A 65,902-nucleotide genomic window follows, 5' to 3' on the forward strand; every position below is an offset into this window, starting at 1 on the left:
GCAGAGCTTCTTAGGGAACTTGCAACCTAACAGGAATGATGCTAAAGCTTATAAAGGAAAAGCAGTGGATTATGTCCCAAGTATGCTAATTAGATGATAACATACAACCTTGGTCACAGGTGTCATTCACTACTGGAAACCCAGGAGAGGTTTCCTAAGGGGTGTGTTTGCAGTCTATTAAGTCTGTAACAAGACAGTTTCAGGAGCTGATGTCTATAGCCTGACCTCTGGATTGTATATACTAACTGTGGGTATCAGTACTTTATAGTTCTGCTAGCACAAGACGGTCTTGTTCATACAAAGGAAATTCTACAGAGGTCAGCTTGTTCTTGTAATAGGGTGACAAGAGTTTGCCTCACTGAGACCACTCACAAGTTATTGCCAGAGCTGGAGGGAAACTGTCAGGAATAGTGCCTTGAGGCTAGGGAGAAATGATCTTGGAAGTGGGATCCAAGCACAAGCACCCAAGCACCCCATCAACATGTATTCATAGCCCTTTTATATTCTTCTTGTTTCAAAGTTTTCTATTAATTCTTTTCATCTTCACATCAGTCATTTTTCACCACCCCTCCAGATTGAATTATCCTTTCTGAAACAAAGAAACCTTGTATGACAACTTACACAGTATTTTACCCTGGTAGCTTGCCACCTCTCTGTGGTGGACGAGTCATCTCTTCTAGTCTTCATTGGTTTTTCCATTATTCAGAGTTCAATTTCCTTTTCATAAGATTTTCTCTTAAACTGTATTGTTCTAATTTGCTCTGCATTAGGACAGAAGTCTTCCCACAGTTCTCTGAATTCCTCATTCTTAGTGTACAGTATTCCATTCATTCATATACCAGTTTTTCAGTCATCTCCCAAAAATTGAACATCTATTTTATTTCCAGTTCTTTGCTATCACAGGTTTTCTCTATAAAAATTTTGGTACATGTTGGACGTTAGAAAGTAAACTCTTTGAAAGGAGAAATCATTTTATTCTTTGTAGTTATATTCCCCGAGCCTAGAACAGTAGCTACAAAATAGTAAGCAGTAAATAAATGCTGGTTAATTGACTGGAGGATATATTTTTGTCTGACTTCCTTGGGGTATATGCCCTGTGGTAAGATGGTTTGGTTCAGTCACTTTTCTTGCATATTTCCAAACTGAAACCCTGAATAGTTGGACCACTTAACAGCTCCACAATACATTAGTGTGTTTGTTTTCCCAGTCCCTCCAACATTAATCTTTGCCGATTTGTCTGGAATGAAGTGTAACCTCAATTTTAATTGACTTTTTGTCTATTAGTGATCTGGAGGATGCTTTCATGTAGTCATATGCTAAAAATCCTTTAAAAACTTCATGTCATTTGACTACATTTTCAGGACTGGCCCTTGGTACTACAACTTCGAGACAATTTCCTGTGTATCTTAAGACTTACATCACTGATAATGTGAACACTTTCCCCACTTTATCATTTCTCTATTCTTTAGCTATACACAGTAAAAATTGTCTATTTTTATCTTTTACAATCTCCTCTATCGTTATCACAACTTTCTTAGCCTTATTGGTTCCTTCTGAACTTTAAAGATACACATTTTTCAGACATGACCAACACGCAAATTCAAAGAAAGGATGTGACTTACCCACAACCACGCAGGTAGTAAATAACAGCACTGGGGTTTTAACCCAAGGCCTTTGATTATAAATTTAATGCTATGTCGACTACACCAAGGGACATCTCAATTCTACTCATTTAATTTGAATTTAACATGCACTTAGTATGCACTAGGCATCAGGGTTATAAAACCAAATATGAACACTAAAATTGATTTCTAGTCCTTTTCAAGTGACTTGCTGATCCTAAGAGAAATGGGGTCCTCCATTTTTCTTAAGGAAATGTCATATTCTCATCAATGAAGCCACATTTAAGATCTAAGCAGTTGAGGAAGTGTTTATCTGTTAAGGTCTTTAAACAAAAGCTCAGGCATGAAAGCAAAATAGGTGCCCCCTGAAAGAATCCAGTCAAGGTCCTAAGGCTAGTCTTACAGAAAACTCATTATAATATGTGTGCATATTTCCATGCTTGGTAACAGGGAAAATTACGACCACTTTAAGGCAGTGGCAGGAACATATCAGAAATTCTGCAGATAAGGCCCAAAGATGAGATCAGAGACTGATTTGCATACTGTTTACAACTAAACAGCAGGCCTTAAAGGGCTTCTCCAAAAGAACTCATTAAGGATAGTAATCAACAAATTATTGAGCTTCTAATGTGAGCATCACATTGTATTAGGCAAATACTCTCCTCAAGCCCCAGACATCTTGCTTAAGGATAATTTCTTCATATAAAAGTGGCTAATTGAGAGTGAGTGAGAGAGAGAGAGACAGAGAGAGAGAGAAAGAGAAGGACAGTTGTTTGGGTTTGTTTTTTTAGCTAAATCCAACAGCATGGAAGCATTACAGCTATCAACTTCTTCCCTTAAGGAAAAAAAGAAATTATCTTTCCAACTTCTTTTAAAGAAGGTTATACAAGTTCTGCCATTTTTGTCTCTAGACAAGTTTCAATGAACACTATTAGAATAGAAGGGGGAAAAGTTTTTAATTGAAAAATAAATCAATACATCTCAAATAAAACAGTGTGTTTTACAACATACAAAGTAACTGGTGGAAGAGAATGGTTTCCCTAAGTGGTATGGTGAAATTTAAGCATTTCAAATTTGAGCATGAACCCCCCACCCAAGTTTCATTCTGAACTTGTATTGTAAACCCATTAGCCTTAGTCCTTCCTTAATTCATTAGCAAATGGAAGACATTCTGAAATTATCATTTCTGATTGCTTCAGTCCCTTTATTCCCAGTCTTAGAATTTGTATTCCATACCCTTTGTACCTGAATAAACCTCCGAGGGTAGTAATGTTATTAGCTCTGTATTCTCAAATAGGAACATAAAACATTAACATTGTATTTATGTAAAGTCTTATAGATATAAAAAGAGACAGTCACCTCAAACATTACAGACATTTAACTTAGTCACAAACTAAACAGGCTTCAAAAGGCAATTCTATCAAATGAACTACCAGCCAACTTATACACCATAGCCAGTTGGCCTTTAAAGTTCCCCAAGTCTCAAAATACTATGATATATTTAAATTATTCAACTATTGAACTTATTGCTTCAAACTGGAAAAGAAAATTAGGTCAAAGTTTTTTTTGAAAAGTTTTAATTGTAATTCTAAGGGCATGTAAGCAAAATGATAATGTTCAAGTATGTAGTTAACTTTCACTCTTTGGAATGACAGAACAGAGGCTATGCTCATTTACGTGTATGGCTTCCTATGTGATTATTGCGGACACCCATTGATTAAGTTACTCTTGTTTGACTTAAAAATTTTTTTTTTTTTTTACAAAATACCACTTCCAAAATTAACATCTTTATTAAATCAGTTAAGAAATGTTCACTGTAGAAAAGTTAACATTGAGGGTTTTAACAAAACCAAAATAGACTTTTTTTACACAATATGTATATTAGCAGCAAACTACTTTTGAGGTTTCCATTTTCTGCTGTTTTTAAGATAGCGTAAACAGTATACATTAGCATGGAATGTCAGAGTCCACTCTTTATCCTAATTCTATGATTTAGGCCTTCCAGTGCAAGGTAATTTATGATGCATGTGTAAACACTCCCACCACAAGTGAAAACAAAAAAATGCAAAAGATAATCCTGTCACTACAAAGTCCTGAGACAGACTTTCTGACTTAAGAATTTATTGTCGTTGCTTTAGTCTAACTTTCTTTTGACATAAACCATGAGTGCTCCACATGCATGTAAACTGACCCCCTCCTCCCCGTCTCCCACAAAAAAAGTATTAGCAGCCAACTGGACAACCTGGCATTTGGTTTCTGAGTGGGTTTTTGGAAATGATGGTGACTATACATATTTAACTAATCCAATAAAAACCCTTTGACCTCCATATTGCTTTTCCATTTTTTTTTCATATCTAGCAGATAAACGGTGCATGTATATCACCCGCAAAAGTGCCAAAAAATATATAGCATACACCTTAGCCTTTATGAATAAAAGAAAATTTCTTATATACATAGAAGAGGATATACCTCATTTAAATACCTGTTTATCAGCATGTAATACCACCAATTCAAAAGGAAAAAAAAAACGTTCTATTAAACTCACTTGCTGTCATAACTACTTAGAATCACTACTACTAAAATTCTGGGACCAAGGGTTGCTCAAGTAACTGTTTCTTCAGTGTTAATGGTCAATGACAGTCAAAGATTTTTAACTGTCCCATTTTTAACTGTCTTCCACAGAAATAAAACAAATTTTCCTTTGATAATAGCATATAATTTCTTCCCAATGACAAAAAGGAAGTTACATAGCTATGCAACACTCCACATTTTTAACATAAGGAAACGGAATGGCAACATTCACCTTCCTTTCTTTAAGTATTAATATTACTAAAGAAATCTCACTACTCTTCAAAATACTAAATTCTATAAATACAATTTTAAGATTAATTTTTCAGCTACAAATCACATGAAAAGATGACTTTCCATTTAATTCTCAAAATTTCCATTTTGATAGTAGTAATAACTGGCTCAGATTTATAAGGGTTTAATCCATTTAAAAAAAAATTTGCTACTATTATTTACTGCACAATGAATAAAGTGGGAAAACTGCATCAAATTAAAAATTGAGAAATGAGAAATTCAAGAAAGCTTAACATAGAAAAGAATAAGGTACAACATTTACATCAGCAGACTCCATTTTTCACCATCACCAAAGTTCCTCTCTATGCTTTTTAAGTAATACTATAACCTCCATTTTTCAAGGATGAAAAGACAATGTTTTTAAAAGTCTATCCTTGTTTTACAATAAAAACAAAAGAGTAGACTGAATTCCTTTTTATTAATATACACATCAGGTTACTGAACATGAATTCACGTAGCTTTTCCCTCAAAGATGGCACTTGCAGATAGAAGATGCAGATGACTACAACCTTCAGAAGTTTACTTGATAAGATTCTTCAACAGCAGTTTGATATTGTGTTTCCTCATCTAACTGAAGATTCTAAAGGAAAAAAGAAAAATCGGGGATTAAAATAAGAGAAGTACCATTTAGGGATATTCAACTATTTCAATCCTTTTGTATAAGGATTTTTAATGCTAGTCAAAGCCAGCTAAATAAATTAGTATTTAGCTTTGATGGAAGAGGGCAAATATTATCTTCCACAAATAAAATTATATTTGATTCATTACTCCAGTCTTTATTTTCTATTCTATATCAATGAATTTTAGCCATTATCTTCTACATAAAATTAATATCAAATTGCACCAGTAAAATACCCAATATTTGCAAAACTGAAATTTACATTCTTTAAAAAAAAAGGCATTTTAGCTTTTAAATAATCATTTCTAGTGTAAAAAAAATTATTTAACTCCAATTAAGTTTCTATCACACAGCAACGAGAATATTACTGATGGAGCCTAAATGCAGATCAAAGGATACTTTTTAAATTTTATTTTTCTTGGGCCTTTTTGGTCTGTGTTTTCTTTTGCAACATGGATTATTATGGAAATGTTTTGTTTGCATGACTGCACAAGTCTAAGCTATATCTAACTGCTAGCTGTCTCAGATAGGGAGGGTAGAATATGGAACTCAAAATGTTAAAAAAAAAAATTAAAAATTGTCTTTACATGTAATTTGAAAAATATATAAAAATATAAATGAAATATAAAAATTTTGTATTAAAAAAGAAATAAGAATGTTTATTTTTGAAGCTGGGAAAGTTTGAAATTTTTTTAAACTTTCATAACTAAACAGTAAACAGACTTGGTGATTATAAAATTTCACTGTTATTTCTGCTACTTTTTCAGATAAGTAAAAGTAAATTCTAGTTTTGCCACATGTAGCTTTAAGTGTTTCAGCTATCGGGGTTATGTATACCATTACATTTCTATTATCTGGAAAGATAACATTTGAAATATAATAAAAAGTTAATAATCAGCTAACATTTATTAAGTGCCTATTACGTGCCAAGTACTCAACTAAGCCCTGGGGATACAAAGAAAGGCAAAAAAATAAAGAAAATAAAAACTTGCCCAAGAAGCTTACAGTCTGGAAAAAACTAACCAGGAAGATTTTTAACAAAATTGCTTACTTTGAAGTGCTAACTTATCAGATATCATCTTCAGAATCATACCACCTTGAGAAGACTTGCATTTATATATATGGTAGAACACTTATCTGTTAATCTTTAATTATCTTTATATTATACTAAATACCTGTTTTGTCAAATGGGCAATAATTCAATAGAAAAACAGATGATGGCCTTTAAAAGTTGGTTAACTTTATATATTGAGTATTTATTAAGTACTAGTAATAGCTTTTTATACTTTTAGATAATTGAAAATTTATTTAATAGAAAAGCTGACGGTAGCTTAAAAGGTCATATCTGATAGATTTAGTGACACCTACACAAAGCCATATAAGAGCAATGGCATTTTGAACGGGTTTTTTGTTTTTAAATTTTATTTATTTATTTATTTATTTATTCATTTAGTTTTAGTTTTCGACATTCACTTTCATAAGATTTTGACTTCTTAATTTTCCCCCTCCCTCTCATCCCCAAGACGGCATGTAATCTGATATAGGCTAGACATGTGCAAACATGTAAAACATATTTCCATATTAATCATGTTGTAAAGAAGAATCAGAACCAAAGTGAAAACCCACAAGAAAGAAAAAACATATATTGGGGAAAAAAAAAAAAAAGAATAGTATGCTTCAATCTGCATTCAGACTCTGTAGTTCTTTTTCTGGATGTAGATGGCATTTTCCATCTTTAGTCTTGGAATTGTCATAGATCACCGCATTGCTCAGAAGAGTTAATTCTATCAAAGCTGGTCATTGCACAATGTTGCTGTTACTGTGTACAATATTCTCCTGGTTCTGCTCACATCACTCCGCATCAGTCACATAAGTCTTCCTACGTGTTTCTGAAATCTGCCTGTTCATCATTTCTTATGGAACAATAATATTCCATTGCATTCATATACCACAACTTTTCTTAAAAGACCATGGTGGAGTGAGAAAAGCTCTGATTTTGGAGGTGGAAGTCCAGAGTTCTATTCCTAACTCTATTTACTACCTGTGTGGCTTTGGCAAGTTCTTTCACTTTTCAGTGTCAGCATCTTCATGTACAAAACTGAGAGGCCTAGATAAATAATCTCTAAACTCCCTCCCTTCTAGCTACAATTTTATGATACTATGAATTATTCAATTTTAAATAGCAAATAAATCCTTATTCTTAAGATAATACTAGTTAGCTAGATTCTTTGTGAAAACTATCTTCCATCTTCAAAAAGTCTTCTTCTAGGGACAGCTAGGTGGTGTAGTGTATAGAGCTCCAGCCTTAGAGTCAGGAGGACCCAAGTTCAAATCTGGCCTCAGACACTTGACAGGGTCACTGTGTGACCCTGGGCAAGTCATTTAACCCCAACTGCCTCACCAAACATAAATACATAAATAAAATTAAAAGTCTTCTTCATCTTACCTTGACATCCTTTCAAAATCCTCTATTTCAAGCTCCCATAGTACAGTGGAAAGAGCATCAGTTCAGGGGACTTCAGTTCAAATCACATCTCTTATATTTACTACAACCTATATGACAGCAGACAAGTCAGATCTCCAGACCTTGGTTTGCTCATCTGTAGCTGAAGGGGATGGTCAAGACAACTTCTGAGGTCCTTTCCAAATGTAAGCCTATGGTTCTTTGATCCTTTTGTTGCCCTTCTCTGAATGTCTCCCGCCACTTCACTGCCACTTACACACACTTATCAAACCCCCTGCAATCTGGTTCGTGATCCTCAACCACTCTACTCAAACTATTCTCTCTCTAAGGTTATCAGTAATATAAACTGCTAAAAATCTAATGTCCTTTTCCTCAGTCCTCATTCTTCTTGATCACTTTGCAGCTTCAGTCACTACTATGCTACCTCATCCCTCCTAATTATCATTCTTCACTGACTTCCACAGCATTGACAGAGCTGGTTTTCCTCCTGTCTAGCCACTCTTTAGTTTTATTTGCTGTTTCATCATCCATCCATCTCCCATACATTGTATAAGTATCCACACCAAGGATCTTTTGGGGCCTCTGTTATCCCTCAAATGATATCATCAGCTCTCATGGTTTTAAATCTACATATTCAACCTCTACATCTCTTACAAAAAGAAGTCAAGTCCCACATAGTCAAGTGCCTGCTGGACATTTCCACATGGGTACCTACAATGGCAGCTCAAACTCAACACATATAAAACTAAACTCATCAGCTTTCTCCCTAATTTCACCCCGCCTCAAACATCTACTTCTGTCAAGGACACAACTAACTTCTTAGTCACCAGGTTCAGAACTTTGGAGTCACAGAAATACAAAGAATGAGAAATGACCTTAAAGATCACCTAATTGTCATTATGGAGATGAGGAAAATAAGGCCCAGAAAAGAAAACTGAGATAACACAAGTAGTATAAGTAGAGTCACGAACTTAAGTCTTCACACATCATAATCAGTGCTTTTTAACTTAACCTTGATTCTTCCCTTTCTCCCTCACCCCTATATCCAATCAGTTGTCAAGACCTACCAATTCGCCAGCAAACATCTCTCACATTCATTTTGTGTACATGGTTACTATCTTAATTTAAGAACAGCTTCATCTTTCACCTGGACTAATGTACCAGCTAGTTTGGTCTTTCTGTTCCTAGTCTCTCTCCTCTTTGATCAATTCTTCATAGTTGTGAAAATATTCTGAGGCAGGTCATCATGTCATAACACAGCTCAAAAAAACTTGGTGTTAACAAAATCAACGCAATCAAAATTAGAAGGAAAGCAGAAAGCTGAGGAATTTTTTTTTTTTTACAAAAAGTATCTCAACTCATTTCTCAAGAGAACTGAGTCAAATTTATAAAAATACAAGTCATTTCCCAACTGATATATGGTCAAAGGATACAAACGGGCAATTTTGAGATGAAGAAACCAAAATTGTCTATAGTCATATAAAAATGCTCTAAATCACTATTAAGTAGAGAAACGCAAATTAAAACAACTCAGGCACCATCTCACACCTATCAGATTGGCTAATGTGACAGAAAAGGAAAATGATAAATATTGGAGGGGATGTGGGGAAACTAGGACACTAACGCATGGTTGGTGGAGTTGTGAATTGATCCAACCATTCTGGAGAGCAATTTGGAATTATGACCAAAGGACAATCAAACTGTGCATATTCTTTGATCCAGCAATACCAATAAGGCCTATATCCCAAAAGGATCCAAAAAAGGGTAGGTAAGGGGGTTGGGAGGGGAGGGTGGAGAAAGGAGGAAGGACTCATTTGTACCAAAATCTTATCTTTATAGCAGCTCTTTTTTGTGGTGGCAAAGAACTGGAAACTGAAGGGATGTCCATCAAATGCGGAATGCCTGAACAAGTTATGCTTTATGATTGTGATGGAATACTGTTGTGCTAAAAGAAATGATGACCAGAATACTCTAAGAAAACTTGGAAAGACTTACATGAACAGACGCAGAGTGAAGTGAGCAGAACCAGGAGAACACTGTACACATTAACAGCAACATTTTATGATGATCAACTGTGAATGACTTGGCCATTCTCAGCAATATAATTATCCAAGACAAGTTCTTATGATAAAAAGTACTATCCACCTCCAAGAAAGCACTGATGGCATCCGAATGCAGATCAAAGCATACTGCTTTTCACTTAATTTTTTTTTCCCCGAGTTGGGTTGGGTTTTTTTTTAGTCCCTGTTTTCTTTCACAACATGACTAATAATGGAAATGTTTTGTATGATTGAACATATAATAACCTATATCAAAAACTGCTCGCCATCTCAGGGAGGGTGAAGGGGAGAGAGGGAGGAAGAGCATTTGGAACTCAAAATTTTTAAAAAACAAAACTGTTTTTACATATAATTAAGGAATAAAAAAAACAATTAAAAACAACAACTTTGTGTGGCCCCTTACTGCCTGTAAGGTAAAAGAAAAATTCCTCAGTCTGGAATTTAAGGCTCTCCATAATCTAGCTCACACTTATCTTTCCAGCCATAATTCATACTACTGCACAACCACCATCACCCATACACATACACACTAGTTGTTCCTTGAATTCAACATTTCTTCTACCTTCTCACATTTCTACCACGTCACCGTCTTCTTCCTCCCCCATAATACTATGTACCTTTCTTCAGAGATCAGTTGTCACTTCCCCCATGAAGTCTCCCCCAACCAGTTCTTAATGTTATCCTCAAAGAACCTTGTATTTGTTTGTGTAACATGTTCTAAACCTAATAGTAGATTATAGGCTCCTTGAGGACCAGAGACTGTCTAATTTTAGCTTAATACTCCAAATGTCTCAAACAGTATCTGTTTCTTACTGAATAAATGTTGAGGGTGAATAAAATGCCTGATGAATAGAAATGAATTAATCTTGATTAATCTTATAATCCTTTTAAAAAGGATTATAATTTCCATTTACTATTTATATGAATAAATGAAAACTGCACTGCATTAATTTTTACAGGATTTCAAACTGCAATGGACCTAAATGAAAAATCTTTTTCAAATCAATTTTATAAATAAGAAAACTGAGGTCTAGACAGGGTTCTATGATTTGCTCATGAAGGTAGTTAAATAACAAAGTAAAAATTCAAACCTAAGTCTTCTCACTATAAATCCATTCTTTCCACCACAGTAACATCAAATCGAGATGATTACCACATAGTTCTATTTTTAACCACACCACCCCACAAAATTTTACTGGTTTTTAAAAAGTAGACAAAAATTTGCTATTCTAAAGATCCATTGTACACTTCAAAAGAAATATTGTTTATATCACATACAATTAAAGAATTAATAATCAACTGCTAATCCTTTATAAATTAGCAGAGGTACTAGCTGGACTGTGGCCATTTTGAAGGCTGTTAAATTGAAAAATCTTTTGTATTTAGCAGAATAAATGTCACCTAACTTCTCTAAAAATATTCATTTGTCACATTTTAATTATGGTATCAAATTTTAATTTGGAGAATTATTAATTACTATTAACTGCATAACAAGAGGAGAAAATTTTACTCAAGATATATATCTGCTCTTCTATAATACTTAGACATTTCAGTCCTCACCAAAATTAAAGCCGAGCCTCCTTTAAGAGACATTTGTCTTAGGCATACAGATAAGCTTTTCACTTTAGAAAGTACACTATATATATAGGATTACTAGACTTGAAAAAAGAGTATCTACAGAATTTGTTAATCAATTGCATATTTAAATTCTGAAGGCCAAGATCTTTCTTGATAAAAAAGAGTAATTTTCCACCAATTTATAGACAACTTTTACATCTAACATGATATAATCACCAGCTGTAAAAGTAGGTGAAAGCTAGGGCTATCACTTTCTAGATGAGGTTTATTTTTAAAAGTCAAAATAAGGGCTCCACTACCATCACTGTGTCACAACAGCCTTACTCAAAATACATAATTTACATAGAAAATTAATAGATTCATCTGATTTTCATACTTTTGAAGAAAACACTTACCACAAATTCTCCATAATCAAACTGATGTCTTTGATTTAGATGGCTAACAAAATTTCTAGTAATCTGGCTAGGATCTCCCCATGGAAGAGACACACAAATAGGACACGTCTAAAAGAGAAATATATAATAGAATTAAATCCAATCATGAAAGTGAATACTCACACACTGTTAAGTTAACAAAGATATTGTACTGTCCATTTACCTGACACCTGACTGACAATGCTAAAACAGAGTAATGGTTTTTACATCCAACTTCCATTGGCTCATTTCCCAACCACCCATTTTATACCTTCTACTTTAGTGCAATCAGAATCTGAGTTGAAAAAGATGTCAGGAGTCATCATCTATCCTAACACCTACTTAGAACTGGAACCACTTCTTTTATAACATCCCCACGAAAAGAATTATCCTACAGTAGATCACCTCCAGTGAATAGCACTAACCAATAAATCAAACAATGAATCAATCAACAAGTATTTATTAAGTCCCTACTACATGCCATGCACAATACTGAATCATTTACTGTTTATGTGCCAGGGATGTAAGTTGAGGAAAAAAATGTTTTTAAAGGAATAATCCCTACTCACAAGAAGTTTATATTCTAACGGGGGAGATTTGTACATATCAAAATATAGAGTGTCCCAAAAGTTTCAAGCTACTAAAGCTTGAAACTGCATTAAGACTTTTGGCACACTCTGTATATAACTTATCATTAAGAAATACATGGCAAGATTTGGCAACTAATTGGATTTGTGGGTTGAGGAAGGTTGAGGAGGTCAAGATAATGCCAAGGTCACAAACTCAGGAAACTAGCATTTAGCACAGTGCCTGATACATAGGCCCTTAATAAGTTGCTTATTTCCTTCCTTCTTACTAGAAAAATGACAGTGATTTTGACAGAAATAATAACTATTATTTACACAGCTCTTTAAGGTCTGTAAAGAGCTTTAAATATACTAACTCGTGATCTACATGACAATCTAGGGACAGGCTATTATTATCCCCATTTTACAATGAGGAAACTTAGGCAGACCAAAGTGACTTGCCCAGGGTCGTAACAGCTAGTGTCTAAGGTTAGATTTGAACTCAGGTCTTCCTGATTCCAGGTTCAGTATTCCATCCATCACGCAACATAGCTACAAAGAAAATGGCAAGCCTCAGGGATGTGTTAGCCAAAATCCAGAGCGTTTCCATGTCAAAGTAAGAAAACTGCACGCCACCAGAAATAAAAAGTAGCAAAGAACCACAGTCAGGCTATCCCACAAGACCTAGCAGCATCTACTATAAACAAAAGGCATTCTTGGAATAAAATATAGCAAGAAGCAAAATAGATAGACTTACTTAATTATAACCACAAAAAATATGTCCCACAAAGCTGAATTCTTAAACGAAAAAAAAAAAAAAAAGGGAAGATAGACCTTTAAGGGAACACATAACTTTCAAGAATTCCGAATTAAAAAGTAAGAGCTAAATAGAAAATTTGAACCTAGAAAGAAATGTATTTGAACAACTGGAAGGAGATACAGAATGATTAAATGCTAACATTCTAATACAGAGAGGAAAACAAATGTCCTTTCAGAATATTAGTATCTTCAAAGGGCACTGAGGGAGTTAAATAAGACAATGAGAAAATCTGTGGGTGGACTAGCTCTATGCTGTTAAGTTTTAAGAAGAGGAAAAAAGGGGAAGATTAAAAATGATACATTAGTGTAAGAAGGAGGAAGAAGTGGGTGGAACCTAGTATTTCTCATAAAGGGAGTGGGAAAGAAGAATATGCAAACACAGAAAAAATGAGAGGGGTAACCTCACTCTTATCTAAATTTGATAAGCTGAATACACACACAGAGAATCTGATGAAGAAAAGCAACAAACTCAAAAAGAAAATAGGCAAAGCCCTTTAGAAGGGTAAATAGGATAATACTGGGGAAGGAATAACTTTAAGCTAAACAAACTTCAGCTTGAGAGTAGATATTGAAGAGGGAATTAAAAAGGAAAAAAAAATTTGCAAGAACCAGTAATCAAGGTCTAGGCAAAAGGAAGAGAAGGACAATCACATAGACGAAAATTGCTTCAGTTATAAATTATTGTTAATCAAACTCCTCTTTTCCACCCCTTTTTAAAATTTTTATAATTTTTTCCAATCACATATAAAAACAATTTTTAACATTAGTTGGCTTTTATTTTGAGTTCTAAATTGAATTTTCTCCCTCCCCTCCATTCTCTCTAAGAAGCAACTTGACATAGATTATACAGGTGCAGTCACAAAAAACCTATTTCTATATTAGGCATATTACGAAAGCAGATTAAAAAAAAGTATGCTTCAATCTGCATTCAGACTCCATCACTTCGTTCTCTAGAGATAGACGGCATTTTTCGTCACAAGTCCTTGGAATTGTCTTGGAATATAATTATATTGATGAGAATGGTTAAGTCATTCACAGCTGATCATCATAAAATGTTGCTGTTAATGTGTATCACGTTCTCCTGGTTCTGGCTCACTTCACTCTGCATCTGTTCATGTAAGTCTTTCCAAGTTTTTCTTGGAGCATTCTGGTCATCATTTCTTTTAGCAAACAGTATTTCATCACAATCATAAAGTACAACTTGTTCAACAATTCCCCATTTGATAGATATCTCCTCAATTTCCAATTCTTTGCCATCCCAAAAAGAGCTACTATAAATATTTTTGTACACACAGGTCCTTTTCCTTAATTTTTTTAAATCTCTTTAGGACACAGACTTAGTAGTGATATTGCTGGGTCAAGGGGTACTGGGGTACTTAAGCGGGGAAAAGTGCTAAGAGAGAAAACAGCAAGTGGAAAATATCTTTACAACAGGTTCTTCTGACAAAACATTTGATACCCAAAATGGAAATGGATTCAAAATATTTAAAAACAAGAGCCATTCCCCAACAGAGAAACAGTCGAAAGATATGAACAGGCAGTTCTCAAATGATGAAAGAGCCACCAACAGCCATATGAAAAAGTGCTCCAAGTCACTAATAATAATTCTCCGGTTCCATCTCACCCCACAACACTGACAAAAATAACAAAAAACAAAAATTACAAGTGCTGAAACTGGCACATTAATGAAACACTGGTGGAGTTATGAACTGGTCCAACCATTCTGGAAAGCAATCTCAATCAACCAATAAACATTTATTAAATGTCTACTATGTACCAGGCACTGTGCTAAGCATTAGATACAAAAAAGAAGCAAAAGACAGCTCCTGCCTTCATTGGGCTTACAATCCAACGGGGGAGACAACATACAAACACATACAAAGTAAGCTATAAGCATGATAAATATGAAATAATTAAAAGAGGGAAAGCACTATAATTAAGAGGGGTTAAAGGGAAAGCTATCCTGTAGAAGGCAGGATTTTAATTGGAACTGAAAAGGAAGCTAAGGACTATACCCCAAAATTCCCTACATTCTCCATAGCATTTGCTCTAATATTACTATTACTAGACTTAGATAACCCAAAGAGATAATTTAAAAAAAAGACTTCTGTACAATAAAAAAGACTCTTATGTACAATATTTATAGTAGCACTTTTTATGATGCCCTTTCCCCCAACGAAACAAATGGGAAACAGCTAAGTCAATTATCATAGCTGAACATAATAAAACATTGCTGCACCATAAGAAGTAACACAAAGAGATGATTTCAGAGTCTTGAGAAGCCTTATACGAATTTATGTTCCAATGACCAACAATGATTCCAGAGGAATGATGATGAAGCATGCTAGCCAACCTCCTGGCAAAAGGGTGATGGACTCAAGAGTACAGAATGGGATATACATTTTTGGACATGGCCAACGTGGGAATTGGTTTTGCTTGAGTAAGCATATTTATTACAAAATGCTTCGTAAATTAGAAAAATAAAACTGAGTAGCAAAAAAACCTCCAACCTCTGCCGCTCTACCACTGCCTCAATATTCATTCAACATATATTTATTACTATTTGCAATTCAGTTGTCCTAGGGAAAATGCTAAAAAATAAGACATCTTCAAGGAGCTTAGTATAGTAGGGATGATCATAAAATATCCATAAATATAATTAAGAAAAGGAATAAGTACATTTGAAGAATACAAAATTCTGTGAGATCGTAACAATTTTAAAAGTTGAATAGGAACAGAGGCAAGAATTAGAAAAAATTTAGAATCATATACTTCTAGGTTAAAAGGGATCATTTTACTTCAACTGCAGATTCTAATAAAATGAGTACATATCAAATACAACATATATTCATTTATATAACATCATTATTATGAGGCTGGTTTTACTTTGAAAGCATGACCACTGGAACTACAATTACGCACAGCAAACTGAAGAGCGTTGGATTTGGAGTCAAACAATCTGGACTCAAATCCAGAGTAGCTCTATTCAGTCAAGGTCACCAACATGTTTTTAAGTCACCCAGATTTGCAACCTCAGTCTTAACTCCCCATTCATTTATATCACAATTGTCCAAATCTTGTCACCTCTACCTCCACAACACTTCTCCTATACATTAACTTCTTTCCATTCACATAGCCACCCAACCTAGTTTAGGCTCTCATTGCCTCTTGCCTGCAAATACTGCAATGGCCTTCTATTCGTTCTGCAGTCCTCATGTCTTCTACCCACCCCAATCCATCCTTTATATAGCCAAATTTTACTAAAGCACGGCTCTATTTGTTATTCCCACACATAAATACTTCATCTCTTGTCTCCTTGCTTTTACAATGATTGCTGCCCCCATGACTGGGATGCATTCCCTCCTTACCTCCACCTCTTAGAATCACTGGATTATTTCAAGACTAAACTTAAGGGACAACTTCTGGAGGAGACATTTTCTGTTCCACCGAGCTATCAATGACTACCTTAAGGCTACTTTGTAACTATCTTGAATATACACACATGTTTTCTCCACTGTCAAGATTATAAGTTCCTGGAGGGCAGGGATTATTATTTCCCTTATGCTTTATATGATAAAAGCTTGTTGACTGAGTGGCAAAAGATCTAGATACAAAACAGGTTAGAGCTAGACCACAAAAGTCCTAGAATGTCATTTTAAGGGATTTTGTTCTGAAGATGATTGGGAACCGTGGAGGAACCTGAATAATTGAGTGATCAGTGAATTAGGAAGATACATTTGGCAGCTGTGGATAGAATGAACTAGAGGACAGAGATAGTAGAAGTAGGGAGGCCTGGTGTGCCAAACTCTGATTAATAGCATTAACTAGGGTGATGGCAGTGAGAATGGTAAGGACGATAAGTACCTCTGTTACTTCTGCCTTCTCCTTGATAGCACCACCCTATTCTACTGTATCCCCAAAATAGTTCCCATTTTATAATAGCAATGAATAAGGTCAGATAGACCTTTAAAACCTCTGAAGCAGGAATATTGCTTTACCTAATTTTTTTAAATTAATTTTAACCATTTAGTAATATTATTTTAAGATTACAAGCATAGTTTTAAGAAAAAGATAAAAATTTAACTATGTTTTGAAAAACAGTTTTATGGCACTGTATCTAAATGTGTCTGTGTATAAAAGATAAAATCCACAATGATGTATACAAGTGAAGTAAATGACTCTTTATTATTCTTGTTGTAAACTTTTAAGAATTAATTAAGACTTACACTGCCTCAACCATACTTACCACAGGGACTATCTGAAAGAGGTGACTATTATTACAATGATCCAGTAAACGCTGTCTTGTAAAGTTTGCTTCTTGACACAAGGGACACTTAAATGTGGGATGCCCAGTAGAACTGCAAGACAATAATACGAAGAAACTGAACATGTAATGATAATAACCAAGAAACTTAGTCCTAGAGAAAGGTTAAGAAAATGTACTTCCTCCATTTTTTACAAAGGTAGGGGACAATTAGTGTGAAATATCGCATTCACTGCCACACTAACTTGATATGTTGGTTGGGTTTGTTGAACTTAATTTATCTTTCTTTTTTATTCCAAGAAATCAAGGAATGGTTTATTGAGTGGAGAAGTAGGGAGGGATATATTTGGAAATGATGGTGATATAAGAACAAAAGATACCAATATTTTTCTTTTAAAAGACAACAATGTTAAATTTAGATTCATTCAAAATACCAAGAAATACATTAATGGATCCTTCTATTTTATATTGTAATACTGCTTTGGCTATAGTTAGCCATTTTATCATAGTTGCATGACTTTTCTGACATTTAAATTTAGAATGCTCTGAATAAAAGCTTTCCCCCATTCTGTTCAAAACTACACTGAAAGTTAGTAGGGATATTAATTTTCCCAAGAAAAAGTTCAATGCTGGCAACTCTATAATAAACTTCTGTGCTGTCTCAACTGGTTAGCATGGATACTAAATTGTCCAAGGGATGAAAAAAAAAACTGTTTTAAAATGTTAACAATATTTTGTACCTATCATCAACCACACTGTCAAAAGTCAATTCTCCTGCAATCTTATACTGTCACCTCCCTCTCACTGACAATTTATACAACCTATCTACTAATATATGGTTCAAACTAAGTATTCCTATATATGTCACTGACAAGAGGAATCAAAAATCTTAAAAGCTAAGTTTTCAAGGTAAAATAATTACTCTGAATATTTCAGGTAAACTATGGCCTAGAAATTTTAATCCAATCAAAAATATTATGGTTATTTAGTAAAAATAGATACCACTTGTTAAAAAATCAGTTTTTTAAAAAATTACCTTGCATCTCCTTGATAGGTCTCTGTATTATCAGACGTAGATGTCTCACTCCTATTACTTAAGAAAGGTATAGGAGAAAATTAAGTATAAAATTGTCATAAGTGGTTCAAATTAAAATCCCAAAGTACAGGAAAACCTCATCATTTGGATTTACTGAGTGGAAGAGCCTGAATGAGAATGGAAACTTTGGACTTTAGAATATTTATGAAGAAACAGTTTAGCGTTTTTTGGGGTTTTTTTAGGCAATTGAGGTTAAATGACTTGCCCAGGGTCACAGCTAGTAAGTGTCAAGTGTTTGGTCTGAGGCCGCATTTCAACTCAGGTCCTCCTGACTTCAGGGCCAGTGCTCTATCCACTGCACCACCTAGCTGCCCCAGTTCAGCATTTTTTAAAAGCAGTTTTATATTACTTTAAAACGCATTCATCAACTTGAACCAACAAGAAAGATAGCAAAGGCCTTTTGCCACTTGCTTTAAAAAAATATATCATTGGAGTGGGAGGAATGGCTCATTTATGCTTATAGTTAAAAATACAAAAATATTCTTTCAACAGAAATATCTTAAAAGTACTGGTTCACGATGAAATCAGATATTTGTTTGATGTTTAAAAATCAGGTGTCCATTCCCACTTCTCAAAACAAAATATTATGCCTTTTTTCCTCTGAAAGCTGAGGAAAATAAAACTTTGGGAACGCCAACTTTAGCAACCTGTAGGTAAGATTTAAAGTGCTTTTATGGAAATGTATACTTTTTCTTCTTATCTCATTCAATTTGTTTGTAAGTTCTCATTTCTCTCCATTCTCATTTCCATTAGCTCATCCAAGTCTTCATTACCTCATGCCTGGACCAAAATAACTGTTTAACTGGGCTTCCTTACAAATGTCTTACATACGACTGCCAGAATAATCTTCCTAAAAACACAACTTTCCATCAGGTCATTCCTTCCACTCCAAAACCCAAAATGGCAGCTTACATATTGACAGTACTTTATAACAACCTTATGAATTAGGTAATGCAAGTATTATTATCCACATTTTACAGAGGAGGAAAATAAAGCTGGGGTTAAGTGACTTGTCCATGGTCACATGGCTCATAAAATTCTAGAGTCAAAGTTTGAACACATATCTTCTGACTTCAACTTATGTGCTCTTTCTACAACATGTATAAATAAGTATAAACTTTTGCTCTTTGCTATCCAAAGGCTCTTCCTCTCCATGATACGGCCTCCCTTTCCGGAATTTACCTCCAACAACTCCCCCAACATAGTTTTTGCTCTGGTTGAGTCAGTCTCCTGCTGTACCTCAAACACTCTATATTCATTTCCTATCCTTCAAGACCCATCTCAAGTTCTACCTCCTTCATGAAGCTTTCAACGATTAGGTTGACCAACAATGATTTGTTTAAGAAAATCATACGAACTTCTGAGCATGAGATGCCCTTCCTCAGACCACATGCAGCCTCCCTTTGAACTTCTTCGGTACAGAAGTACATAATGTACTTACTGGGAAAAACAAAATCAGGAAATAGACAGAACTTGAGGAAGGTCTTGAAGAATTGTTAAAATCTGAATAGGTAGAATAGCAAAGAGGCTATTATATTTGGGGAGGGGGGCAAAGGGGAAAGGAAGTAAGCATATGGAAAGGGAAAGAGGAAATGAGATATGGAATGTTTGTAGAACAAAGAGAAAAGACTGACTTGAACACAGTAGAGAATATGGCAGGGAGTTAGCGATAGGAGATAAGAATAGGGAAAGAGAAGGGCAGTTAGATGGTGCAGTAGATAGAGCACCAGCCCTGGAGTCAGGAGGACCTGAGTTCAAATGTGGCCTCAGACACATAACACTCACTAGCTGTGTGACTCTGGGCAAGTCACATAACCTCGACTGCCTCGCCGCCCAAAAAAATAGGAAAATGGGGTCAATTAATGGAGAAACTTCAAATGGCTGGAAGTTTACACTTATTTTTTTATTCATGGGCACTTGAACCAAAGTCAGAAGACATACATTCAACCATGAGCAAGTCATTTAACTGGGCAACCTCAATTTCCTCATCTGTAAAAAGTAGATAATAAGACTTATACCACCTACAGTGTAAGGTTGCTGTGAGGAAAGCATTTTAAAAACTATAAAGTACCTAAGTTCTATTTTATATTATAATTATGTGCAAGTGTAATATCCTCCTACTGGATTATAAACTCAAGGACAGGGACTAGATCTCATGGAATCTCTGCATCTAGCAGACAGATACCGTTGAACTGAATCTTTCCTCTGCTTGACTATTTATAATGCAAGGTGGCCACTACATGCTGGGCTCCTGGTAATATTTAATTGATCAACGAACATTTACTAAATACAAGACATTATGCTGGGAACTAGGAATGTAAAGGGAAAACAACACAATATGCCATGATATATACTTCTCTAATTATTTTACCCATGTAACTCATCTCCCTCACAAAACTGTAAATTCTCAAGAGGGTAGGAACCACACCTTATATTTCTCTTGTAATTGCTACCTTAGACTACATGTACTCAATATTTTTTTGAAATCTAATTATTTTTTCCCTTATAAAATGGTAGTTTGAATTGAGTTAAAAGGGAACTTCTTTCCCTCCCTTGATTTCCTGTAAACCCAAAAGCATATAAAGAAATAATATAAAAAGGGAGTGCAGAAAAGGTCAATTTTCTTGGCTAGCTATAATTCAAGTTCTTTTTTTTGTCTGAACTAGAGTTGAGCATTCTATAGAGGTGAAATTCTTAAGCCTGAAGACTCCCAACAGTTATAAAAATTAATGTTTTTCAAAGAACTTCTTTAGTTTGTCTTTTAGACTTCAGACAAGATCATTTAAAGGGGGCAAGGTCAATGTCTCCAAGGCAAACAGTAATGTAAATTTCTTTTTCAAAATGAATTCCTCCCCTTCTAAAATCAGTTGTGTTTGTCTAGTTGGTGACAGTAGTGTTCAGCAGTGTTGTTTTTAAGGGAGGCAATAAAAATATTTTAAAAAATAAAAGTTAACTGACTTACCCAAGGTTATACATCAAGTTATCGGCAGAACCCAGGCTACAACTCAGGTGTGCTGACTCTAAAGCCAGTGCTCTCCTTCCACTTAGATATGGGTTGTCTACCTACCTGACAGGGTTGTTGTGAGTAAAGTGCTTTGAAAACCTAAAAGCACTATAAAAATGTGAGTTGTAATTATAATTATTAAGAAAAATTCTGAATGAATATATTAAATGCATATAATTTGACTCTACAAAGGCCTTGGGGTTACTTGAAAAGTCTCTCCCCTGTTTTCTTTAGGTAAATTATAAGTTTTCTGATACAGTGTGGCAGAGTACTGGAGCCACAAGACCTGGGTTCAAAATCTAACTGCATGGCATGGGCAAATTACTTAACCTCTCTGAGAATACTTCAGCATTTATAGCAAATATCATCACAGGGGCTATTTAATAAATTTCATAGCACAATATAAATGTGAGGTAGTATTAAAATATCATCTTGAATTTCTTACAAAATTAATAACTTCTTTCTTTGCAAATACTACAAATTTCAGCCTAGTCCCTTCCCAGGACACACAAAATTCCAAATCTGCTTCAACTTTTATGGTCTAATTAAAAAAAAAAATGTAACTCAATTTTAAAATACAAAAAGTTGACAAATACTAAAATAAAATATTAAATGTTTTCACTAATATTCTTAAGAGCACTACAGTATTTTAAAGTAAATTGTCCAAAATTTGAACATACATCCAAAAATAAACCTACCAAAAGATAGGTTGTCTAAGGTATGCAGTTTTCCCAAGTACTGCAAATTATATAAATAAATGAAAAAACATACTCAAAATCATTACAAAAAAATGGAAATTAAAAGAAATTAAAAGGTTTCACACATCACAAAATGCAAACTTGTGAAGATTACAAAAAAATAAACAACTGATGTTGGAGAGGCTATTGGAAGCCAACTACACTAAAGCACTATTAGTGGAGCTTTGAAAAGGCTCAACTATTCCAAATTTCAAATTTGTAATTATACAAAACAGCGACTAAATAATACATACCTTTTGACCTATTTAATGATCTCACTTATCCCACTGATAAGTATTTGTTGACCTATTTAATGATCTCGCTTATCCCATAGATCTGTTTGTTGTTCAGTCATTCTTTTCAGTCATGTCTATTTCTTCATGACCCCCATTTGGGGTTTTCTTGGCCAAGACACTGGAGTGTCTGCCATTTTCTTCTCTAACTCATTTTACAAAAGAGAAAACCGAAGCAAACAGGGTTAAGTGGCTTGCTCAGGGTCACAGAGCTAAGTATCTGAGGCACTCTATCCATTGTGCCACCTAGTTGCCCATTCTTTGTGGTAGCAATTAAGTAAAAATAAAGTCTCATAATATAAGAAATGTTAGGAGAAAAAAAAAAATATATATATATAGGAATATTATTATGAAGCAAGAAATAGTAAGAGCAATTCAGAGAAAAATGGGAAGACTTATGTGAACTAATGCAGAACTAAATGAGGGAACAAAAAAAAAATCATATATACAAAGAATACAACAACATAAACTAAAAGATCACAAAAAGCTTAATTCTCAAGAACTGAAAAAACAATGAAGAACCCAGACAGCAAAATACTGTCTATTAAGTGAGACTGGACCTACTAAATGTTTTGCTTATTTTTCTTTGTCACAAAGAAAACAGGGGGTAGGGGTGGGGAAGAGTGTTGAAATGACTAATATAAGGGGGTAAAGCATCAAATAATATTTACTTTAAAATCAGGGTGGGGAGCTAGCGGTTTTTAAAAAAAGCAAACCTAAAATTATGCATGAAAAATTACTAAGTTGTTCATGCCACTTGACCTTGCTATCTCTCTCACTGCTGGGTTTCTATCCCAAGGAATTTAAATAAAATCAAGGAATGATCAAAAGCACTAAAATATTCATAGCAGTATTATTTGTGACTCAAAAAGATGAAAATGAACTATGTGCCCAAACACTAGGAATCTCTGAACTATGAAATACGAAAATACTGTAAACTTGTGCCTTAAAGAATGACCTCTATTAAAGATTCTAGGAACCATGGGATATATTTCTTCTGAGGTGGTATGGAATGAAGAAATGTAAAGAACCACCTAGTACTTCATGACTACAACAATGTAAAAAAAGGTAACAATGAAAGTCAGCAAGGCTTACATTATATACTACAATGTTAGTACCATACTATGAAAGCTATAGCTAGTATTTCTCAAACTATGAAAAAAAATACTGGAAGAGAATCCTTACTTTGCTCCTGTTTGTACTGGGAAAGCTTCCAGTGTTTCTTTGTTGCAAACAAAGCTAAGTCTTCATTTTGAGCATATGCTTTTCATCATATAAAAATGTCTCTTCCATACCTACACTTTTAGGATTTTCAATATAAATGAGTGATATGTTTTGTCAGAGGTTCTTTCCATATCTAGTGAAATAATCTTGTGATCATTTATATGACTAAGCTAATTTTCCCTGAAACTGAGCTACCCTTAAAATCGTGGTACTGATCCAACTTTATCATAGGAAATTATTTTCTGGATATGTTGCTGTTATCTCCTGTGATTTCATTTACATTTCTGCATCAACATGGATTCAGAAATAGTTGTATAGTTATCTTTCTCTACTTTGTTGCTCCCTGGATTGAGATCAGGACAACATCTGTTTTGTAAAAGAGATTTAGAACAGTTTGCTGTCTCTATTTCCCAAAAATAATTTTTGTGGCTTAAGTATAAATTACTCTTTAAATATTTGACAGAATTCACCAAAAAATTCAAATTGTCTAGGCAGTTTTCTTAATCCATTTATGTCCTCTTTGATTTCTTCTTCTCAAATCTGGCTGCTTAGGAATTTCTAATTATTGCTCTATTAGCATGGCAACACTTTTATATACTTTGTAAATATTCAAGTTCCTTTTGAGCTCCCAGTTTCGTTGAAGTTTAATTATTTTATTTATTCCTTCTGTTACAAATTTTGCTGATTTTATATCATAATAATTTTCTTTTCCCTATCTTTTACTTGATCAGGTCAGATAATGATTTATTCTATTTTGTTAATCTTTTCAAAGAATCAGCTGTTTTTTAATCAATTCTTGGTTTTTTCAAGGTTTTTTTTTTAACTTACCTAACACTCAAAATGTCTTTTTTTTTTAATACTTTTTAGGGTTGCTAATATATTTTCCACTCCTTTTTACTGCATGTTCATTTCATTTAGACTTTTTCTATTTTGTTAAGTTTTCAGAGACATAATCCCTCTGAAGACTACCATTAACTACATCCTGTAAGTTTTAGTATGTTTCCTCACTGTTACAATGATTTAAGTTATTTTTCATTTGTATAATTTATTCTGCAACTTACTCATTATTCAGAATGTTATTACTCATTCTCCATTCATGTGTACTATTTTGTGGTCATAGTGCCTTTATACATTATGTTTTTATTGTACTATATAGTCTCTAATGACTACATTTTATTATTTTTGACTTTTGATATTTGTTTATGATGCCCAACCAAATAATCAATTTTTATAAAGGTTATCATGGGATGTTCAGAAATATGTACTGAATTTCACATCCCAACCAGTCATCTACCCAGGCCATTCTCACTATTTATCTGCCACCTCTGAACTGTTCCTTCCCACCTGGTTATCCAGCACCCTTCTCCACATCAGACCTCAGACTCTCTACTTGAGAATCCAAGAACACCCCCCTCCATCCCTAGTGAAATTAATCACCCACCTCCAGAGCCCAACATGGTTCACTGGTGACTGAGTAGCCCATTTAGATTACTACACCTACCTGTTAGACATCAGACCAGTCTTCAGTTTCACGTTCCATCCAACCATCCTACCATCTGCCTGCTGTCTCTGACCAGCTCCTCCCCTTCTGGACCAGCATCATTTTCCAAACTAGCCCTGAAAACCTAAACCTCTATATCTGGGTCTTTGTTAATCTACTGAAGCATTTATAAGAAATTCACCACTAGCTATATCAAATATAACACAAAGAGTTTGAGATTGGAAGTCAGCACAACTTGGAGGCAGAGCAGTAGGGTAAAAACAGTACAGAACTTGTAATGCTGAATTCAGAGAGTCACTGGACCGAAGTTCTAACCTCAGCTCTACCACCCCTACTATCTAACTGAGCTTAGGAACGTCATTTAACCTTTCTGAGCCACAATTTCCTCATATGTAAGATGAAGGAGATTAGGCTGAACAACCTTTAAGCTCTCTTCCAGTTCTATGATCCGAGTACTCTTGCTAAAAAGTCATTCATCCCCTCTAACCTTTAATTTCCTAATGCATCAAAAGAGAGAATTAGACTATTTGAACAATGTCCTTTCCAATTCTCCAATACAAAACTCAATTTTCTAGAATTTTTCCAATTTATACGTACTCAAAATTGGCACTGTGTGAAAACGCTGACCTATAGACTCATAAACACTAATCCCAAATTATAGAAAATGTGGGGTCTTTAATTAAGAATTTTCACCAACAAGTCAAATTCTACTTTTCTAACACTGGAAGACTATTTCTATCACCAATATGTTAAATGGGTTATATGTAAAGTTTAATCTATACAACTCATTAGTTTTATTCCTTTAATGATAAGGGATCTTTATAAAGGAAAGATGACATTTGATTCCAACTTGACAAACAGGAAAGGCATTTTATTTTACTATGGGTCACAAAGCAATTCAGTTGTAATGCCAGAACAGAAATAAGTCTAACTACTTCCTAGGCAAAAGCACTAGGTAAAGTTCAAAAGTCTACAGACTTCATTTTTTAAATCAGTTGTGCTCTACATGCATGCTACAATGTTGAGGCCCAAGATTTAACCTACATATTCCCAAATATAATTCTGAAGTCATTTCCCTAGCCAATTTATAGCAGCTTATTTAAAACAATTTCCATACCATTGCTTTAAAAACCTGAGTTTTGCTTTACTTTTACCTTCATCTAAGTAGTTAGCAAATTATAATACATTAACTACTTTTAAATGAACAAAAATTATTTACCTATTCCCTACTGAATCTTGAGAGATCTGAAAGTTTGGAATGATGGAGGATACGCCATACTCATCCTGATACTTCTTACAAGATTTGTAATGATGTCTCATGCGATAAAATTTGATCTGCAAATTAAATCCAAAACAATTTTGCATTTGAAACAGAAATCTCTCACAAGATTAAAAGACAGTTCTGGGAATAACAGAAAAAGCCAAAGGTGGGTATAAGGTAAACACTCCAACAAAAAGAAAAGAATTCTTCCCCTACTGAAATTTTTAACAGTTAAAAATGGTTTCTTCTTTCCAACCAAAACATTGTAAGCATGAGTAAAAAATCATATTTACCTATCAAGTATATAAAGTCGTTAAACCCTGGCATTACAATTACTAAAACTTATTTTTACTAATAATTTTAAATGTGTTTTATTGCCATTGCTATACCTTAACTACTAATATAGTAGCTTTAAGAATAATTAACTGCATATTAACTACATTACTATTAAACACTATCGAGTTTTTTCCTAGTCTTCAACATAAGAGACTGAAAAAGGAAAGCTGTCAGGTTAACAGTATACACGTTTTTCATTTCAGCAATGAGAAGTGGAATCAGTATCTTTCAAGTGTACCTAGCTTCACTCTACTTCTCCATCAGTTATGCAACCCTCTCACAAAAGTAGAGTGGTATTATCTGACTTGGGTAAATGCATGAAATAGAATCTGACTTTGTTCACAAAATTCATCAACTAAAATAAAGCAATGTCTTTAATGGGTCCACAGATAAATTATCATAATTGTCCATCATACATTCCTTCTCCACATGACAGAAACTTTAAGGTTTTCTATGATGAACAAGTGAGCAATAAATAATGAAGTTAGTTGTCAATGTTGTCAAATATTTTATGATTGCTGTAAGTGACCAACTGGAATTTCTTCTCATACTATGGTTCCTTAACTTCACATATAACTTTTAAGATCTTGTTCAAGTCACAACTTCTCTAGCCTTCAGTTTGCTCATCTATAAAACGAGATATGGGGGTGTATGTACTAGATGGCCGCTGAGGGCCCTTCCAACTCTTAAGTCTATGATATTACGATCTATAAAGCTGTAACAATATTATCATAATAAAAACAATCAATTAACTATCAAAAACTATCAATAAAGTCAAATTATGGCTCAGAAAATGAATGAGTTCAAATGAAATTATGTTATCTCTCGTGTGGAAAACTTAACTTTTAAATATCAAATACAGCATATTTTACTCTACCTGTTTTGCACAGCATCTGCAACTACCAGAAAATTTCCTCATGACATTTTCAATGTCTAAGGCCCGTTCAGGACATGCTCGCTCTCTTCTAGTTACATTTCCACGACAGAGGGGACAGTGTATTCCACTTTCTCTCATAGCAGTCAGGAAACATTTTCTACAAAAACTAAACCAAAAGTTAAGTAATAAATCATCTAGTGAATGGATAAAATGTTTGTCATCCTGTATGTTAAAAGTATGAATGGTAATATTTTTATGCCACATAATTTTAGCCTATTATATTCTAATTCACTTAAAAAGAGTCTGCATGAGTTTGTCTATAAGTGTTCAACAGATTCATTCAATTTAAGTTTAACCAGTACCAGATTCATCACAGCAACGTGTATATATCCCAATAAATAATAATAATAGAAATTTATATCACTTTAAAAGTTGGAAAGCACTTTACTTATACCCTCATTTGAGGATCATATCAACACTGTGGGGGATAAGTACTACAGGCATTATAATTATCATTTCATAAATTAATAAACTGAGGTTTAGAGAGGTTAAGTGATTTGCCAATGGTCATATATATAATTTATGTCCAGAGCAGGATTCAAAACCCAAGTTTTACTGTCTCCAAGTCCAACACGTTATCTGTTACACCACTATCTGTCTCTCCATTTCAGAAGAAACAAGTAGGCAAGTTCAACAAAATGAACTCATTCCAGGGATTTAGGGTGATTGGGTTTTGTTGTTGTTGTTGTTGTTGTTGTTTTTTTAAATCAACTTTGCATGGGCCTTAGAAGTCATAACACATTTATTCTCCTCTCCTACCTGTACCACCATACTCTGAACTTTGTTTTAACAAAACAAAACAAAACAAAAACTTAAGGCACTGTAAGATCCTCTTATCAGAAAAATTCAATTGTACTTAGTGTACATATTACTGAAGCAAATTACTTTTCACAAAATGCTTTTAACAAAAGGTGGAATACAGTTTCTTTACTTGAAATTAATGAGAATATCCACTCTTTGACCATTCTGGTCAATTAAGGTTTCATTATAATTTTAAAAAAAGCATTTCAAGAATAACAGTATAGATACAGGTTGTGACCTAGGGAAGAAGTCACTTTTTTATGGAGGTCCATCATTTTCCTCATTGGTAAAACATGGAGACTGTATTATATTATCTCTAAAATACCTTCCAACTGCATGGAGATGATTTTCAGTTCTATTCATCCAGCCCTAGTATCTCTCCTGTCTTCAGTACCACTAGCTTAGTTGATATTTCAAAATGGATTTCCAGGAGATATCTCAAAGACAACATATCTAAAACAGAACTTGGCAATTTCCCAAGCCACCCCACCCCGTCACCCCTGTCCCTCCCCACCAATGAACCTCCTTATTGTATGGAGGGCAGCACCACCCTTCTGGTCTCACAGGTTCTTACACTCACAGCTTTCTTTATGATTAATTCCTCTCTCTCCTCACTTCATCAACTACCCATCAACTGCCAAACCCTGTCCATTTCAACCTCCAAACATTTTTCATGTTACATACCTTCTCTCTACTCACAGTCTCCCCACTCCAATTCATCCTCAACTACCAATGTGATTTTACTTAGGAGAAATTCTGACCATGTAGCACTGACCATGTATGACTTCCTAATACCCCTACCAAAAAATATAAGTTCTTTTGTTTTTAAACAGACATACATACACACACATATACACATATATATCTATATACTCCAATATTTTATCATCTTCTTTCTTCCCTTAAAGAAAAATAAAAAAGATCAGAGACAGGATGGCAGAAGAACCTGGGAGTAACTACTAATCAAAATTCCCTTTCTCTTCCAACACCTAATTTCTATTTTAAAATTACCACACAGCTCACTGCCAATATACTTATGTTTTTATCCCATATTTGCAAAAGCACTAAAGTCTAGGCATATGAAGAATATAAAGGACAGTGGTGACTTATTTTCAATTATTTCCATGCATGCATTTTTGTCACATGGAACCCACAGAGTTGTGTTGAGATAATCTTCAAAACACCAATAAATGAACAAATATTTGTTAAGCACCTACATATATGGCACTTGACGTAAAGACAAAAATGAAAGTCTCTATCCTCAAGGAATTTATATTCTACAGAAGATATGTACACGAGTAGGTATACACACACACACAATAAATACAAGGAAAAACACTGGGGGGGAGGGAGGCAGGGAAAGAAAAGGTTTCATGCAGAAGGTAGAAGATGCCAGTTGAGCAGAGTTTTACAGAAAGCAAGGGATTCTAAGATGCTGACATGAAGCAGGGATGCATTTCAGACGTGGAGACAGCCTTTGCAAAGGTACAGAGACAAGATGGAGTATTATGTGTGAAGAACAGCAAGAAAGAAAGCTTGCTGGATCACAATGTCCAGGAAAATAGCAATATAGTAAAATATAATACAAAAATAAATATATTTATAAATTATATAATATGTATAATATGTAACAAAATAATATATCATGTATAATGTGCATAATAAAATATATCTTAATAGATTATATATAAATATAATATATGCAATATAATATAAAGAAATAAACATATAAAAAAGTCAGCTTGTATTTGATTCTAATAACTAAACATGGGAGTTGTATTTGATCCTAAAGAACAATGAGAAGGAATTGTAGTTTGTTGAGTAGAGGCATGACATGATCACACACACTTTAGGAAAATCACTTTAGCAATTATGGAGGATGGATTAGAAAGAGTTCAGACTTAAGACAGGACCAAATTAGGCTATTTTAACAGTCCAGGCTGAGAAGTGATGAGAATTAGGCTGGTGGCTCTATGAGAAAGGCAGAAACAACATCAAGAAACTACTGGAGAGGGAGACAAGATTTGGCAACTGATTGCTGATGTGGGTTAAAGAAGAAAGGAGTCAAGGATAATCCCCAGTTTGTGAATCTAGGTGACTAGAAGAATGATACTGTCCTTGACTGAAATAAGGAAGGTGTCAGGGAGGGGAAAAATAATGAATTCAGTTCTGTACATGCTGAACTTGAAATGCCTATGAGACAACAGGTTTGAACTATACAAAAGGAAGATGACCACTGGAATGTGACTAGAACTAGATATATGAATTTGGGAGTCATCTGCACAGAAATGATAATTAAGTCCAAGGAAACTTAGCCTATGGAATAATTAAGTTCACTTTTTGCTGTTAAATGCAACAGTATAAAATGATTACTGAAACAATAACATCAATTAATCCCAGAAGTTAAATGAAGTATTCAAAGTCCAGAAAAATTTAGTTAGTAAATGTAAATGGTATTTTCCCAGACCCTGGTTAGAGAAATATTCTTTAATTTGAGATCAATGTCCCTAGTAAGAATTTCTGATTCATTATCATTCCTTCACTATTATTTTTGTACTACCTGCAAAGTGTCAAAATACCATAATGATTCAAATACAAGTATCCAAATATAAAGTGAAATCCCTAAAATTTGATCTCTTTGAGAACATGCAAAAATATGTAAACATTTCACAAGATGCATATGAAAGGGAGTAAAACTTTCAAGTGAATGAAAGCTTCATCTTTCATTTTTTTCTTTATTAACTAAATAGTAATTGATGATTCACTACAGCTAATTTTCATTTTTATGCAGAAATAAACATGAGAATAACAATGAAACTAAGATCATAGAAGTCACACTCAAGTTTTATATAAAGACAAGGAAGGAGACAAAACAATCCATATTCAAACTAAAGTGGTATAATGAATAGTTAAGAGAGCAATGTGGTATAACAGATTCAGGAAATCTGTCAAGTCTCTGCTACTTATTAGCCAAGAACCAAAGGGCATGTGACGTAGTCTCTCCAAACCTGTTTCCTCATCTGAAAAGGAAAAGGAAGGAAGGAAGGAAGGAAGGAAGGAAAGAAAGAAAGAAAGAAAAAGAAAGAAAGAAAGAAAAGATAATGCTTCTACTATCTACAACTCCAGGATGGTTTTAAGAAAACTTCAGTGAGTTTAACTGTAAAGAGTAATGCGTACAATTTGAGTAGCTCTACTATTATTTCATATATTATCAGACATAGTTAATGTGGTTTTTCCTTTTCTATTTAAAATTTATAAGGGATGGCTAGGTGTGGGAAGGGGGAAGAGATCTATTGAGAAATAAGTATGACAATAACAAATGGCATCAATTTTTTTAAAAGAGAAAAAAATTAACATTTTAAAGAAAAAAGCCATATAGTGACTGAAAGTAGTCATAAAAACACTAAGATTACCTCACAAGAAAAAGTTTGTCTCTGTAGGTATGTAAAAGTTATACAAACTTGAGATATTTCTACTTCATGTGCATTATATCCCAGTAAACAATAATGTAGGTCCTCTCCCAGTCCACAGCTAATTCTCTCATTTTGCAATTGAGAAAAGACAATTGTCCATGGATAAGAAATTAGCTACTTAAAAAACAATCAGGACTAAAATACATCTCCTAATTCCCAGGCTCTTTTCACTACCTTTCTTTGCCACCACAAAAAGAGCTGCTATAAATATTTTTGTACATGTGGGTCCTTTTCCCTTTTTTATAATCTCTTTGGGATATAGACCTAGTAGTGGTATTGTTGGATCAAAGGGTATGCAGTTTTATAGCCCTTTGGGCATAGTTCCAAATTGCTCTCCAGAATGGGTGAATCAGTTTACAACTCCACCAACAATGCATTAGTGTCTCAATTCTTCCACATCTTCTCCAACATTTATCATTTTCCCATTCTGTTATGTTAGCCAATCTGATAGATGTGATGTGGTACCTCAAGTTGTTTTGATTTGCATTTCTCTAATCAACAGTGATTAGAGCATTTTTTCATTATGACTACAGATAGCTTTAACTTCTTCCAGTTACTTAAAATGCCCTCTATCTGAACTAACCTGGACTAATTCAGATAGAGGATATTTTAAGTAACTGGATCAACTATATGCAGTGAACAGCAAACAGATCTGCATGGCTATTATTTCTCAAATATAGAGAACTGAGTCAAATTTATAATATAAGTCATTCCCCAACTGATAAATGGTTAAAGGACATGAACAGGCAGTCCATCAATTGGGGAATGGCTAAATAAGCTGTCACATGAATGTAATGGAATACTACTGTTCCATAGGAAATGATAAAAGCAGGCAGATTTCAGAAAAACCTGGAAAGACTTACATGAACTGATGCTGAATGAAGTGAGCAGAACCAGCAGAACATTGTACACAGTAACTTTACAGCAACACTGCACGATGACCAACTTTGATAGACTTAGCTCTTCTCAGCAATGCAATGATCTAAGACAATTCCAAAAGACTCATGATGGAAAATATTATCCACATCCAGAGAAAAAACTACGGAGTCTGAATGCAGACTGAAGCATACTATTTTCTTTTTTTTCCTTTCTCGTAGTTTTTCCCTTTTGTCCTGATTCTTCTTTCACAACGTGACTAATGTGGAAACATGTTTAACATGACCACATGTATAAGCTATATCCAACTGCTTGCTCTCTTGGGGAAGGAGGGAGAAGGGAGGGAGAAAAATTTGGAGCCCAGAATCTTACAAAAATGAAAACCTAAAAATGATAAAAGTTCTTAGTTCTTAAAAAAAGAAAGAAAGAAAAAAGATTTGCATGGCTGAAGGAGAAAAGCTACATTGTGGAATAAAAAGATGAGGTTGGCTAAAAAGGGAGAGACGGATATCACCATCATCTTTCTTGGTAATCTCATCAGCTCCCATGGAATTACCTGACATCTGTAGGCAGATGACTCTTGTCTGCTCTAATAAGCTTTACCTGGGAGGCAGGTCCTATGAAAGGAGTCCTGCCATTTCCACCAAACAACTACAGGGCAAGCAGGCAGCCTGGCTGAAGCACCAGGACATGAAGGGGAGACAGAAGGCAGCATGTGCCCAGCAAGTCAAACCACTTCCACCAATAGCTTGTCCACCATCTCCTCTCAGGCCATGAGGGAAACAGCCCAAAACTCTGAACCCCAAAACCTTGGAACCAGCAATGCTTCCAGGTTAATGTTTATAGCCATCATTCTGGGAAACAAACCCTGTGGAGATGCCAGCCTTGTACTAAACGCTCTTGGAAATGCTCCAGCTCATCTTTTGAAGACTCCAAAAAAGAAATTAATTATCACTAAAGTCTTTGGCATTGTCAAATGATTCAACATCCGAAATTGATAGAAGTTTTATCAGTGAAAATGATATTCAAAAAGAGGCATTACTATCTTCTTTGCAGCTTCACTCTAAGGACCATGGACTTGCAGCTGAATTGTCTTCTCCATCAGAATATGAGGTCCAGGGGCAGCTAGGTGGTGCAGTGGATGGAGCACCAGCCCTGGAGTCAGGGAGGACCAGAAATCAAATCTGGCCTCAGACACTTGACACTTACTAGTTGTGTGACCCTGGGCAAGTCACTTAACTCCACTGCCTAGCCAAAACAAACAAACAAACAACCATGAACTCCTTGAGGGACTTAGTGATTACTTGATTGTCTTACTTTTCTATTTGTATTGCCAGTGCTTAGCATAGTGCTTTACATATAGTAAGTATTTAATAAATGCTTCAAAACTGCTGGCTTGACAACTTCCCTGGTGTCCTACAAAGGATCTCAAATTCAACACATCCAAACATATACCAGAGTATTTTATATACATCATGTATTTACATATCTCTGAACATGATTTATACTCCTAGTAGAATGTAAATTCCTCAAGTTTAGTGATTTCTCTAATTTTTATATCTCCATTCCTAGTACCTGGCCCACAATAAACGCATGCTGACTAACGATGACTAATGAAAAACTGAAAAAGTTCAGGGGTTCCACATAATAGTAATCCGATTGACAAAGCTGACAAAAAAGAAAAATGGCAAATAAATACTGGAGGAGTTATGGGAAAAGAGTTAAAGTGATGTACTGCTGGAGGAGCGGTGGACTGGTCCAGCCATTCTGGAAAGCAATTTTGAACCATGCCCCAATAGCTATTAAACTGTGTATGCTCTTTGACACAGAGATACCACTGGTGAGTTTATGTCCTGAGGAGAACAAGCAAAGAGGAAAAGGACTCATGTATACAGGAATATTTATAGTAGCTCTGTTTGATGTGGCAAAGAACTGCAAAGTGTAAGGATAACCATGAATTGGGAAATGGCTGAACAACTACATGGTATATGAATGTGATAGAATACTGTTGAGCTGACAGAAATCAAAGAATGGTTTTAGGAAGCACTGGGCAGATTTATGTGACCTGATGAAGAGGTAAGCAGAACCAAGAGAACAATTTTTACAATAACAATAATTTTGTAAAGAAAATCAACTTTGAAAGTCTTAGGAATTCTGATCAATACAATGACCAAGCACAATTCCAGAAGACATTCCAAAGAACTCATGATGAAATAAGCTACCTATCCCCTTCTGATAAATGGGATTAAACTAGAGACAGTGACAAATTATTTTTTGGGACATGGATAATGCAGACATTTGTTTTGCCTGACTATACATGTTTGTAACAGGGAATTTTCTTTCTCAATTCGGGAGTACAGAGGTGGGAGGAAATGGATTAGAAAGGAGGATCATCATTTGAAAAAGTAAATTTAATTTTTAAAAAACATAAATAAGTAAATATAAATGAATGAATAAATAGCACCTTGATTTCGCCAATGAGGAAAGGCCTTAAATGCTACAACTGGATTGAGGGAATCAACCTACCTTAAGTTAACATTCAATTAACATTCTTTTTAAATAGATGTTCACTAAGTTCTTAAGCAAGAATGCCTGACAAAAATAGTGTTAGGATAATGGTGGTAGCACTGGCATAACCAAAGTGTCAAAGTTATGGAAGAGAAAAAGATTAGAGATGAGTATAGGACTCTCTTTTGATTATCTCCAATTCAGCCTGTAAATATCTTGTTTGTATACAGTAGTCTGTATGACTGTAAACTTGAGAGCAAGGACTATCTTTTTACCTTTCTTTGCATCCCCAGCACTTAGCACAGGGCCTGGCAGATAGTAGACACTTATATTAAATGCCTGCTGACAATGAAATGGGCGTTTTTCTTCCTTAAGCAGAGAGGAAATGATTGGCCAGTGTGCATTTTCACTCTTCTTACTCTTAGGGCCAAAGGTATTTAAAGTCAAAAGATTAAAGTTATACTAGGGACAGAAACATTTAATATCACATTGATTAGATGCTACTAGAACTAGAAAAGCTGCCTGAAAGCTTTCACAGTTATTGGTTCTGCAGAAAGGCACAAGACTCCAGAAAACAGTCACTGCCTGTATCATAGCAACAGCTACATCTAAACATCCATCATTTTCTTCCCATTTCCCTTTCAGGTAGGCTAAGCACATTAAACCAACATCCCCCACCATTAGTGAAGCCTTAGAATCTTAAAGCTGGAAGGGAGATTGGAGGTTCATCTTATCCAACGCCTACCTAACTCACAGGTGCTCTGCAGTTAGCTCTTAATGAAAGCTTAAATTCATTCATGAATCTCCTCTTCATTAATCATTCATGTATTCTATAACCACTCATCATGCACTACTACATGCAAAATCTACACTTGTATACCTCCAGTGATGAGGGAAATTCATTTTTTATAGCTTTAATTGCTAGGTAATTCATTCTTCCTTATCTTAACTAAACACAAATATGCCCCTGTAACTTCTACCTATCCTAGTTCTATCCTAACAGAGTAACACAGTAAGTCTAACCATTTTTCCATTACAACAATCCTTCCAATACAATCAGACCTTTTTGCATATGATATGCTATCTAGTCATATCTTCTCAATCCTTTTGCCTGGGCTGTACAAAGAAACTACCTAAGTACATTTCTTATGTTTAGGATTGACCCATCATCACATCCTGTCAATATTTTTTAATCCAATTGTCATCCAAGCTTTATACCATCCATAAATTTGCTAAGTGTGTCATGTGTATCATCATTCAAGGGAATGAAATTTTTAATACTACCAAAGCCAGGCACAGGCACTGAAGTATAGCACTGGAGACCTCCCTCAATCAAGGCTGACATTCAATTAACACTTTTTAATAGTTGTTCAACCATTTCTGAAATCATCTGAAATTTATTTTTGTTTCTTCATCTCCACAAGGCTGCTGTGACCAACTCAAATGCCTTGCTAATATTCAAGTACCGTATACGTCTACAATATTTCCCTAATCCCAGTCTTAGTTTAGTTTGCCAAGATCTGTTTTTAAAGAACACACCGCTGGTTATCTATGAAGATCAAAATCTCCCTCCTTGTGCTTACAAACTATTTTAAAACCCATTCTAAAAATTTTCCCTCCATTAAAGTTCTACTCAGATGCCTCTTCCTAGTTTGGAAATAGCTTAAGTACACATGCCACCACCCCACTCCACCCCACCACCACCCTCCAAAGACTGAAAAGCTCTGCCAGATCTTTCCAGTTAAAAATGTTAAGTATAAGCTTGGCAATGTTTTACTGTCTATCAGCCAAGGACCAGATTAACTAAATTGGGAAAGAAATACTCATCATCACATTGGCTATGGGATGATGAATTATTCAGACATAACTCTAAAGACACTCTCCCAGGCAGTAAAAAGATTGTGCTCTCCCATCAGTGGGGGTAGTACCCAAATAGATTGAATATTGAAACTGTGAATTTTTCCAGGAATTAACACCAAACTCACTACCCTATAGTTGGAAAAATCCATGTTGTTCTCCTTTTCAAAATTGGACATACGGCCCTCTCTAGTCTCATGAAGCCTCTCCTACAATCATTAACAGCAGTTAATCATACGTGAAATATCTTTCACTACTTAAAAAGCAATTCATTTTGACTAGGTGACATATTACAAGACTAGTGTCTCCCAAACCTCCCTAGGAAGTTATTGAAAGTATGTGTCCATGAAGGAGCACATACAGAACCCAGAAAAACTCCAATCATGTTGGTTTATTTCCCTCTGAGGGAATGTTTCTGGCACCAAATTAGTCTTGTCTTCTGTGCCTCCAAAAGAACAAAGTAAACCTACTGGTCTGTATCAGTTCAATTCAACAGACATTATAAAGCATCTACTATGTAAAAGTATACAGACATAAGATAATTTCTCACCTTAAGAAACTTATGGCTTATTCCAGGGATAAAACAGACAAATGATATAGTGCTAGAAAACTTAAAAAGGAAAAAAAGATTGATAACTCAGATATATTCAGAACTAGTTGAACAAAAGAGTAGCCACTAAAGGTTCCCTGACAATTCTGAAGGTAAGAGATAGAATAGTTATCAAATTTACAGATGACACAAAGCTGGGAGGAACAGTTAACAAACTGGATAACAGATTCATAATTCAAATAGATCTTGATGAGTTACCTGTTGAGGTAGCTAGGTGGAACAGAGGACAGAGCTCTACTAGACCTGGAGTCTGGAAGACCCAAATTCAAATTCAGCCTGACACTTACTAGATGTGTGACCCTCAGTAAATCTATTAACTTGTCTCCCTCAGTTTCCTCATCTCTAAAATGGGGATAATAGCACCTATCTCCCAGGGTTATTGTGAGGATCAAATGAGATATTTGTAAACCATAAAGCTTTGCAAACTATAAAGTACTATGTAAGTACTGGTTATCATCATCATCACTAGGCTAAATCTATGAAAATTACATTTATCTTTACTAAATTTTGAATATTATATTTGGGTTTTTAAAAAATCAACTTCAAAAAAAAATTTTTTTAATTTAAAAAAATCAACTTCATAAGGAAGGGGTATCTAGAGAGTTCAGATAAAAGAGTTGGTATTTTAATGGATTGCAATCTAATGGCAATCAACAGTACAATATGACAGCCAAGAAAGTTAATGCAATCTTAAATTATATTGAGATGCATAGAATCCAAGGTAGAGAACTGATGGTCACATAGTACTTTGCCCTGGTCAGACTACATTTCTATTATATTATTGTTAGTTCTGGGTGACACATTTTAGAAAGGACATTGATTAGGAAAAAAAAAAAATCACCCAGGATTCATGCCTTGGAAAAAAGTTCATGCCTTGGAAACATCTGCTGAACATGGAATGTTTAAAGGAGAGTGTTTAAAGGATTTCCCTTGTGTGTGAACCATAAGGCTCTTCTCTAAGAAAATTTCTGAGCTCCAGAAACAGTATCTGTAGCCATATTAGGGAAGCATTAGGCCTTTGCCTAGATGTCTACTTTTTCTAACTAGATGATAATGTCAAGGACAATAATAAGGAATTCTAATTTTTGGAGAGTTAATAAAAAAGGCAAAATTCTCCTAAGCTACTGATATGAACATTTTCCCAAGCCTTCAATCCTCTTGGTCACAAATGAGCCCATGAGAGAGGATGGAGCTATTACTATACACAAGCTATCACACTGCAGTAGAGTTATTGGCTGACACCAACCCTCCAGAGTAGACTTCAAATTACCCAGAAACTTTTAAGTGTTTCTGCTCTCCTCTTATAGTTTTCTCTCCAATTTAGGAATTATTTTCCAGCTCCTTTCTCAAAAGCCCTACCATTATCCAGTAAAGAAAGTGTAGCCTGGGAAAGAAATCTGCAAGTCCTTAAGGCTTGCCCAGTTGATAAGGGGCTACTAGTACTACTATCACCAAGACTGATGTAGGATACAGCAAGTGAGAGTTAGAGAACTACTCAAGGCTGGTCAAGTTGCCTGGACTGGCAGGTCTAAATGACCTTGGACTAATCTGGTTAGATTGGTAAATGAAAGTATATCTTTAAGGTCCAGCCTATCTCTAATACCGAATTCTGAGTTGTTCAGTCATTTCAATTGTGTCCAACTCTTCATGACCTCATTTGGGGTTTTCTTGGCAAAGATGCTGGAGTGGTTTGCCATTTCCTTCTCCAGCTCATTTTACAGATGAGGAAACTGAGGCAAACAGGATTAAGTGACTTGCCCACACAGCTAGTAAGTGTCTGAGGCCATATTGGAACTCAAAGATTAGTCTTCCTGACTCCAGGCCTGGCACTTTATCCACTGTGCCACCTAGTAGCCCTGGAATTCTGACTTGCCAGAAAAGACATAACATCCCATAACAGCCAAACCCATATCAATCATATTATGCTAAACTTAAAAATGCATGACAGGGATAGCAAAAGCATCTAGTTCTAGCAAAGCTTCAAAACATTGTTTAATTCTAGATTACTCCTACTGTTAACTGTCCCAAAATAAGTACAATCATTTTAATTAACCAACTCAATAGTTTTAAATTAAATTAATTTTTTAAATGCTATAATTCTCATTTCACATTTTGTTTTTGTTTTAAATTCAATTCAAGCCCTTATTGAATAATGTCTACCAAGACAGAAATTATCTTCAAGGAACTTATAATCTAACAGAGGTAAGGCACCAACACAAACAACTAGATAGTTGCAACATTGCACTTTAGCATGCAAGCTCATTTCCAATTAGGGATCGTTTCATTCTTCATACTTTTATATCCCTGGGCCTAGCACTCAGTAGCTTAAATACCTGATGAAAAATTGATCCTAAACTAGGATGAGGAAGTGAAAAATTTACCTGAACAATTTTCCTACCTACCCTTTCAATACGTAAGTACTTGAATATAATAACCAGTACATAAAGCCACCCCTCCATTTACCCTTGAGCCTTACTTGGTACACTGAAGTTGTCAGCAGGATTCTCATCAGGTCACTGAAGTCACAGATGATACCCATTATCAGTACTCTGCTGGTTGTTAAATAATCAAGTAGAATAAACCACTCATATATGGACAAAGTAAATCTTTAGAGATACAAAGTCTCTAGCATTAGTTGGAACACCATCTTACCTTTATTTGGCTGCTACTAATAAAGTACCTCAACCTTCCGAAGATACATGCCCCAATCAAGCCAAAAATCAATGAAATGTTTAGAGCTATTCCTATGTGCAAGACACTGCTAGTTAGAGCTATAAACATTCCAAAATACCACAAATGGAAGTTAAATTTCTTTGTACCAATGTAGCTAAACTAAAGAGATATTCCTTATATTTACTGTGAAGAGCAACTAGATTTCTGCATTTTTGACCTCTGAGGTTAACATTATTTCCCCCACTTCCCCTTTCACACTTTCCTATCACTGCTGAAGAGAACTACAAAAAAGTAAAAGTGGGGAGAGGGACAGTGACAGCCGAAATAAACAGACTTAACTACAATCCTTATTTTCATGCTTTCCAAGTAGAAACAGGGAGAAAATCTAAACAAGCTGAAGGATCTTCAACTCCCTTCTATTTTCAATACTAAGAACCTTACAGGCTCTAGAGATTGAAGGGATGTCATTTGGAAAGCAAGGAAACCAATGTCCACAGAGATAAAGTGACTTAGGATACCACCATTATAACTGGAAGGGATTTTAGGTTATCTAGTCCACATCTCTCCTTTTTAAAATGAGGTGGCCCTGAGAAGTGTCTTGACTAAGATCATATAAGTAATTCAGAAGAAGCATGAATTGGGAAACAAAGTCTGAGTTCAAATCTCAACTCTACCAATTACTTAATCTGTGAAATCCCTTGGGCAAATCACCTCTCTATAGCTCAGTCTCCTCATCTGTCAATTGAGGGAGTTGGAGTTGACTTCTTAAATTCCAGCTTTAAGTCCATATGATCCTAGTAGAGCTGGGCATATAAAACTCATGTCCTCTCACTTCAAATCCAATGCTTTTTATCATATGCACCACACATTCCCCAATGAGAGACTGATTGGCAATGAAGGTAAACAAGCCAGTAGTCTCCAAACATAGGTAGGGATAGGTCAAAGACATGTAAAACCTACAAGCCAGTCCAGTAGCAGCAAGAGCAGAGAAAGCACAAGGATGATAACTCACAAAAGGGAATGGCAGTTACCAGTGAGAGCATAGGATGGCATGGCATTCTGACCTAGAGAGCCCAAGTGCCCATGAAGTCCAAAGTCCCTAAGCACTCTTTTCTGAGATGCCAGAGAAGCCCTGAAGTACAAGCCCCTGAATCTGAAACAATCAGAATGGTCTAACCCCAGGAAGTAGAAGTCAACAAAAGAACTGGGGACACAGAGCAAGATCAAGTAGAGTTGAGTACCTCCTCCAAAACGAGAAACAGGAGGTAAAGAACAGGTAAAAAACAAGCACAAAGGCCCATTCAAGAACTAAAACTGTAGAGAGAAATAAAACGAAGCTATCGACCAGCATATATTTATGGATCTCTATTTTATCAAAGATCTAGAGAGCCCTAAAAAGTAGGGAGTTTTAGTCCATAACAACTGCAGAGACTCAAGGGGAAAAAAGAATTTTCGAGAATGACTAGAAGAAATTAAGTAAGAGATAAAAGATTAAATAAAAGCTACAGAGGAGGGCAGCTAGGTGGCACAGTGGATAGAGCACGGGCCCTGAAGTCAGGAGTACCTGAGTTCAAATCCAACCTTAGACCAAACACTTGACACTTACTAGCTGTGTGGCCCTGGGCAAGTCACTTACTTAACCTCAACTGCCTAAAAAATAAAAAAAATTTAAAAATTTAAATAAAAAAAAAAGCTATGGAGGAAAGAACTGGAAGGAGATTAGGTAGCTTAAAGAGAAAATGGCAAACTTCTCTCAAGTAAAGACTCCCTCAACACTAGAATATAGCAAACAAATCAATTGACACCCTGGTAGGAAGAAAATTTAGAACAAAACCCAAATATTGAAAAAATAGGGGAAAAAGGGGTCAAGAAGAGGAATTAGACTTCCCTGAAAACCACGATTTTAAAAACCTAGACACCATATTTCAAAATATCACAAATGAAGTGCCCAGGTCTATTACAGTAGGGAAAACAAAGATAAAAGGAATCCACCAATCACCTCATGGAAAGATTCTTTAAAAGTGTCAAGATATTAGGAGACATTCTATTTTCCAGAGCTAAGGCCCAGAAAGCAAGCCATGCTTGGCTAACAAACCTTTGTGCTCTCCCTCTGGATGACCTCACTCTCTGAACAAAATGTATTGCTTTGACCAGCACCAGGTGTTCACTGAGGGATTTATGATTTTCATATTAATCAATAAGTATTTAGATTTGTTGGCGTTCCCCTATTTCCCAGGAGATTCTGGCCTGAGAGCTGGAGCTACAACCAACAAGCTGAAGCAGAAAGCTATCAATAACATCTCCAGACACTCTGAACAACTCCTGTGCTTACCTAAGTGAACCAAACCAGGTACTGCACTCCTGTTCCTGCCACCCTGTTTCTGTACCCCGCTGAGCAATCACAACGCTCAATGCCCCTAAAGCCTTGAGACAATCACAAGGCTTGAAGATTCTAATAACTTACGGGTTGTCGCCACAGAATCCAAGAACACCTATATTGTCCCAAAAATGCCTGCACATGTGGGCCTGCTGTGGGAACTGTTTACTCAAGACCTAAGAATAACTGTGGTGGGTCCTGTCTTTTTGGGGTTTTCATGTTCAAAAACCCTATCCCAGCCACAAGCAACCCTCCTTTTCAGGAAGACTTCGATTTGCAAACCTGTTTTTCTCATTTTGAAATTAAACTTCTGTTTGATTTCTGACTCTGTCTCTAGCCTGCTTTGCTCAGCTTCTGCCACTGACAGGTTAGAGACCAGTTCCAGTCCACTTAACAAAAGAAAAGTCTCATGAATGTCATAGGCAAAATGTAGAAATCCTCCTTCAAAGCAAAAACACTTCCAAAGAACTAAAGTTCAAGTATTAAGGAACCACAGACAGGATTACACAAAACTTGATAGTTTTTGCTATATATGACCAAGAGATCTTGGAATAGAAAATTCTAGAAGGCAAAAGATATAAACTTACAACAAAAATAACTTACCCTGAAAAGTGGAATACAGTAAGTTCTGCCATAATATTCATTTTGAAAAAGTGAATTTTTTCTCCAATGCAATAATAGGGAATAATATGAGCGTAATGTAAATTTTTTCCACAAGAAAACAGAGAAGTCAGAAACCTGCACATCACTGAACAGAACCTCACAGTGTGACCTGTTCAAATACAAAATTCACACAGGAAATAAGAAGACAATGAGCGATACCCATTCCTATCTGAAATTATAACTTTTTTATCTGATTACAGATTATCCTCCTTCCACCAATTCACAATAACTCACAAGTTGTAACCCTCCCAAGGCCCACTTTCCACAAGAAAACTTCAGATTTTTTCAAGGTAAAGTATCACAGGGAGAATCTCAGTCACTGAGATTGCCCTGTACCCTGTAAGACGTCAACTTTGCCAGCTCAGCCCAACTGGCAGGAGCATAGGTACAGCCACAGCAGTGTCCAAAGCCACAGACTTCACTGCTATTTATTTCAGTGTTATATATCTGAACTGCTTAATAAGTGTTAAACTGTGCTACTGTTTTTTAGTAGGTTACTCTCTCTTTTTTTGGGTATCCCTGAAGTTTTTTCCCCAGAAGCCCTGTGGTTTTTATTATGTGGTGATTTTTAGGAACAAACGTACTCCATAAGTACAATCCTACTAGAAAAGGAATAAATGGACTTTTAAAGGCAGAGAAGACTTGCATTTCTGACATAAAGACCAAAGTTGAGTAGGAACTTTGAAATAGAAACATAAAGAGTCAAAAGAAACCCAGAATAGTAAATTTATTTGAGCAACTGAAAGAATATGTATGATGATATAGTGCTAACATTCTAACAGGGAAAGAAGAAGCAAGTATTCAGAACATTAATGTCTTCAAAGAATATTTCACAGACTATTTCTCAATACTGGGATGCATGAAAAGAGTAGTACACAAAAACATGAGATTCTTTAGACCAAGGGGAATCAAAAACAGGTAACAATTTCCTATGGGGATCCATCAGACTCAAAAAGGAAATAAGCAGGAATGGATAGGATAGGGACTGGGGGGCAGGAGAGTCAGAGGGTCAATAATACTGGAGAAGGAGTAACTGCAACCAAAACCAATTTCTTGATCCAGAGAATGAATTAAAAGGAAGGGGAAGGAAGAGAGAGGAGAGGAGAGATTAGGCTTTAAATGGGTACCTTTAATTGTGGGAATGGCTGAACAAATTCTGGCAAATGAATGTAACTGAGAGACAATTTCAAAGAGTCTTTGGTAGTATGAAATGATAAGGAGTGAAGTGAGCAGAACCAGAACACAATTTATGTTAAGGATTACACCATAATGAAAAATAACTTTTAAAGACTTAAGAACTCTAATAAATGCAAAAACCAAATATATTTCCAGAGTACCTTTGATGAAGCATGTTACATACACCTCCTGGCAGAGGTGATGGACAGTCCAAGATATATAAAGAAGCATGCATTTTCTAATGTTTTGTTTGACTGTGCTTATTTGTTACAAGGATTTTCCCCCTCTTTTTTCCCTCAGTTTTTAATTTAGAAGGAGGGGCTTTCAAGGTAGTTAGCAACAGTAAAGAAAATAAAAAAGATGGCCATTGAAATTTTTTTTTTAAATAATGTAATTAAAAATAATGTTCTAAATAGAAGTTAAAAAGGAAGCACAGACAAGCAAGATAGTTTTGAAATTAACATTAAATTTATTATATACTTTTCTAAAAAAGCAATCAATATGAAATGAAGATTCAAAGCTTCATATACAATCCTTTTTTTTGTTCTGCTGTGGATATGGAAACGGACATGGAAACTGCTTTATTATTTTAAGTTCAGAATTAAAAACAAAATCATACAGACCTAAAACTCTGGAGAAATACTGGTTATGAATAGGTTGAGCCAATAATAAAAGAAAATGACAATTTTTGTTTAATTTACGTATTAAATGCCTTTACCAAAATAATAAAAGATTATTTTACAGCACTAAGAAAAAAGTTAACAGTTCATCTTGAGAAACAAAAGGTCAACTATTTCAAGAGAAAAAAAGTGGAGCCTAACAATACCCAATTCTCAAACTAAACTACAAAGCAACATATCATTAAAACTGGTTTAAAAATGGAAAAGTTCAAAAAACATTGTTGAACACAACATACAAAACCAAATGAACACAGTAGCCTAGTGTATGATTAAGCCCAAAGACCCCAACTACTGGGATAAGGACTTATAATTTGACAAAAACTGCTAGGGAAACTGGTAAGCAGTTTGGCAGAAATTTGATACAGACCAAAATACCCTTTTGTGTCATGGACCCCTTTATCAGTCTGGTAAGACCTATGGACCCCTTCTCAAAAGGTTTTTAAACGTATAAAATAAAATGCATTTGATTACCAAAGGAAACCAATATTAAAATAGTTATCAAAATCATAAAAAAAAAATGGGCACCAGGTGAAGAACCCCTAGTAGACTTAAAACATCTCCAACAAAATGAACCCCAAATGAATATATGACAAAGTCATATCACAAATAAATTGGAGAAGCAATTCAAATCCCTTTCCCAACTCCCCTATTAGACTGTGAGTGCCATGGCAAGGACTGTCTTTGTATCCCCGGAGCTTAACACAGCTCCTGGCACATGGTAAGCAATTAATAAATGCTTGTTGACTGACTATGCATAGAGAAAAGGTTCATAATGAAATAGGGGATAGAGACGATTACAGAAGGAAAAAATGGACAATTTTGATTACATTAAAATTAAAGATTCTGCACAAACAAAACCAATGCAGTTAAAATTAGCAAAGAAACAGGTAATTGAGGAAAAAAATCTTTGCAGGAAGTTTCAATGGCTTATCTAAGAAACTGATTCAAACTTCTAAGAACAAGAGCTATTCCCCTATACATAGTCAAAGGAAATAAACAGGTGATTTTGAAAGGAAGAAATCCAAGTTGTCAACAATCACAACAAAGAAGTGCTCTAAATCACTAATATAGGAATGCAAATTAAAACTAGGGTTCTTCCTCATACCCATCAGATTGGTAAAGATGGCAAAAAAGAAAAATGGCAATTAGAAAGCCTGAGGGAAAATAAGCATACTTAATACACTGTTTGTGGAGTTATCCTGCAAAAAAATTTGGAACTTTGCCCAAAGTCACAAAACTGTATACCTATTCTTTGACCCAGGGATACAACAACTAGACCTATAACTCGAAAATATCAAAGAAAGATAAAAAGAAACCATGTGTACAAAAATATTTATAATAGCCCTTTTTGTAGTGGTAAATAACTGGAAACTGAAGGGAAACCCATCAGTTGAGGAATAGATGAACAAATTTTGGTTTATGAATGTAATAGAATATTGCTCTATAAAAAAGGAGGAAAAGAAATGGTTTGAGACACCTGGGAAGATTTGCATGAACTGATGCTAATTGAAGTGAGAAGAACCAGAACAATTTATACAATAATAATATTTAAAGACAAATAACTTTGAAAGACTTGAACAATCATAAAACACGACATAATATCCAGAGGGCTGATAATGAAGCTTGCTAACCTATCCAGAATGGTAAAGTATTCAAAATACAGAACAAAACATAAATTTTAAAATATGGCCATGTGGAAATTTGTTTTGCTTAACTATTCACATCTGTTACAAAAGGCTTTGTTTTTTTAATTTTCTTTCACTTTAAGAGACAAAATAGGGTTAGAGATAGGGATCCTCCCCCCCAAAAAAGAGAGAATTGAAGGAATCATGGACAAGTAGGACAGCCTTGAAAGTTACATGTTGAATATATTATACATTTAAAAAGAGAAAGGTAGCCATATACAATAGATTTGTACTTTTATGCACAATCCTTTTGGTTCTACTATGTATATTTAAATGTTCATTTTAATGGGTTAAGTTCTGAAAAAATCTAAATATGTAAACTAAATAAAAAATAAGTCTTGTATTCTTTATCTTCCTATATCCTAAGACTGAATATTATGTCTTTAAAGCAAATTATATGGAGCAGCTAGGTGGCGCTGCAGATAAAGCTCTGGCCTTGGAGTCAAGAGAACCTGAGTTCAAATCTGGTCTCAGACACATGACACTAGCTGTGTGACCCTGGGCAAGTCACTTAACCCGATTGCCTCACCAAAAAGCCAAAAAAAAAAAAAAAAAAGGCAAATTATAGCATCATACTTCTTCAGAAAGGCCAAGAAAAAACTTAAAGGAGCTCAGTATATGGAGGTTACACTTCTCATAAAAAGCAAAATGGGTGAAAGTAAGGCTGTGAACTTTTGAAGCTATGAAAATTTAAAGGGTTCAGTAATCTCAGCAGGGTAAATAAGCAACCATTAAAAAACTTGTGTTGAGAAGTGTGTACAAACAGAATCCTATTTAAAATCTGTTGTGACAGAACATCAACGCCTATATTATAGGCAAAATTCATACATCATGAAATTGTAAACTTAATCTCCTTCCCCATTCATTGCTGAGGTGGAAGAGACTATGGATATAAAATGTAAATATTGTCAAACACATTCGATATATTATAGTTAGTTCTGCTGAATGTTTTTTTTTTCTTCCAAACTGTTTTGTTAAAGGGACAGCTCACTGGGTACAAGGGAGAAGGAGAAATGAATGTGATATAAAGATAAGATAAAAAAAGATAAGGAGAATAAAAAAATAACATTAAAAATTAAAACAAACAAAATAAAAGCCTACTGCTAAAGAATAAAACCAATTAGCTGCTTTGTTTCCAAGTCTTTGTAAAATTATGAAAGTGTAAATACCTAAGAGAAAATGGAAATATAAGGAGATATTAACAGAAAAAAATTAAAATTTCATGTTTGAAAACAGTAGTAGAAATAAAACTGTACTGTATACATGACTGTATTTTTTTCTTTTCAAAACGTTTACTTAGAGATGCTTAAACCAAATTATCAGTAACCAAGACATTCCTCTTAATGGGAATTCCATTTTAATGAAACTGAAACAAGATTGTTTCTTAGCACTGCAAATCCTCAGAATGGGCCTCCTAGCCCCTGGGAAGCAGAGGTGGTCAGATCACTGACTTCAATGTGTGGGAAGAGATGCAACAAAAACCTATTTATATCTCAGAGTTGCCACAGGCTCAAAGCTTAAGTGACTAACCCAAAGACACTTAAGTCTCTGGTGCACCAAGGTCTACCAGATTCCAGAACCAACAAAATCCACTAGGCAAGAAGTTCTTAACTTTTTTGTGTCATGGATTCCCTTTGGAAGGTGAAACCTGTGAACACCCAATCTCAGAATAATATTGGTACACAGGATTATAAAGCAAATCAAGTCTCAAGTTCACAACCTCGGATTAAGAACCCTTGAACTAATGTTGTCTAAGATAGGGGTGAATTTTTTTTTTTTTTTAAGGATCTTTGGACTGTTTTTTGTTGATAAAAAAAAGCTATTAAATGAAGTTAATTCTTCTACTCTGCCATCCATGTTCCTTTCTTTACTATCTCAATATTTTCATCCTTACAGCTCTAAGACTGAATTACAGAAAAACTGTTGACTATATGCATTTGTCCCCACAATGATATCAGAGACCCTTCCCGAAGGCTTAGATTTTTTCCCAAAGGAAAAAAATCAAGGACATAGAGAGTAGAATCATAGCTCCAGAACTGGAAGCAACCTCAAAGAACATCTAGAACAACCCTCTTATTTTCCAAATGAGGAAAATGGAGGCCCAGGAAGCTTAAGTAATTTTGGTCCATATAACTAGACGCATGGATTTGGAATTAACCTCGATTTGGATCCATGCTCTGCTTCTTACTATCTGTATGATCACAAGTCACAACCTTCCTGGGCCTCAGTTTCCTGTTATAAATGGGGGAGAGAGGAAGGAGGAACTAGATATGTTCTAAAGATTCCTTCCAACTCTAAACCTTAAGATCTAGTTGTTTTCAATCCCATACTTTGCTTCAAAATTAATTCTTCACTCAAAGCTCCTGGGTCCTTAAGCTGAATAAAAGCTCCAACAGGGCACGAGCTGCCTCACTTGAATATTCACTCCCAGAAAACAGTACACCACCTCCAACTTAAAAAGCTCCAAATAAATGCTTCTTAAAAGACTTAAATCCCCTAAGGTCACATTCTCCAAACCCTTCCAGAAACAGCTGCGTTCTTTCTCTCACCCTCACTTTACAAACAAAACAAAATGGAAACCGAAGGGGTTGGAAGCAAAGGGGAAAAAAATGCTACCACAACCCTAGGAAACGGAAATACTATCACTTTTTTCGTTTGAAGAATGAAAAAATTACCATACCCTCCAACCTAATTAAAGAGACCACGCCACACCAATCAGACACGGAAGAGGGCCTTTAAGTCAATACAACAAACATTTATTGAAAACCTACTATGTATCACTAAGAGCTGGTGATACAAAGAAGGGCAAAAACAGTAAATCCAAAAAGGTGGTTTTGGGGGCCCTAGACTCTAAGTAACCCCGTGTGAGGGCAAAATCTCGGAGGGACGAGAGGGAAATCTGGGTGCCCTTGGGACCCTGCCCCCCAATTTCGTGAGAATGAGAGGAGGGAGATATCACAACAGCCCCTGCACCACTGCCTCTAATTGAGATCCAAATGTAGCCCCAAATAAGCTTTGGGAGCAACCCCAACACCGCCTCCCCCCGCCCCCATTTCCCCACTTCCTCTCTGCAGGACTGGGCAGGGGAAGCCAGCCTGCAGGCCTGGATCCGGGAGCCTGGGGTCCGACAGCCCCGGGGACCTGGGGGGGGGAATAGGGAGGTGAGGGGACCCTCGAGGCCGGGTGGGGGGGGCTCCCGCTAAGACGGGGGGGGCCGGGCCTGAGGAACGCGGGCCGGGCTTCCGGTCGCTTCCTTCCACGCCGCGAGCTGCCCCGGGATCGCACCGGTGGGTGCGCTCCGGCTCCGGCCCCGGCCCCGCGGCTCGGAGTGGGGGCCCGGGGAGGAGGGGGAGGAGCTCGTGGCGCACAGTTACTTACACGTGCTGACAGGCCGCGGTTCGCACTGGGGTCTTGAACACCTCCTGACAGACTGGGCAGTAGAAGTCGTCTTCGGTGTAGGACGTGGCGGTGGAGAGCGTCTCAGCCATGGTGCGGGGCTGGCGGGAGGCGGCGATGGCGACTGCGGCGGCCCGGGGCCTGGCTCCCTGCGCGCACGGGAGGAGGGGGGAGGGGGAGAGGGAAGCGGCGGCGGCGGCGTCAGGAAGCGGCTCGCACCAGGAAGGGGGGGCGGGGAAGGGGGAAAGGAGGAGGAGGAGGAGGAGGAGGAAGAAGAGGTGGACCCTAGGGAAGGAGCCGAGGGGGAGGGGGCGGGCGCAGCAGTCACTGCCACTTCACCCATGTCAGTTGCTGGGGCGGATGATTATGATGAGGACGTGACCTCTCCCCCCTCCCATCCCCCGCCGGGAACCCCTCCCCCCACCCCATATAAACACAGGCACCTCCCCAGCCGGCGGGGGGAGGGGCCCAGCCCGGGGATCCACCCCGCCCCTCCCCCAGCCTCCAAGCCGGGTCCGGACCCCGCGGGAGGGGGGCGAGGAGGAAGAATAGGCCCTCGCGGCCTGGCCTTACCTGGGCTGCTCGGCGGCTAGTTTGGTCCGCGGGGCTCGGCCCGACCCGGCCCGGCCTGGGGAGCGGAGACAGAAGGGGGGGAGCGGAAGGAAGGGTTTCACTTTCGTTTTCGCGTGGCCTCCCTCTCTTTGGGTAGGGGGCGCCGGGAAACCGAGGTGGCCGGCTCTCCGGTACAGTCCCCGCCTCTCTGGGCGGAAGCCACCCTCCCCCCACGCTGCCCTGCAGGGGGCAAAGCCCCGGCCGCCCCAGGGGAGGAGGGACGTGCTCGCTTCGGCTCTTCTCCCCCTTGTTTTCTCCTCCTCCTCCCCGCCCCCGGCTTGCCCCTTGCCCCTACCCCTGCCCCGGGGGCTGTGGGCCACCGAGCCCGGGAGCCACTCGTGCCCCGCCTGGTACCTGGCTAATTAGCGTGGCCGCCGCTCCTCCTCCTCCTCCTCCGGCTGCGGCTCCTGCTGCTGCTCCTCCTCCTCCTCCTCCCCCATTCTCTCTTCCAGCTCTCTCTCTTCCCACCCCCTCCCTACAAAGTCCTCCCTCAGTCCTTTTATCCCACGTTCTCCCCGGGCTCACGATCTTCCTCCAACCCCCCCCTTTTTCTGGTAGTAGCTTTTTCCCACCCTCCCCAGCCACCTCTTCCTCCTCCTCCATCATCCCCCATTCTCCATCCTCCCCCCACCTCCATTCTCCTATGGCCCCTTCCCATTGCCTTCTCCGCATCCTCCACCACCCTTCCCTGCCCTGATGCCGCCCCCGGCAGCCTCAGCTCTTCTGCCCCTGCAGCCGAAGACACTGACTTAGGAGGCCGGGAGTAGGGGTGATGGTACGGGCGCTCCCCTCCTGTCACTTCTCTGCGGAGACGTGGCCCAGAGCTGGGCTGCTGTTCCTTCTTCTCTGGCCGCTTCTGCCGCTGCAGTAGAGGCAAGGAAAGAGGCGAAAGCAGGGAGGGCTGCGTCTCCGCTGCTCACCGACCCTGCAGGAGGGACGTCCCCAAGCTCATGATGCACATGGTTCCCCCCCGCCCCCCACCAGCAGCTCTCCCATGGCACTGCCCCTTGCCTGCTGCTTGCCTTTCGGTCCGCTGTCCAGAGGACAAGGACGAGAAAGAAGGAAGTGGGGAGTGAGAGTGGGAGACAACTGGTGGGGCTTCCATAGCAACCATCTTGTTTGGCTTTGGAGCAGGTTATGACATAGTAAGCTGCGGCAAAACACATGCACTCATGAGCTCCTTTTTAACCTCCCTGTTTCTTCGCTTCATAACGACCCCCTAGAAAAAAGAACATGAAAGCTACTGAGATACTGACTTTACTTCCCCTACCTCTGAATAAGGGGAAAAACCTTCACATTAAAATCCTCTATTTTGATTTAGCATCACAGTTTAGGGCAGGAAGAGAGACGACCTAGCCCAACCCCTACATTTTACAGATGAGCAAAATGAGACCCCAAAGGTATTATCACTTTCCCCAAGGTGACACACTCAGTGGCAGAGCCAGGAGGAGGTCTTTGGACTCTAAATCCAGGGCTCTTTTATTTAGCTCCAAAGATTCCAAAACCCTTCGACTGGAGCTGAAATTGCGCAACCCACCTCAACTTTACCGAAGGACGTTGCTAATGATGTGTAGCAGCAGTTTTTGTGTAGGTTACAGTCCTACTCATGAGGTCTAGAGGTTTCTTTTGGGGGGAGGGGCAAAGGTCTTGGCTAGGGCCCATACCCCATCACTACAATTCAAGAACTTGGATTCTAATCCAGATTCTAATCTGTCATTAACACTGTGACTAAGAAAATCACTTAATTTTTCTGTACCTCCATTACATCATATTGCTTTTTGGTCTGTCCAGCCGAAGAACAAGGAATTTTGGTGGGGGGAAGAATAGTGAGAGTAGAATACAGCCAAAGAAAGCCTCTTTCTTTGAATGTGTTACCTGCAAGCAAGAAAGGTTTGGACTAGATTAATCAATCAATCAACAAGCATTTTTAAACACTTACTATGTTTCAGACATTGTTCTAAATTGGGGATACAAAAAGAGGCAAAAGACAGCCCCTGCTAAAGTTTATTATCTAATGAGGGAGACAACATACAAATACATACAAAGCATGGCATGTACAGGATAAATAGGAAATTAAAAGAGAGAAAGCACTGAAATTAGATGTCCTTAAGATAGTGGTGTCAGGCTCAGAAATGGGGGCCACTAATCCATACATAAGGATCCCTGTAGACTATGTATTTGATGGGAATAGGATCTGAACCCCTAAAGGGAAAAGACCATGTCTTTGGGATCTGGACCCCAAAAAGAAAAAGCCCTGGACTTTCCCATGTGGCTCAGGGCCATGGCCTTCCACTGGGTGAATTGGCCCTTCCCAATTAAATAACTGCCCTTTCATTGTATGCACCTGGCCCAACCCTAGACCTCCACTCTTAGATCCTATCTAGACCCCAGTTTCCCTTCCCATGTGGTCCAGGTCACTGGAGTTATACCTCCCAGTCACCCCATCTTACTGGCTACTCCCATCTAGATTCTCCCTAGACCCCTCCTCACAGTCACCCTAGACTACTTGGCCACTCCTACAGTCTTTCTGTATATAAGATCCATCCTGCCTCCATTAAGGTTCTCAGATTCTTAAAATTTAGCCAGTGGCTGAGATTTAATCTGTCCCACTTGCATTAGAGATACAAATGCTTAGATTCCTTAAGAGTCTGGCCAATATGGTGGATTCTTAAAATCTCTCCCACCCCAATAGATGTTTTAATAAACCTTGTCTTTGGTTGAAAGAAGGCTTGGGGGGCTGGTAGGTGACGCAGTGGCTAGAACACCGGTGGGTCCCGAAGTCGGGAGGACCTGAGTTCAAATTCAACCTCAGACCAAACACTTGACACTTACTAGCAGTGTGACCCTGGGCAAGTCACTTAACCCCAATTGCTTAAAAAAAAAAAAAAAGCTTTGGTCGAATTTATTCGGGCTGGACCTGCTTTTCTTGCTCTTGCTATTTCAGGGTCCCAGCACCACTACACCCCTTAAACCTCAACATACTGACGTATTTAAAATGTAATGTTTTCTATATTTTGTTAAAATATTTCCCAATTACATTTTAATCTGATTCAGGCTGTACTCTGGAGTATGGCAGTCAGGCCCACAGGCCTCCTGTTTGACATCAAAGCTCTAAGGTACCATCTTATGCTAAATTTTCAAAATTCTGAATGATGTCATGAAAGTGTGGGATATTCCTTTTAAAATATGGAAACCTGGAGGTGGAAGAGGCATTGAAGTTGCATAATAGTAATTTAAACTTCCCCAGTGTTCTTCCAGGCTTAGCACAATATAATTGAGAATTATGTAAACAGGCTTAATTAGCTATCTTTGAGGCATATAAATTCCTCCTCTCCATCTGCCCCATTGTGAACCGTCTAAAAGTGGTTTAATCTGTAACTTTATTTAGTTTACCTATAAAGTCTGGTTCCTTAGGGGATGTATGAGATTATGATTCTGTTCAACTTTTCTGGCCTAAGAGGATATATGATTGCTGCAGCTAACAATTATTTCTCTGAAATATGGAAAGTTGGAGCAGCTTGGTGGTGCAGTAGATAGAGCTCCAGAATTGGAGTCGGGAGAACCTGAGTTCAAATCCAGCCTTAGACACTTGACACTTCTGGCTGTGTGATCCTGGGCAAGTCACTTAACCCTGATTACCTCACCAAAAAAAAAGAAATATGGAAGGTAACTGCCTCTATGGCAGCAAATAGAGACCATCTCTAGAAAGGGAAGAATATGTAACTTTATCATTGGAAGGAATTTGGAAATCATCCAGTGTGACTCTCTCATGTTTTGTATGAGGAGCCTGAGGTCCAGAGGTATGGAATAATTTTCCTGAGGTAATCTAGTCAGGTAGAGGCAGAGCTGAAATTCAAAGCTAGATCGCCTGACGGACCATTATTCTTTTCTTTTTTTTAATGAAATTTTATTTTGCTACTGAAATTGGCCACTATTTGGGGAAGAAAAATTGTCAACATGTACTTATGTGTGTATTCACTCATTCATTTTAAATGATTTGTTACAAATTTAACGTTCCACATCAACAATACCAATTAAAGTTGCTTTACAACTATTTACATTTGAATGTCAACACATAGCATCCATAATAACTTCCTCTGAGTTTCTATTAGAGTTTTTAAATTTTTTTTTGATTTGCCAATCATGTACAACTCTGTAGTTTTTTTCTCATATAGTAAGTTTTAGTCTGTTCTCTGTCCTTTTTCTACCTTTTTTAATATTGAGCTATTTTATAAAGTTTGTCATTTTCTTCCTATTCCTCACACTTCTTGATCTTAATGAAATGAATGAAAAAACATATCTTTTTTGGCCACCATGTGTTAGGGAAAGTACTAAGCAGTGGAAATGCAAATGCAGTAGCAAGACAGTCTTTGCTCTCAAGGAGTTTATGTTCTTTTTTTTTTTGTTCAGACCATTATTCTTTCCACTCTGCTATATATAGCTGGGAGTTGATGGCATAGTGGATGACAGTGGTACATCTAAACAGAAATTCCCTGAAAGGAATTAGAGATGGGGGAGTAGACACTCATTAGGAGACCAGGATTGGAGATTTGGCATCTTAAGATCATAGAATATAAAGCTAGAAGGGACTTTAAAGACCTTCTGTTACAGGGAATTCTGATGGAATCCTAATAAAACTGCCCCCAGCCCCAATATTCTAACTTCCTTATGGGCCCCACTGAACAGCAGGCATGTCCTGATTTAACCACATAATCTGGCTCACACCACAGGCTCCCAGATCCATTTCACATATTTGAACAAGTGTGTTCTTGTACTCAGCCACAATCACATCATCCATTTAGCCCAAGACAGAACCACAATACCTAACTATCCATCTTGACCAGACAGGACCACTATAGCTAGCCAATCAAAGGGCAGCACGAGCAGGATATTTGACCATCAAACCATAGAAGGACCCCTCCCCATTACTTAATCCCCTAACAAATCTCTCCTGCCTTTTTAATATTCATAATTTCTGTTGTGTAATCAGCAATATCACACTATAAATTTGTCTGCATTGTCTTACTAAGTTGCTGGTTCCTCTTGGAATCTAACCTGCTTCTGAGGGGCATCAATCAATAAATTCCTGTACTTGGATTAGAGGTGGTCTGACTCTGAATTCTTTGAGACAGTGGTGCCAAAACACACCATGAAACTGCAACAATTCTTAACCCAGCATTCATAAACTTGTTTTTAAAACAAAAAATATTTTAATAACAATTTCAACATAATTGGTTTCTTTTGTAATCTTATATATTTTATTTTATGCATTTAAAAACTTTATTCTGAGAAAGAGTTCAAAGGCTTCACCAAAATATCAAAGGGGTCCATGACACTAAAAAGGTAAAGCATCCCTGCTCTATTCTAGCCACTCATTTTGTAGATGAGGAAATTGAAACCTGAAGAAGTGAAATCATTGATTCAAAGTTACACAGCCTCCAGAAATTATTAACATCACAGAGTTAAAGCATGTGTGTTCTGTGTGGGAGAGAGAGAGAAACCAAGAACAGAGAAATAAATTTCAGGTGAAACAAAGTCTGGGAATGGTAAGAAGAGACAGAGAAGAAGCAGTTGAAAAAGTAGTACAAGCTGAAGGAATTATGACATACGAATGTAATGAAATACTATCGTAACATAAGAAATAATGAAAGGGATGGTTTCAGAGAAACCTGGGAAGAACATGGTGAAGAGTGAAGTAAGCAGAATCAGGAGAACAATTTATACAATAACAACAATTTGTAAAGATGAGCAGCTTTGAAAGTCTTAGGAATTCTGATGAACACAATGACCAATCACAATTCCAGAGGATGAATGATGAAATATGCTACCCACCTCCAGATAAAGGTGATAGACTTAGAATGCAGATTGAGTCATTTTTTTGGACATGGCTAATATAAGAATTTTTTTTTGCTTGGCTACACATGTTTATAATGGGTTTTGTTTTTCTTGCTTTCTCAAAGTGAGGGAGAGGAGGTGAGAGGAATAGTATTTGGAGCTGAAAACAATTGAATTTTTCCAGAAAAGAACTAGATCAAAAGAAAAGGCCACTTAATTTGGTAAGAAGGAGATCACTGTTCAATAAAAGAATGAATGAAAAAGCATTTATTAAGCATTGACTATGTACCAAGCCTCATCTCCCAGGTCATAACTTCACCTGCTCCTGCCTGTGGTGAGGTGAATGTCTTGGACCACCCAGGACACAACATCACCTGCCACAAGGTTGGGTTTTGATGGAGGGCCTTGAAAAGTGTAATCACCAGCTTTACTAAATTGACATCTCTCCAGCCATAAATACTTTTGTGTTTCCTCAATGGTTAGCATATTCTCATGCCTTCACACTCTCCCCATCCCTGTGATTCTGAACACCCATGTACATGCCAATGTACAAAATCCATTCTCCATCCATTACCAACTCCTTTACTCCCATTTCCCTCAACCCTACCCCTGCAATATCTCAGTTCAAATTTACCCGCTCCTTCCACTGTATTTTCAGGAATGCCTGTTTCATAATTAATAAACTTGCTTTCATCTTAAACCTCTTCATTCTGGAATTCCCTGAGACATGGCTCTCTGTTGATGACACTCCTGCAGTTACATATTTCCTCATTCCCCTCACCCCTCACTGGTCATGGTAGGAGAATTGGAAAATACCTCCCCATTGCCACTGGCAGAATCTCCTTTTACAACCACCATTCAATAACCTCTTCCTTTGAGGTCAACACTATTCAAATTTATCATCCACTCCAGATCCTGGTGATCATTTATCTATCGGTTCTCAAGACATTCCCTTTTCTTCCACAAGGAGTTCAGTGCTTGGCTCACAGTCTTTCTGTTCACCCCAACTAGGGTACTTCAGCATAATATATATTGATAGTCTCTCAAATATACTCAATCCTCATGACCTACTACTCCTCCACTCCACCTCAGCTACACATAGAGATGAACAAATGAGATATATTTGTAAAGTACTTAGCATGGTGCCTGGCACATAGAAAACACTTAATAAATGCTTGTTCCCTTTGACCCACCATATCTTCGACCTTAACATCATCTGTAAGTTTTCTACATACATGTTCAGGAACTCCAAAATTCCTTTATCTGATAATTATCTTTTATCTTCCAACTCTCCCTATGCCTTATGACTCCTAACCTTTTTCTTCACCCACACCATGACATCTTTCTACCCATTGTTCTTTCATGGATTATTACTCCTGCTCTGGCTACACTGTCCTCCCTTCCCTATCTATCTCTAACACTTGGTAAATTAGTTAAAATCTACAAAATCCTCTCAATTCAAATCCTTTTCCTCCTGGTCCTATTGCCAACTACAGTTTTCTAAAAATTTCAATTTTGTATTATATTCGATATTTGCCTTCTGTTCTCCTATTCTCATGCTGCTGAATGAGGATGGAAAAAAATAAAGAAACTGTGTGGATTGAATCCACTACAAATTTAGGTTACATAATCTTAACTGGGCCCTCACCGAAGCAAAGTTACTTTTTTCACCTCCCTAATCAGAAGCTGTTCCAAACATTCTCATTTATTCTAAGCCCCCACCCCAATGTTCTCTCCTTTTTCCCTCTCAACTAAAGACCTTGCCTTATTCTTCACCAAAAAAAGAAAAGAATTACCCTTCACTGACAGGTCCTTTTCCCCTTTTCATCTCACATAAGTCATATATCTTCCTCCATTTTCTCCTTCATCCCTGTCTCACAGAAAGGGATGGCCCTTCTCCTTGCCAAGCATACCCGTCACCATGCACATTTGATCCCATTCACTCTTGTCTTTTCCAGCAGACTACTCACTCTTTCTCATCCCCATTCACATCTTCAATCTCACTTTATTTACTAGGTCCTTCTATGATGCCTACAAATATCCTCGTCTCCTTCATCCTTAAAAAACCCTCACTTGATCTGGCTATTTCTGATAACTTCAACACCATGCCTCTGTTATAGCTTCATCTTAGTATCTCCCTCAGCTCCTGGGACTTTCTCACTATGGAATTTGAATCCACCCTGCCAACCCCCTTTTCACATTGGTGAATTCCTCTCAGGGCCTCCATTTTGGAAAGAAGCTCATGTAGGCCAACCTTCATTCACATCTGTGCTCCAGACTTTATAGACTAAAACAGTATGACCTTACCCAGGTACCTTCATCTTCTCTCCCCTTTCCTGTGCCCACCCCCCCCCTTCAGCTTATTTGAAAAGCCAGAGAGCAGAGAATTTTTTTACATTTTTCTAGACTGATGGTTTCCTTTCTTGACCACTCCCCTTAAGGGAGTGGCTTCTTTCTTGTGATCAATATCTTCAACCTCAAATAGAAAAGAGAACAGTCCTTGGTATCAATTACTTCAGGGACTTTTTTTCCCCTTTTTTTGTACTCCCCAGTACCACATAGTACATGTTTAATAAATGTTTCTTCACTTCAGAGGTTTAGGGAGGCAATGAGTTTAACTACAAAGAGTTAAATTTGGTTTTCACCTTTGATCCATTTCCTGGAATTTTAGCCCTTTTTCTTGACCTTCCTAAAGGGAAAAGTCTGAAAGAATTTTAAGCTGGAGAAAATATTAATCTCTTTAGTATTTCCGGTTGGACTAAAAATGAAGTTTTTTAATATGCTCCCACATATTCTATCTGTAGTCATGTTTTGTCCTTTATAGTTTCACATTTTTCAAATACATCCCCAAGCTCTCATTGTCTCACACCTGGACTATTACAAGAGCTTTATGGTTGGTCTCCTTGCCTCAGGTCTCTCTCTACCCTTAATATATCTTCCATTCACCTGCCAAAATGATTTTCCTAAAGTGGAGATATGACCATGTTACCCCTCTCCCTTCAATAAACTCCAGTGGCTCCTTTTTACCTCCAGAATCGAATACAAAAGTCCTTGGCATGTAAAACCTTTAACAACCTAGCCCTTTTAACTTATTTGTTTTTTGTTTTTGTTTTTCTCTGTATCTTCATTGCCTGGAATAGTCCCTAACACATAACAGGTTCTTAACAGAATCACAGAATTTTAAAATTAGAGGAGAATTCAGCAGCCACTTTATCTAACCCATACCCCAAAAGGAATTCCCACTGTAATAATATATCCAACAAATAAATGCTCATTCAGTCTTCACTTAAAGAACTCCAATGAAAGGAAACCCACTACATCCTGAAGCAACCCCTTTCACTTTCAGATAGGTCTAATTGTTAGGAAGTTTGTTTGTTTGTTTGTTTGTTTTCCTGACATCATGCCTTAAATATTATCTTTCCAAATTCTCATTGTTCTTGGTTCTGCTTTCTGGGGCCAAATAGAGCAAGTTAACTGCTCTTCAACATGCCAGCACTTCAAATACTTTAAGACATCTATTATGTCCTCCCTGAGTCTTCTTTTCTTCAGAATAAAGATCCCCAGTTCCTTCAACAGATCATCAACTGGCATAGAATCAGAGGCCTTCACTAAATTATCAATATCCTTCCTTTTAAACTACGGTACCTGTGGTCTGAGGGTTGCCAAGCCCTTTTCAGGGCTGTTTTTTCACCTCTGGTGTCCATTTGATTCACCTAACTCTCACCTGTGGCTCCAAGAAGCTATAGCTACAGCAGCCACACCCTGGGTAAACATTTCAGCAGACAGGCTAAACCAGGTTGAAGGTAACCTAAGGGTCTCAAACCCTTCAGTGAGTTAGGGGGGTGTCTACCCCAAGCATGGGAAGAGTTCCCCTGGCAGAATGGGCAGATGAGAACAATTTGTTCCAACAGCCATGAAGGTGGCTGAAGCAGGCGTTGTGGAGTGCTTAGAGCTTGGTTAGACATTGAAGACACCAAGGTCATCCATTGCATCCCAAGCCATCACCAGTTGTCTTGACTTTGTCTTGCTTTTTCTGAACTTTATGACTATGGAAGAGAGAGCCCAATTCTGCCTCACTTAAACCTAATTTATGCATGAATCAAAAGATATCACCTATACCATTTTACCTTGAGCATTCTCAAGTTCTCTCTGAAGAACTTTGGAGTCAATTGCTCAACATGGGAGAAACTGGCAAAGGACCACCCAGTATGGTGTGCCCACCTCAAAGAAGGTGCTGTGCTCTATGAGCAAAGCAGAATTGCAGTAGCTCAAAAGAAATGTGAGATGTGCAAATTTAGAGACATTGCCACTCCAAATATTCATTTGGAGTATTTGTGCCTGCCCTATGGTAGAGGCTTATATTGGTCTGATCAGTCACAGCTGAACACACTGTACCTTGACTCCAACATAGTGGTGTCAATTTGGTCCTCTTCAAGAACAAAGGACAACAACCAACCAACTAGCCCACAACTAACTATGATCATCTCAATGTGGTCTGACCAGGGCAGAGTACAGCAGGACTTGACCTTTTAGTGAATAATCTGAATTATAGCTTAGCTGCCCCAATACTGATAACAGATGCTTAAAAGATTAGATTTTTGGATTGATTATGAAAAAAGCACAGAATCTCATTTGATTCACCTCTAAATGCTATGATCCTCCCAAGAATGCATGAGGAAAGTCATACAAGTATCATGATGCTCATTTTACAGATAAGGAAACAGGAATTCAGAGAAGATAAGTAAATTGCCTGTTAACACAACTAATAAATGATAAAGCCAGATTTCAAACACATTTTCAAACTCTAATGCAAATGTTACACCACACATCTAAAAGTGAAAGAAGAATTTACCAAGGCATGGTATTTTTCATTTCCTCAATGCTAATCTAAAATAAAACTTCTTTCTTGCATTTTATATTTGAAGACTTTTGATCTTTGATTACAGCACAAATAAAAGACTTAACTAGATCATTTTTTTAAATGACAAAACTGTCAGTTTTTTCATTTTTTTCAAACCTCACATGGCTATATAATCACATTATTAGTAGTAAGAGTAGCAATTTAATCACAATGGCACCACTTAAAGAATAGAATCAAAATAGAAATGATGCAACCAGAAAACTGAGATTTTGTCCTTGACTTACAGGGATTAGCTGGTAACAGTAAGTATCAACTGCAAAATATTTGTATAAATATAATAATAGATTATATATATGTAAATATCATATAACACATTATAATACATAATAAAAATGTAATTCATATAAGTAAAATAAAACCCTTGTTCCAAGGCCCATTGGTATGGAGCTCTCTCCTTATTGGTGGAGATAAAGACCCTACCCTATATAAAAGATGGGGCAGAGTTGAGGAGAAGCAGGAACTTAAGGTCTCAGCCAGTCCCCATTTTGTGGACTCTTCAAGTGGGAATCCCTCTGTGGGACTCTCTAAGTGAGAGACTTCTTCAAGCATAGCCTCAAAATGGCTTCCAGCTTCAAGAAATAAAATAGAAGAGGCAAATTTTAGATTGTTAAAGAAGGAGAGTCTGAGCAGACATAAGAGGAGCTGGCAATCCCCATTATGTCCCTATCCAGCTTGCTGCTGGAAAGACTTTGGAGAGATTCCCCTTGAGTGAAATTCAGGACTCGCTCTTGATTGAGTTGAGTCAGCTTGATGCCAATGGGAGAGTTCTGTCATCCTATATTGTCTGATATGTATTCTCCTATGTATACCTTCTCTGATTTTTTTTTTTTTTGCTATGATTTGGATACATGGGCTTCTTTGCAGTTTGCTATGTATGTTCGTTGTGGAACTAGTGTTAGGTGGGGAAGTAGTCGATGCTTGGAGTTCTCCTTCCTCCCAAAATAACAAAGAGATCAAAAGTTAGATGGAACACAGTCATACCCCCTAGGCTAACAATATTTAAGGAAGCAGATAGATATACTTCTAACCTAATAACCCTTCCCTCTAAATAGAGCAAAGTGGTAGCCTCTATCCCTAATCTCCTACTTCTGCTCTTGGCAGGAATGAAAATCTCCCTTGGAAAAGTGTGGGAGAAGAAGAGGCTAGAGACCTCTCTTAGAGCTCCATATCTCTCACTCCTTATACTAAAAATCAAATTATGAATGAAGTTTGCATCTAATTTTTTATATGGTTTGTATACTCGAAAGTATTTAACTTTTATGTGGTAAGTCTTTAGTGATAAGTAAATAACTTAGAGATGTCAAAACAAGCAATCCTAATTTGTACTCATTTCAAGTTATTAAGTAAATGTAGAATAAATGTTTATTGACTGATTGGAATTTATCATTTTCTGCTGACAAATATTGCCTTTTTTTGCAAATATTTCTTATAAAGTATTTCAATCAAATATCCTTATAGATGAAACTACTGAATCCTTCCTTCTATGAACTATATTTCAAAAAGTTAGTAAAATATTATTATGGGTAAAGGACAATTTTGAAATGTTCTACATGTTAGTTTGGAAATATTTGGGGGAAAATACCAATAGCTTCAAAATTATCTTAAAGAAAATGATCTTTGAGATTTTATTCCTATGTATTTTCTACAATTTAATCTTCCAATTTGGTTATAGAATGGAACTCTTTTTTTTGTCTTTTTGGTGAGGCAATTGGAGTTAAGTGACTTGCCCAGGGTCACACAGCTAGTAAGTACCAAGTGTCTGAAGCCAGATTTGAACTCAGGTCCTCCTGACTCCAAGGTTGTAGCTCTATCCACTGTGCCACCTAGCTTCCCCCTAGAACGTAACTCTTAAACCTCTGTTTGGGTAGAGTAATCTGATGGAATTCATTAAAAATATTCCTGAACAAGATTGATTTTTTAAAAATTAACAAATGTATGTATATATACATAGATGTAGATGTAGATATAGATATGTGTGTTTATACATGTGTGTTTATGTATATAAGATGCATGCTCCTGATGTGGTCTTGAGGGGTTAGGCAATCTCTTTCTCTACTGCCATAAGATCAAGCTCCTACTGGACTTGTTTCCCCATTTGTTAGGGACCAATGACTAGCACTGCAATTTCATTTAACCACTTTACATCAATTGACTTTTACAAAGGAATTTTTCACTTAAAAGATATAGTAAGAACATATGTACAAACATCCACCCCCCACACACACCTCCAATGCATCCAGAGCATACTCTTCTCTATATTACCTCAATCTCTGGGACAGTAGGCTTAAAACTTAGCTCAGTTCCTACGTACATAGCATCAAAACCATCAAATTCATATCCAATGGCAGCACTACTGCTAAATGAGTTCTCATTTCAGCTTTTGCTGGCATGAGTCTAGAAAGATGCTCCCAAAGACTGCTCCTTGCTTTTCAGGACATTTATGTTGGGCTCTCTGTAAACTCAGCTTGGATTCTGACTCCCAGATCATGTGATTCAGTCTTCTAACCAAGGTTCCACTCCCTGAAACTTGTTGTTTATCTTTCATTCTCAGAGGACATGACATCAGGAAGGTGATGCCATGACTTGCATGTGAACTGGAATTTAAGTGAGGGAGGGCTGTACAAAGTCACCAGTCTACTATTCTCTCTTCCAGAGCCATCTGGGTTCAATGGCAAGACATAGATCAGGATGACTCCCTGTACCTAGAATGCAAAAGAACAGACAAAAGGAATAAGAACAAGAATCAGACCTATTTTCCTAGGGCTAAATGGCCTCAGAGCAAGGATGAAGACCCTAAGGCCTTTCCCCTTACTAGACCATGTCTCATCAGATTCCCATGCAGAATCCTGGATTTCCCCCAGTCTTGAATGAAGCCATGAAAAGGCTGAAGCTGACTCAGGCTCTTTTTTGAAGATGCCAGCAGTTCTGAGTAGACAACCAATAGAAAAAAGCTTCTGATTCTTCTTTCACAACATGACTAATGTGGAAATATGTTTAATATGATTGTACATATATAGCCTATATCAGATTGCATACTGTCTTGGGGAAGGGGGAGGAGAGGAAGGAACTCAAAATCTTATAAAAGTGAATGCTGAAAACTAAAAGTAAATAAATGAATAATTTTTTTAAAAAGCTTCTTTTAACTACGTGGAGCTTTTTAAAAGCTCCTTTTAACTAGTCAACTAGAACCAGTTATAGAATGTTCAAGAATGATCCACAGTTTCTCTAAGCCCCTCCCCTTATAAATCATCATGATTTACCCAGAAGCAGGCTCCAAGCCTCTCCATGTGGGGAAGTTGCATCAACCAAACAAGTTTATGGGATCTGTAATATGCTAGACTCTTATTACATACATGCATATGCATAGACATATATATATATGCATATGTATATGTTGTGATAAAATGTCACAAAACTATTAATGCAGTCCTATGTTAATATTAAAAAAAAATTATCCCCATCCCCAGTTTTCTTCTTTAGACAGTGGGAGGTTGTAGAAAACAAGGGAAAGACTATTAGTACAGTGGTGTAAACAGAATTTCTAGACATCTAACAAAAGCTTGGAGTTGTGTCCCTCAAAAGATTGATTTAATCTACTAGTAGGGGGACTCACAGATCATTTCACCTTATTGTTCCAGCATGAGGAACAGATAATTCAACATAAATAAGCAGTGTATCTACAGCTTCCTGAACATCAGTCCTGAGAGGAATATTAGGGGACTGCCAGAATAATTGTTCTTCTGGATATCAGTTTTTGTTTCAATTGCTCTTGTGTTTGAAGGCTCTATAAAAGCCATAGTTATGCAAGTGATGATTATAAATGTGAGCTGGGGCTGGCAGCACAGTATTTATGTAAAACCTCTGGCCTCCAGCCCCAAAAGTAGGAATGGCTCCAGTGGGAGCTGAGCCACAAGAGCATGCTCCATGGGATTCTTCCAAGCATATTCTAGGGCTCCCAGTGCCCAAGAAGAACTTTCCATATATGCACTAAATATATACATACAAAGAAGCTATTGTGTAATAACAGAGGATATTTACCCCAAAAACAGGTCAGGAGGGACTAGCTAATTCTCCTTTGTCTCAATGAAGGAAAAGCAATCTGA

The 65,902-nt window shown here is 36.9% G+C and overlaps 1 protein-coding gene across 4 annotated transcripts; it reads right to left on the minus strand.

Annotated features, from left to right (window-relative positions):
• Nucleotides 1-2,559: 2,559 nt before the first annotated feature.
• On the minus strand, nt 2,560-50,575 carry LOC114031857 (E3 ubiquitin-protein ligase RNF138). 4 transcript variants are annotated; one of them, XM_027847030.1, is made up of 7 exons: nt 50,414-50,575; nt 27,597-27,762; nt 26,342-26,457; nt 18,304-18,360; nt 17,250-17,361; nt 11,601-11,708; nt 2,560-5,064 (listed from the first exon to the last, which is right to left on the minus strand). In XM_027847030.1, the coding sequence occupies exons 1-7, from the start codon at nt 50,521-50,523 to the stop codon at nt 4,996-4,998; spliced, it is 738 nt and encodes a 245-aa protein (XP_027702831.1). In that variant the 5' UTR covers nt 50,524-50,575; the 3' UTR covers nt 2,560-4,995. The 4 variants fall into 4 exon arrangements, with proteins under 4 accessions (XP_027702831.1, XP_027702833.1, XP_027702834.1 ...); XM_027847031.1 differs by lacking the exon at nt 2,560-5,064 and adding an exon at nt 7,546-7,656; XM_027847032.1 differs by lacking the exon at nt 18,304-18,360.
• Nucleotides 50,576-65,902: the final 15,327 nt, after the last annotated feature.

This window comes from Vombatus ursinus, unplaced genomic scaffold (assembly GCF_900497805.2).
Source record: "Vombatus ursinus unplaced genomic scaffold, bare-nosed wombat genome assembly UNPS02015255.1, whole genome shotgun sequence".
Classification (NCBI taxonomy): domain Eukaryota; kingdom Metazoa; phylum Chordata; class Mammalia; order Diprotodontia; family Vombatidae; genus Vombatus; species Vombatus ursinus.

Bases quoted from the DNA above. Each gene is read 5' to 3' on its own strand.
- LOC114031857 (XM_027847030.1), bottom strand. From the start codon at position 50,523: ATGGCTGAGACGCTCTCCACCGCCACGTCCTACACCGAAGACGACTTC. The intron at 27,763-50,413 runs GTAAGTAACTGT...CTTTTGGTTTAG, and splicing joins ACCGCGGCCTGTCAGCACGT to TTTTTGTAGAAAATGTTTCC. The intron at 17,362-18,303 runs GTAATTTTTTAA...ATTGTCTTGCAG, and splicing joins ACCTATCAAGGAGATGCAAG to TTCTACTGGGCATCCCACAT.